General features: G+C 36.1%; 1 protein-coding gene across 3 annotated transcripts; it reads right to left on the reverse strand.

The window, feature by feature from the left end:
* Positions 1 to 26,883: 26,883 nt before the first annotated feature.
* On the reverse strand, positions 26,884 to 59,328 carry LOC149840273 (folate synthesis bifunctional protein, mitochondrial-like). Of its 3 annotated transcripts, none has more exons than XM_090003090.1 (3): positions 59,188 to 59,328; positions 28,599 to 28,675; positions 26,884 to 28,458 (listed from the first exon to the last, which is right to left on the reverse strand). In XM_090003090.1, exons 2-3 carry the CDS (start codon positions 28,672 to 28,674, stop codon positions 27,041 to 27,043), a joined length of 1,494 nt encoding a protein of 497 aa, XP_089859216.1. In that variant the 5' UTR covers position 28,675; positions 59,188 to 59,328; the 3' UTR covers positions 26,884 to 27,040. The 3 variants fall into 3 exon arrangements, with proteins under 3 accessions (XP_089859216.1, XP_089859217.1, XP_089859218.1); XM_090003091.1 differs by lacking the exon at positions 59,188 to 59,328 and adding an exon at positions 30,021 to 30,100 and having other exon boundaries at positions 28,599 to 28,674; XM_090003092.1 differs by lacking the exon at positions 59,188 to 59,328 and adding an exon at positions 29,096 to 29,144.
* Between the last annotated feature and the right edge of the window lie 12,761 nt (positions 59,329 to 72,089).

Genomic DNA, 72,089 nt, shown 5'->3' on the forward strand with positions numbered 1-72,089 from the left:
CCAAACCTTTCCCAAAACATTTAGTTTCAGTGATTTCAGAGAAGGCAGTCTTTCTCCAGAATAATATCCAGTCATGTTCCAGCCAGGACATTCAGGATCAGCATCAGGTCCTAGTCCTACGTCAAGCACAGTCTTCCACCAAGAGGGTGGATATCACTTCGTTTTCCAGCAGCAAGAAACCAACTAAGGAGCAAGCAAAGGTAACGACAGAAATCGCCAAGCCAGTCCCTAGGATTCTGAAGCGCTTCATCAAAGCAGCTTCAAAGAAGGGTGAGACTTTGGAATCAGTTCAGAAACCGATCACGGCATTATCAAACATCTCTATCCTAGACTTAACCCATGCTTCCCCAGAACATCAGCAGGTTCTGGAAAATCTATTGCGAAAAATCAAGGTCAAACCTAGCACAACCCCGCAGGATATGGCTCAGATCGTCAACCAGACTATGACGAATGCACCAATAACATTTTTGGATGAGGATTTGCCCAAGCCTCACTCATTCCACAATAATGCTTTATATATAGTGGTGCGGACCAGGGGCATGACAGTCCCTCATGTGCTTGTTGACAAAGGCAGCAGCCTCAATATCTGTCCAAAAATGATAGCCAGAGCCTTAGGCCTCAAAGAAGAAGAGTATACCCCAGATCCAATCACGATCTATGGTTTTGACAACCACGGGCAGACAGCCAGGGGGGAAATCTTCCTTGAAATTTTCATCAACTATTTAGTACATACCATTTTGTTTCACGTGGTGAATGTGCCACCCACGTACAACCTTATGCTGGGGCTCACCTGGATTCACAACGCCAACGCCGTTCCTTCAACCCTGCATCAATGCATCAAATGGTCAAAAGGGGGCATGATTACCACAGTCTTGGGAGAAGATCCAGAAGAGAGACTCCCACAACCAATGATTCCATGTTCTACTTTCACTGTCGACATCCCAAGCATTCGGGAGGTCGATGAGATTAATTTGATTGAAAGTTTGGATATGCTGAAGCTGAAAGAAGTCCAACCAACAGAGAGTGTCACCACAGTGGTACAGTGGCAGGGACCTCATTTCTTCAAACTAGGTGGGCGCCTCAGTTGCACTTCTTTCAAGGATCACCCTCTTTTCCCCCAGTTTTCAAAAACCAAGAGGGGATTTGATCTGCTGATGAATCATGGCTATCAGCTCTTCAGAGGCCTTGGTAAAAATGAGGACGGCATGATGGAGCCAATCATTCCCGCTCGGCACGTTGATGGTACAGGCTTGGGTTTCACAGGTCAGTCATCCGGCAAGCACACTACCTTTGTCAAGGAAGCCAAATGAAGAGGATAATGCCAGTGTTTTTTGCTATCTTTCTTTATGTCATCTTGTAGGAGCAAAATCTGCCCCAGTTCTTTCCTTTCTTCATCAACAATCATCTGTAAATATCACAGTTATTCAATCAAATGAAATTTTTGTTTCCTCTTCTCATCTTGGCGTACACGATTCTTTGCTTATATCTTTGTCTATGTCATCATTCTTTGTTTCTGTACAAAAGGCTATTTTTGAATATCTTACCTTTTTCTCAAAAACCTTCTTTGCGCTTTTCAGGATTGCCAGAATCATGGCTCCTAAATTGCTCAAAAGGCTCGTTATCAATTCTAATTTTTCTTAAAGTAATTCCAAGCCGGCCAGAATCTGCAAGGCAAAGGAAAGGGCAGAGGTCAACAAGGTAATAGGGCAGATCAAAGAATTAGCAGAGTTCGATTCAACGATTCAAGAATTGCCAGAATTTTCCAGTATTCAGAAGCAGGATGAACCATCGTCATTCGTTCAAGATCCGATAGAGGATGTCAATATTGGTTCAGAAGATGATCCAAAGATCCTCAAAATTGGTTTCAGCCTAAGTTCAGATGAGAAGGAAAGGCTCATCCATTTTCTCAAACAACATCAGGAAGTCTTTGCTTGGACTTATGAGGATATGTGAGGTTTAGATCCCAAACTGGTCGAGCATCGTCTCGTGCTGAAGCCAGATTGCAAGCCAATCAAGCAGAAATTAAGGAAAATGGATCCCCGCGTGGCACCACAAGTTAAAGGACTTGAGGAGTTACTAAAGGCAGGATTCATCCGAACTATTGATTACCCAGACTGGTTGGCAAACATCGTAGCAGTTCCCAAAAAGAATGGCAAAGTCCGGATCTGCATTGATTTCAGGGATCTCAACAAGGCCACCCCGAAAGATGATTATCCACTCCCCAACATCGATCTGTTGATCGATAGCACGGCGGGACACGCCATGTTTTCCTTTATGAATGGATACTTAGGCTATAATCAAATCAAATTGGTCGCTCGTGACCAATCAAAAACTTCTTTTACTACTCCTTGGGGTACATTTTGCTATACAGTCATGCCGTTTGGACTCAAGAATGTTGGGGCAACCTATCAGAGAGCGATGGCAGTTATTTTCCATAACCAAATGCACAAGAACATGGATGCCTATGTAGATGACATCCTGGTCAAATCAAAAGAAGGAGAGGATCATCTCGATGCTCTCGACCGAGTCTTTGAAAGACTCATCCTTTACAAGTTGAGACTCAACCCACAGAAATGTGTCTTCGGAGTAGAGTCGGGCAAACTGCTTGAATTTATGATCAGCAAGAAAGGCATAGAAGTGGATCCTGCCAAGGCAAAGGCAATCATTGATATGCCGCCTCCCACCAATCTAAAAGAACTGTGAAGCCTTCAGGGGTGTATTCAGTCAATTCGCCGCTTCATCTCTAATTTGGTCATGAGATGTGAGCCCTTCAATCACTTGTTGAGAAAAGAAGTAAAATTTGAGTGGGGACAAGAATGTCAGCTCTCATTTGAGCTCATCAAGCAGTATCTTATTAATCCACCGGTTTTGAAGCCACCAGAGCTTGGAAAACCACTTCTCTTATATATTTCTGTCAATCAGAATGCTTGTGGCGAATTTCTTGCACAGTATGAGCAGGCAGCCAGATAGAGCACGCCATCTACTACGTAAGCAAGACTTTCATCGACTACGAGAAGAGATACTCTCAGATGAAAAAGACATGTCTAGCCTTAGTATGTATGTGTCAGAAGCTAAGACATTATCTGATGGCCTCAGAAATCAAAATTTTATCAAGGCTCAATCCTCTCAAGTACATCCTTGAGCAGCCTTTTCTTACTGGACGGATTGCGAAATGGCAAGTTCTCCTAATGCAATATGACTTAGAGTATGTTTCTTAGAAGTCAGTCAAGGGTCAGTCCATCGCAGATCAGTTGGCAGATTTTCCGTTGACAGAAGAGATCAAGGCGGAAGACGATTTTTCTGATGATATCATCTGCAATATTTAGGAGTCCCCAGTTTGGACCATTTTCTTTGATGGAGCCAGAAACATGTCTGGTATAGGGATTGAGATCTTGTTGATCACTCCCGAAAAGGAGATGATCCCTTATTCTCTCAAGCTTAACTTTCAATGCACTCACAACATGGTCAAGTACGAAGCTCTAATACAAGGCCTCAAAATTTTGCAAGGCTTCAATGTCAAGAGAGTACATGCCTTCGGCGATTCTTTGATTGTTGTCAGTCAAGTTAATGTTGAATGGCAAGTCAAGGATTCAAAATTGATTGCTATCAAAAGATTGCCTTAGCTCTCATAGGCAACTTTGAAGAATTTCAGCTCAGTCATGTCAAGAGGGAATACAACCATATAGCCAATGGTTTGGCCTGTTTGGGCTCCATTTTGTCGTTCAAAGACAGTGAATCTTGTCGTTCCTTCGAGATCGGCAGACTTGATCAACCTGCCTACATTTTAGCTGAGCAAGCAAACCAAGCCACTCAGAAAGAGAAGCCTTGGTACCAAGACATCAAAAACTTTATTGAAACTGGTGAATTTCCACCGGAAATGCCAAAAAAGGAGCAACGTGTGATCCAACGCATGTCGACCCGTTATTTCATCCTCGCCAATACTCTTTACCATCGTGGGTTCAGTTCTGAGTACGCCAGATGCTTAGATAAGGATGAAGCCATGGAAGTTGTCCAAGAGGCACATGAGGGAATTTGTGGTGGTCACGTTGGCTACCAGACACTCGTCAAGCAGGTTATCCGAGTAGAGTATTACTGGAAAACCATGCAGCAGGATTGCCAACGATTTGTAAGGAAGTGCGTCAAATGTCAAATGCATGCACCTTCCATTCATGCGCCAGCCACATATTTGCAATTCATAGTTTCTCCTTGGCCTTTTTTCAATGTGGGCCTTCGACGTGGTAGGTCTGATCACTCCTTCTGTATCTAACGACCACAGATATTTGTTGAGAAACTCTGTTTTGATGTCACATAATATGATACACTGTCTTATTTGATTTCATATAATATGATAATATGTCTTCTTGAAAAATGTTATATTATGACTGGATATGTTTTGCCATATATCTAACGAGTATTTGATGCAAGGATATCTCACTAAAAAGGGATGGAGACCTCTTGTTCAAGTACAACTATGGTGCAATCATACTCCTTGAAGAAAAAGCTTGATGAGTCATGCATTCCTAAAGACCATCTAAAAAGATCGGCTACCTCAAGTTGAAGATTTTTTCTTCTTTAGAGTCATATGTAACAGAACCTTCAGAAGCATGCATATTGCATATTACATACTCATTCATAAAAGCTATTTCATAAAAGTATACGATAGCTTCAAAAAGCTCCTTTTTGAAAAAAAAATAATTGTACCTTCTTACAACCCTTTATGAAAAAGGTATTTTGACATGATTTCAAAATGTAATAATTGTACCTTATATCATATACAAGACAACTTGAAAAGTAATGATTTTAAAAGTAGGAAAAAGACAAAACATAAAATCGGCTACACAAAGAAAAACAAATGTAATACTTGTTGAAAAGACTCTAGTTACCTTCTTTAAAGAAATGATTTCAAATATAGGAAAAAGACAAAACATGAAATCGGCTACACAAAGAAAAACAAATATAATACTTGTTGAAAAGACTCTAGTTACCTTCTTTAAATAAAAAATTTCAAATATAGGAAAAAGACAAAACATGAAATCGGTTACACAAAGAAAAACAAATATAATACTTGTTGAAAAGACTCTAGTTACCTTCTTTAAAGAAAAACAAATATAATACTTGATGAAAAGACTCTAGTTACCTTTTTACAAACCCATAGAATGTCGACTTACTTGAAGTCATCATTCTCTTTGTATAGCATTAAATACCTCCTGTAAAAAATCCTTGTTGATATCCTTCTCAAGAATGTCGACTTGTTTAAAGTCTTCATTCTCTCTGTAGACATTGAAAAACACATCATAAAGAAAACTCTTGATATGACTATGTACAAATAAATATCTCAAAGCATTTATTATACTTACACTCATTTAAAGTAAAGAAGTACTTATGTACCATAAATCATTAATTAGGATAAAGACAAAACTACATGACAGCCTACAATCCAACGTTCAATGTACTATTGTAAGAAATAGACTTTTTACATAAAATATATATTACCTAAAATATTACAATGACTATTGTACCCTATATTTTATTTTTATGGAAAGAAGACTTTCTCGAATTTCTCTAAAGATGTTTTTTGAAATGACATAACATTTCACATCTCAAAAAGGCTACGATTTCAAAAAGTAACGACTACTTTTTTAAAGTTATATAAACACACTCAAATAAACTATTCAGACAAAGAATGGACATGTGAGCTTACAACGAGAAAAATTCTTATTCGATATTTGAAAGAGAGCCTAGAAAAAGAAAGAGAAAAAGTCAAGAATAACTCTTTGACAAAGAGTATCTTCTGAGTGAAAAGAACAGAACATTCTGAGAATCCTTCATTCGTGCATTCATATTATTCTGAAGGTTCTATAGGAAGTATTGTAACTTTCTGTTATTCACTATATTCCTTCTTTGTTGAAAGAAGTAGACCTCTGAGAAAGAGGGTGTTGCCCTTCTTTGTTGAGAGAAGAAGACCTTTGTGAAAGAGGGTGTTGTCCTTCTCTGTTGAGAGAAGAAGACCTCTGTGGAAGAGGGTGTGCCCCTTCTCTGTAGAGAGAAGAAGACCTCTGAGGAAGAGGGTGTTGTACTATTTACCCAGTGACTCGGATGTTATAGTGAAAAGCTCAAGTGGTTTGCTTGGGGACTGGATGTAGGTCAGGGTTTTTGACCGAACCAGTATAAATTCTGTGTTTATGTGTTGTGCCTTTACTGCATTATATTTTTAACTTATCGATCTATATACTATTTCACTATTCACCACCCCTCTAGTGGAATTTCATTTGGTATCAAAGCAAGTTTGCTGGTTTCGACATAACAAGTCTTCCAGCACATATGGCATCTACCTCTTATGCTCGTGATATTGAAGGTCAACACGCATCTCGTCCTCCTTTCTTCAACGGCTCCAACTATGGATACTGGAAGTGCAGAATGGCTATATTTCTCAAATCCATAGATTTTGCTGTATGGAAAATTGTTGAGCATCCATACACATCTCCTTCCGCAGACTATAACTTATGGTTTGATGAAGAAAAGAAAATGGCAAACCTAAATGCAAAGGCTCTGAATGCCTTATATTGTGCCATTGATCAGAATGAATTCAATAGAATATCTATATGTGAATCTGCATATGATATTTGGCATTCTTTGGAGGTTATTCATGAAGGAACCAACAAAGTGAAAGAAGCCAAAATCTCATCTCTTGTCAGGAAATATGAGTTGTTCAAAATGAGCAAAGATGAACCCATCACAGAGATGTTCACCAGATTCACCAACGATCTGAAATCTCTGGGTGTAACCCACTCTCAGACAGAAAAGGTGAAGAAAATCTTGAGATCTCTCACAACTGATTGGGAGAAAAAGACTACTGCTATTGAAGAAGCTCAAGATTTGTCCAAACTTACCCTGGACGATTTAATAGGCAATCTTATGGCCTATGAAGTCCACATGAAGGAAAGAAGTGAAGAGGAACAACCTTTAAAGAAAACTTTAGCCGTCCCAGCCCTATCTGAGGATGAGGACTCAGAAAAAGAAACTGAGATTGCGCAACTCACCAGAAAATTTCAGCGCTTTATGAGAAGGAACCAGCTTCCAAATAAGCACAAAGAAAGAAAAGACCCAAAGGAAGATTCTATGTGCTACCAGTGTAATAAGTCAGGTCACTTGAGACGTGACTGTCCTCTTCTCAAAAGAAAATCCAAGACTGAGGAACCAAAGAAAAGATTCTTCAAGAAAAAGGCTCTGCATGCTCAATGAGATGATTCAGAACCATCCACAAGTGAAGAGTCAAATGATGATGAAGCAGAAATCGCCAACATGTGCTTCATGGCAAAAAGCTCTGTAAGTGAATCCCTTGATTTCTCCTTTGAAGAACTTCAAAATGCTTTTCAGGAACTTTTTGAAGAATCAAGGAAAACGATTCTCAAAAATAGACATTTGAAATCTGAGAATCTAGAGCTCATTCTGAAAAATGAAAAACTCAGTATTGAAAATTCTGAGTTACAAAAGAAAAATCTTCTTATTACTTCTGAAATCTCTTCTACTAGCTCCAAGACTAAAAATCTGCAAGTACAAATTTCAGAATTAAAAAGTAAAACTGAGAACCTTATGAAAACGGTTTTCAAGTTTACTAAAGGAAAAAAGAACTTTGATAAACTCCTATCCTCTCAAAAAGTGTCTTTTTACAAGAATGGTATTGGCTACTCTCATTTCAACAAGCCTTCTTGCATGAATCAAAAGACCACTTTTGTGAAAAGTTCTTCTGAACCCAAAAAGGAGTATTATAATTTTAATCTCTTGAACTCCTCTAAGGCTGTAGACAAACCCAAATCTAAATGGATATGGGTTCCAAAGTCTAACAAAAAGGGACCCGACTGGGTACCAAAAAGAAGTTTTACTTAATGTTTTGCAGGCTCCAAACAAGAAGAACAGATGGATACTAGACAGTGGATGTTCAAAACACATGACTGGACATTCAGACCTCTTTGTTGTTCTTCATAAAAAAGAAGGAGGAACCGTCACCTTTGGAGATAACAACAAAGGTTTGATAATTGGTATTGGTAATATTGGCAATATAGATAAACCTCTTATCAAAGACGTTCTTCTGGTTAAAGGCTTAAAACATAACCTTCTAAGTATTAGTCAAATGTGTGACACAGGTTATAATGTTAGCTTTAATCATACTGCTTGTCTTATAGCAGACACCAACGAAAATATCATCTTAAAAGGTATAAGAAGAAATAATATATATGAACTATACCTAGAAAACATCACTGAACATTGCCTCATAGCTAATAATGACACTCAACATTTATGGCACATGAGAATGGGTCATGTCAACTCCAAGTACATGTCTAAATTAGCTAAAGATAAGTTAGTACGTGGGTTACCCAAAATATCTTTTAAAAAGGATTATTTTTGTGATGCATGTCAATTAGGAAAACTGTCTAAATCATCTTTCAAATCAAAAAATATCATTTCAAGCAAAAGATCTTTAGAGCTTCTCCACCTGGATCTCTTTGGTCCTTCTAGAGTAGCTAGTCTTAATCACAATAAATACGTTTTTGTCATTGTAGATGACTACTCAAGATTTACTTGGGTAATATTTTTGAAAAACAAAAGTGATACGTTTTGTCAATTTGAAATTTTATGTAAAAAAATTACAAAATAAAAAATCTTGTTCTATTGTTAAAATCCGTAGTGACCATGGAGGACAATTTGAAAATGAACTTTTTGTAAATTTTTGTAACTTGCATGGTATTTCTCATAACTTTGTCTTTTCTAGAGCTGCACCTCAAAATGGTGTAGTAGAAAGAAAGAATAGAACCCTTCAGGAATCTGCTAGAACTATGCTCCAACACAATAATCTTGCTAAATCTTTTTTGGCAGAAGCTGTTAATACTGCATGCTATATAACAAATAGAGTTCTCATTAGACCCTTATTAAATAAAACTCCTTATGAATTATTCTATGATAGGACTCCAAGAATAGACTATTTTAAAGTCTTTGGATGTAAATGCTTTATCCTAAACACAAAAGATAGCCTAGATAAATTTGATGCTAAATCTATTGAAGGCATATTTTTAGGATATTCAAGTCTTAGTAAAGCATACAGAGTTTTCAATAAGAGTTCTAATTCTATTGAAGAATCTATGCATGTTAGTTTCTGTGAATCTATTGATCAATCTGTTCATAAGCAAACTAACGATGATGATGTTGAAAGTACAGATTTATTTTTAGATAACACAGCTAAGTCTAATGAAGATGATCATCAAAGAACATTTGTCGATATCAAAGATCATCCTCAAAAGCAGATTTTGGGAGACCTGACAAAGGGGGTTCAGACTAGAGCTCAGCTAGAACGGATTGCAAATATGACATACATTTCTCAACTTGAACCAAAGAAGATTGATGAAGCCATCATCGATGAGTTCTGGATGCTAGTCATGACTGAAGAACTGAATCAATTCCAAAGGAATGAAGTTTGGGATCTTGTACCAAGACCGAAGGATATCATATCATTGGGACAAGATGGATCTTCAGAAACAAGCTAGATGAAACAGGTAATGTTATAAGAAACAAGGCAAGACTAGTAGCTCAATGATACAACCAGGAGAAAGGTATTGATTTTGATGAAACATTTGCTCTTGTTGCTAGACTTGAATCTATTAGGATGTTTTTAGCATATGCAAGCTATATGGATTTTAAACTTTATCAAATGGATGTTAAAAGTGCCTTTATAAATGGTTTTATAAATGAATAAGTTTATGTAAAACAACCTCCAGGATTTGAAAATGAACAATATCCAGATCATGTTTTCAAACTAAAACGTGCTTTATATGGATTAAAACAAGCACCTCGTGCTTGGTATGACAGACTCAAAATCTTTTTATTAAAAATTGGTTTTTCTGTGAAAATAGTGAATAATCATACCCTAATTGTTCAAATATATGTAAACGATATCATCTTTGGATCTACTAACAGCACTCTCTGTGAAGAATTTTCTAAGTCCATGCAGAAGGAATTCGAAATGAGTATGATGGGAGAACTTAACTACTTTCTTGGACTGCATATTAAGCAAACCAAGGATGGAGTTTTCATCAATCAATCCAAGTATGCTCATGAACTTCTAAAGAGGTTCAACATGAACTCAACTGCTTCAAAAATCACTCCTATGAGCACAACCACTGTTTTGGACAAAGATGAAGATGGTAAGTCTGTTGATACAAAGGTATACCGAGGTATGATAGGATCACTTCTGTATTTAACTGCTAGCCGTCCAGATATTATGTTCAGTGTTTGCTTGTGTGCTAGATTTCAGTCAAATCCAAAAGAATCACATCTTAAAGCTGTAAAAAGAATAATGAGATATTTAAAAGACATAGTTGATTTTGGATTATTCTATTCAAAATCCTCTACATTTGATCTAATCTCATACAACGATGCTGACTTTGCTGGAAGTAAATCTGACAGAAAAAGCACAAGTGGAACATGTCATATGATAGGGCACTCACTAGTATCATGGTTCAGTAAGAAACAAAACTGTGTATCCTTATTAACTACTGAAGCAGAATACATAGCTGCTAGCCTAGCCTGTACTCAAGTCATCTGGATGAAACAAACCTTAAAAGATTTTGGTCTAAATTTTGAAAATACAACTATTTTCTGTGATAATACTAGTGCTATAAACTTATCTAAGAATCCTATTTTACACTCACAAACTAAGCACATTCAAATAAGACACCACTTCTTAAGAGAACAAGTCTTAAACAACATAATTAAACTCGAATTCATACCCACTAATCAACAGTTAACACACATATTCACTAAACCATTGAAACATGAAGACTTTACACGAATTAGAAGAGAACTAGGAATATGCAAACTAAGTGACTTATAAATTAATCACACTTATTAAGATTAATACTTCTTATACGTTATGTTAAAATCTTATTTTAAAAGGTTTTCTTCTTATCGATTTTTTTTGTGTTAGTCAAACTATGTTTTTATATTCACGTATACTCTAAACTCTTATAAAAACACATTCATCATGACACATTCTTTATGTCTTTCAACTTGTCATCTTTCAAGTACACATCTATAATGACTCCTTGTCCTATTTCCTTTCACTCATATCCATAAGAACTAATTATATTAAAGTAAAAGCTATCATGACATTGTTCACATCACTCATCTCATAACATCTTTATTATTTTTGTCCTCTTGTGAAAATCTCTCTTACGATAAGCTAACCGAACTACAACATGATATTGTATTCCTCATATCTTTAATCATTGTTCTTCATTTCTTATATTCAAATGATTATCCTTTCTTATCACCTTTTAAGTTGTTATATTTCACGTAAATTTTTACTATATCATCTATTATATCATAGCTTAAGAACAATCTATTATCGTCTTTTCATGCTTTACACCTTTTACGAAAAAGTATTATAAAATCCTCTTTTCAAAAACTTGTACTCCACTCTTTTTTATTGTTATTCTCATAAGTACGATTTGTACCACCTTTTTATTTTCTCTCTCTTTCTCTCTTTCTCTCTTTCTCTCTTTCTCTCTCTCTCTCTCTCTACATTATATGAAGTGACTTTTCATCCGTGACCATGACTCTCTCATATATTTTATATCTCTCTCCAATCGAGATTCATTAAAACCTTGTCCTTAAGCAAAACTTAATTTCTTGTCTAACATAACTCCACTTTATGTCATACATCTCCTATCTAACATCAAGTGATTGTTGTTCTTTATGACCACTCTCATTTCTCTACATATCCGTATCACCCTTCTTTATATCTATTCACACTCCTTTCACGTATACCAAAATATACACTTCTTAAATAAAAAATTATTGCATCTCACTCATATATCTGTGTTTGTCTTATTCCAAACTCATCCTTCACGCATTTGGAATGCTTTCACATTAAGTAAATTTTTGTAGAAAAAGTTGTTTGTTTTATTAGGCCATTATTTCCCTCACTTTATATATATTCTTCATGATCTTCACGAAAATCTTTAAAACACTTGAATCATTCTCTCTCTTGAGTTTAATATGACACTCCATACTCAATTCATGACACTTCTGACTATTCTATAAACTCGCCCATCGTAAATTTGTTATATATATAGAAAAATTATTTTGAAACTATGTTCTTCTTAACATATATATTAATATAATACATTATCTTCCAAAATTTATTTGATTTGTCATTCACAAGCTTCTTATTTTACAACTCACGCATTTCCTCTTTCAGCTAAAATCTAAAAATCCTTCACTTCCAATGTCATTCATTTCTTATCACCATTATTTTTCTCCTTCTATTTATTAGATTGATTCATATCTCATTCCCCACGAATATCTCTATTCTCTTACAAACTCTTACTCCTTCCAAGTTTTTTTTCTCTCTTGCTCGTTCTTTCTAAGCTCTTGCCATGGCTTCCTCCTCAAACAATGTAATCACTGCCGCCGATCTAAGGTATCCAAATCTATTTCACCACTATAACTCACTTTGCTCATGTCCAATTCATGAAGGTAAATTGGTTCACTATGAAGACTTCGTATTGTTTGACCTAGAAAGATCTCTCCCCGAACTTAAACACTTACTAGGATTTTCATCCCAAGCTGCCTACTATCCCGAACTCGTCCGACTCTTCTACACAATTTTTTCCTCTGATCATGAGCAAACTACCATCACCATAAAGGTCCGAGGACGCATGATGTTCTTTGATGCTTCCTTATTAGGCAGAATTCTAAACCTTCCTTCCACCGGCATAGACCTAGACAACATAGTACCACTCGACCGCTCGGTACTTCGAAAAATTCTTCTCTGTACCAACTGCACACACCTTCCCTGGCACATGAGGAATCTCCAACCTCATGCTCAACTGCTTGCCCAGATTCTTCTCCACAATATCTATCCCAAGCCTCCACGCACGGGATTAGTGCCAAGAAAAATCTCTCTCCTCCTCTACGCAATTTTTTGTTCTACTCAGATAAACTGGTCCAACATTCTTTTCGCCCTTTTTTTTCGCTATCAAAAATTCCAGCCTCTTCTTTTCGGGTGTTTTATAACTCCCATTTTAAAATACTTCAAAGTACCCCTTCAAAATGAAGTTATCTTCTATCCCTCTCAGATCCTCAATGCTACTTCCTTCAATCTAAGGTCCCTGCACCCTCCCGGCTCTGATGAAGAAGATCCAACATCCAACTTCGATCACTTCTCTGCAATCATGGATGTCCAGCATTCTCAGGATCGCATACTTCGAAATCAAGCCTCGTTGCAGCAGACTCTCCAACAGGATCAAGTCGCCTGTTCACTTCAATCCTCTCCACCATCGAAGTAAACTCATTTGTTTTTGGACTGTAATAACTTATTTCTTTTGGACTGTAATAACTTTTTTTTGGTCTGTAATAACTCTACTTACTCTGATCCCTTCCTTTTTGTCCATGACAAAGGGGGAGAAAACCTGTCTCCATTATTGGAGAAAAATACTCGTATTTAACATTTTTTCAATATTTTTATGATAAGTATTACTTTTATGCATAATGTCTTTTTGACAGGGGGAGCATATTTTGTCATCATCAAAAAGGGGGAGAATGTTGAGAAACTCTGTTTTGATGTCACATAATATGATACACTGTCTTATTTGATTTTATATAATATGATAATATGTCTTCTTGAAAATATTATATTATGACTGGATATGTTTTGCCATATATCTAACGAGTATTTGATGCAAGGATATCTCACTCAAAAAGGATGGAGACCTCTTGTTCAAGTACAACTATGGTGCAATCATACTCCTTGAAGAAAAAGCGTGATGAGCCATGCATTCCTAAAGACCATCTAAAGAGATCGGCTACCTCAAGTTGAAGATTTTTTCTTCTTTAGAGTCATATGTAACAGAACCTTCAGAAGCATGCATATTGCATATTACATACTCATTCATAAAAGCTATTTTATAAAAGTATACGATAGTTTCAAAAAGCTCCTTTTTGAAAAAAAATAATTGTACCTTCTTACAACCCTTTATGAAAAAGGTATTTTGACATGATTTCAAAATGTAATAATTGTACCTTATATCATATACAAGACAACTTGAAAAGTAATGATTTTAAAAGTAGGAAAAAGACAAAACATGAAATCGGCTACACAAAGAAAAACAAATATAATACTTGTTGAAAAGACTCTAGTTACCTTCTTTAAAGAAATGATTTCAAATATAGGAAAAAGACAAAACATGAAATCGGCTACACAAAGAAAAACAAATATAATACTTGTTGAAAAGACTCTAGTTACCTTCTTTAAAGAAATGATTTCAAATATAGGAAAAAGACAAAACATGAAATCGGCTACACAAAGAAAAACAAATATAATACTTGTTGAAAAGACTCTAGTTACCTTCTTTAAAGAAAAACAAATATAATACTTGATGAAAAGACTCTAGTTACCTTTTTACAAACCCATAGAATGTCGACTTACTTGAAGTCATCATTCTCTTTGTATAGCATTAAATACCTCCTGTAAAAAATCCTTGTTGATATCCTTCTCAAGAATGTCGACTTGTTTAAAGTATTCATTCTCTCTGTAGACATTAAAAAACACATCATAAAGAAAACTCTTGATATGACTATGTACAAATAAATATCTCAAAGCATTTATTATACTTACACTCATTTAAAGTAAAGAAGTACTTATGTACCATAAATCATTAATTAGGATAAAGACAAAACTACATGACAGCCTACAATCCAACGTTCAATGTACTATTGTAAGAAATAGACTTTTTACATAAAATATATATTACCTAAAATATTACAACGACTATTGTACCCTATATTTTATTTTTATGGAAAGAAGACTTTCTCGAATTTCTCTAAAGATGTTTTTTGAAATGACATAACATTTCACATCTCAAAAAGGCTACGATTTCAAAAAGTAACGACTACTTTTTTAAAGCTATATAAACACACTCAAATAAACTATTCAGACAAGGAATGGACATGTGAGCTTACAACGAGAAAAATTCCTATTCGATATTTGAAAGAGAGCCTAGAAAAAGAAAGAGAAAAAGTCAAGAATAACTCTTTGACAAAGAGTATCTTTTGAGTGAAAAGAACAGAACATTCTGAGAATCCTTCATTCGTGCATTCATATTATTCTGAAGGTTCTATAGGAAGTATTGTAACTTTCTGTTATTCACTATATTCCTTCTTTGTTGAAAGAAGTAGACCTCTGAGAAAGAGGGTGTTGCCCTTCTTTGTTGAGAGAAGAAGACCTCTGTGAAAGAGGGTGTTGTCCTTCTCTGTTGAGAGAAGAAGACCTCTGTGGAAGAGGGTGTGCCACTTCTCTGTTGAGAGAAGAAGACCTCTGAGGAAGAGGGTGTTGTACTATTTATCCGGTGACTCGGATGTTATAGTGGAAAGCTCAAGTGGTTTGCTTGGGGACTGGATGTAGGTCAGGGTTTTTGACCGAACCAGTATAAATTCTGTGTTTATGTGTTGTGCCTTTACTGCATTATATTTTTAACTTATCGATCTATATACTATTTCACTATTCACCCCCCCTCTAGTGGAATTTCATTTGGTATCAAAGCAGGTTTGCTGGTTTCGACATAACAAGTCTTCCAGCACATATGGCATCTACCTCTTATGCTCGTGATATTGAAGGTCAACACGCATCTCGTCCTCCTTTCTTCAACGGCTCCAACTATGGATACTGGAAGTGCAGAATGGTTATATTTCTCAAATCCATAGATTTTGCTGTATGGAAAATTGTTGAGCATCCATACACATCTCCTTCCGCAGACTATAACTTATGGTCTGATGAAGAAAAGAAAATGGCAAACCTAAATGCAAAGGCTCTGAATGCCTTATATTGTGCCATTGATCAGAATGAATTCAATAGAATATCTATATGTAAATCTGCATATGATATTTGGCATTCTTTGGAGGTTATTCATGAAGGAACCAACAAAGTGAAAGAAGCCAAAATCTCATCTCTTGTCAGGAAATATGAGTTGTTCAAAATGAACAAAGATGAACCCATCACAGAGATGTTCACCAGATTCACCAACATCACCAACGATTTGAAATCTCTGGGTGTAACCCACTCTCAGACAGAAAAGGTGAAGAAAATCTTGAGATCTCTCACAACTGATTGGGAGAAAAAGACTATTGCTATTAAAGAAGCTCGAGATTTGTCCAAACTTACCCTGGACGATTTAATAGGCAATCTTATGGCCTATGAAGTCCACATGAAGGAAAGAAGGGAAGAGAAACAACCTTTAAAGAAAACTCTAGCCTTCCCAGCCCTATCTGAGGATGAGGACTCAGAAAAAGAAACTGAGATTGCGCTACTCTCCAGAAAATTCCAGCCCTTTATGAAAAGGAACTAGCTTCCAAATAAGCACAAAGAAAGAAAAGACTCAAAGGAAGATTCTATATGCTACCAGTGTAATAAGCCAGGTCACTTGAGACATGACTGTCCTCTTCTCAAAAGAAAATCCAAGACTGAGGAACCAAAGAAAAGGTTCTTCAAGAAAAAGGCTTTGCATGCTCAATGGGATGATTCAGAACCATCCACAAGTGAAGAGTCAAATGATGATGAAGCAGAAATCGTCAACATGTGCTTCATGGCAGAAAGCTTTGTAAGTGAATCCCTTGATTTCTCCTTTGAAGAACTTCAAAATGCTTTTCAGGAACTTTTTGAAGAATCAAGGAAAACGATTCTCAAAAATAGACATTTGAAATCTGAGAATCTAGAGCTCACTCTGAAAAATGAAAAACTCAGTATTGGAAATTCTGAGTTACAAAAGAAAAATCTTTTTATTACTTCTGAAATCTCTTCTACTAGCTCCAAGACTAAAAAACTACAAGTAGAAATTTCAGAATTAAAAAGTAAAACTGAGAACCTTATGAAAACGGTTTTCAAGTTTACTAAAGGAAAAGAGAACTTGGATAAACTCCTATCCTCTCAAAAAGTGTCTTTTTACAAGAATGGTATCGTCTGATCAACGCAGATGGGGTGGAACTATCAGATCCTATCAATGCTCTGCACCTAAAGAGATTTTATACTTAAATACTTGTTCTAGCCTTTTGTACTCTTCAAAGATCCCTTTTCAATAAAGCAATGATCTTCTATCAAATTCTCACATTCTTCTCCATGATACTGGGGCATTTTATTTTGATCTATACTTGTCTTTCTTCATCGTATGCAGGCAGGATCAGACAAACTTTTTTTCTAAAAATCTTATCAATTTTTCAGTTAATCTTATTATTTTTTGTTTTATTTTTCAAATTTAATCAAATTTTCATCAATTTATTATCAATTTTATCAAGTTTTATCAAGTTTTTATCAATCTTGCTAAATTTTATCAATCTTTATAACCCTTTCAGGTTAAGGGATAAACCTGATGCCTCTTTTCAAATGAGGTATTCCTTTATTCTTTTCCCCTTTCAGGTTAAGGGATAAACCTAAACCTCGTCCCACGAGGTCCTTTATTTTCTTTCAGGACAGGGGATAGTCTTGAAGTCTTTATCATCAATTTTCCCTCAAATTTCTACCAATCCTTTTTTATTGTTAATTTCACCAACTTTATTGATTCTTTCCTTTCATCAATTCCTTTTATTCTTTATCAATCTCTATCAATCTATTTCGATTTTGTCAAATTCTCTTCAGGATAAGGGATAATCCTGGAAACCATCATAAATAAAATTCAAATCTTAGGCCACCTTGGGCCGAGGATCTTGAATAAATTTCTCATCTTCATCGTCGGAATCTATTCATGCTTTTTGTCAATCCTTCCAGAATTCGACTCTTGGGTAGAAATTATTTCCTTCCCATCTGAGTTCCGACTCAGGTTTTTGTTTTCATTTTATTTTTATTTTTGAATATCCGAGTTCCGACTCAGGTTTTCCCTTTTTTATGTCGTTTGAAGCTTCGAGTTCCGACTCGAACTTCCTATCGGATTCAACGCTCGTGTTGGAACCGATCGTTCCTTTGAAGATTTGAGTTTCTCAAAACTCGGGTTTTCCGTTTTTATTATTCTTTTGAAGATCTGGGTTCCGACTCGGGTTTTCCCTTTTTATGTCGTTTGAAGTTTCGAGTTCCGACTCGAACTTTCTATCGGATTCAACGCTCGTGTTGGAACCGATCGTTCCTTGGAAGATTCGAGTTTTCAAACTCGGATTTTCCATTTTATCTTTATTTCTCAAAATCCGAGTTTCGACTCGGGTTTTCCCTTTTATCTTTTCGTTTGAAGTTTCGGGTTCCGACTCGGACTTTCTATCGGATTCAATGCTCGTGTTGGAACCGATCGTTCCTTGGAAAATTTGTGTTTCCAAAAACTCGATTTTCTCTTTTGTCTTTTATTTTGAAAAATTGTGTTCTAACTCGGGTTTTCGCTTTTGTATTTTTTTATTTCTGAAGCTCCAAGTTCCGACTTGGACTTCTTATCGGATTCAACGCTCGTGTTGGAACCGATCGTTCATTGGAAAATTCAAGTTTCTAAAAACTCGATTTTCTCTTTTGTCTTTTATTTTGAAAAACTGGGTTCTGACTCAGGTTTTCGCTTTTGTATATTCTTATTTCTGAAGCTCTGAGTTTCGACTCGGACTTCCTATCGGATTCAACGCTTGTGTTGGAACCGATCATTCCTTGGAAAATTTGAGTTTCCAAAAACTCGATTTTCTCTTGTCTTTTGTTTTGAAAAAACGGGTTCCGACTCGGGTTTTCTCCTTATATATATATATATTCTTGTTTTCGGAGTTGCGAGTTTCGACTCGGGCTTCCTTTTGGTTCCGATGTTCGCATTGGACCAATTGTTACGTCGAAAATTCGAGTTCTCAAACTCGATTTTTTCTTTTGTCTTTTATTTTGAAAAACCGGGTTCCGACTCGGGTTTTCTCTTTTTTTATATATATTCTTGTTTTCGGAGTTGCGCGTTCTGACTCGGGCTTCCTTTTGGTTTCGATGTTCGCATTTGACCAATTGTTACGTCGAGAATTTGAGTTCTCAAACTCGATTTTCTCATTCATTCTTTTATTTTGAAAAACCGGGTTCCGACTCTAGTTTTCTCATTTTTTATATATTCTTGTTTCCGGAGTTGCGAGTTCCGACTCGGGCTTCCTTTTGGATCTGATGTTTGCATTGGACCAATTGTTACGTCGAGAATTCAAGTTCTCAAAACTCGATTTTCTCATTCATTCTTTTATTTTGAAAAACCGAATTTCGACTCGGATTTTTCCCTTTTTCATTTTTCGTGATTTCGAGTTTCGACTCGGATTTTCCCTTTTGATCCAATGCTCGTATTGGACCAAAGTTTTCCTTATATCCTCTTTCAGGTTAAGGGATAAACCTGAACTTCCCCTTCAGGATAAGGGATAATCCTGAAACACTGACAATCATTCTCGCTTAATTCTCAAGTATCTTCGAATGTCGGTCTCTTTAGCAACTCTCCGTTAGGAAACCCAGTGCTCGTACTGGTACATTTTCAAAACTCAGAGCTCGTACTAGTGTGCACTTTTGAAAGCTCAGTGCTCGTACTGGTGTGCATTTTCGAAACCCAGCGCTCGTACTGGGGCATTTTTCAAAATCCAGTGCTCGTACTGGTACATTTTCAAAATCCAATGCTCATACTGGTACAACTAGCGCTCGTGCTAGTGCCTGGTCGACTGATCAATTAGCCCTCTAGGTTCAGTCTTTGTACTAACCATTCGTCAACATTTCAAGCTCTAAATTCTCAATTTCAACCTTCGGGTTATCATTCTGTCAAAAATCAATCTTTTTCTCTTACGAAGGACCCTATTCTAGGGCGAGTTCGAGGGAGCTCGTTCCTTTCGCATGCAACCATCTTTCGTTTACAAGAACCCTTTTTCAGGGAGAGTTTGAAGGGACTCGTTTTTTTCGCGAACAGTTTGCAAAACAACAACCAACTTTACACAAAAGAACCCTTTTCCAGGGAGAGCTTCAGTGGAAGCTCGTTTCTTTTGTGGCCCCCATTTTTTTTCATCTTTGGCCAACCTCTTCACAGAGGACCCTCTTGTAGGGAGAGTGTGATGAACTCGTTCCTCTGTGATACTTTCTCAACTTTATTTTTTGGCCGCTGTGATCATCGCAAAATTTTTCCTCTCTTGTGTATTTCTCTCTCTTCCCTTCTCTTTTCCTTTTCTAACCCTTATTTTCCTCCTTTTTGAAGGGAGAAGAATAAGCGATAGAAAAGAAAGAGGGAAGAGAAAAGAAGAGAAGAAGAGGAGAGAAGAGAAACTCTTTTGCGGGGTCTCACTTGACCTTGATTTGAAAATATTTAGAAAATTACTCACCTCCGTTTTGAAATATATTGCGGGAAAATGGAGATACGGGATTCGCTCGTCGGTACGAGGTTCGACTGTTCCTGGCACCTTTACCAGGGGTAATTGAACCAAGGATCGAATTTATGCCTTTTGCTTTGTCTAAATATTATCTAAGAATTTATCCTAAGTCTAAATGCACACAAAATCGTATTTGTGCAATGCAAGGATGTATGCTCTTTTGAAAAAGATGTTTTTGAAAATTTCCAAGTTTTCTGAGATAAATAAAGTAAAGAGATGGGTTTTTTAACTTAGGACTTTAAGATCTAAAGTTCTTAAGTTTTTGGAATAATCAGAGCTCAGGAGAAATGAATCTTTGAATTTGGAAAGAATGATTTGAAGATGAGAGAAAAGGGAAGAGGAAGGAAATTTCAAAATCAGAAGATGGACTTTGAACTTATATTTAGGAGAAGAGATAAAATTTAAAATGGAATTGAATTTAAGATTTGAAATCAGGATGGATTTGAGAAATCCAAATGGTATTTAAAAAATAGAAATGGATTTAGGAAGTGCATATGAGATCTGAAAATGGATTTGGATTTGAAATCCAGCATTTAAGATGGAATTTGAATTCTGGATCCTAAATAGAATTTGGATCTGAGATCTGAGATCCTAAAGTGGAATTGGATCTGAAGTTTGAGATTCAAAGTAGAATTGGGTTCTGGATCCTAAAATAGAATTGGATCTGAAGTCTGAGATCCAAAGTAGAATTGGGTTCTGGATCCTAAATGGATTATGGATCTGAAGCCTGAGATCAAAAGGTGGAATTGGGTTCTAGACCCTAAGATGGATTTTGGATCTGAATTCTGAGATTCAAAGTGGAAGTTGAATTCTAGATCCTAAATGGATTGTGGATCTGAAGCCTGAGATCCAAAAGGTGAAGATTGTACTTGGAAATCTGGATCCAAGTTGGGATTAAGATCTAACTTTGGTTTTGGATTCTGAAAATCCAAAATGGGACTTTTAAAGATGCATCTGGGTTTTGAAAACCCAGATTTGAATTTAAAATTTAGAAAAAGACTTGAATCTTGAGATTCAGAATCAATCTCAAAAACTTGGATTTTGAGGATAAGAAAATAAACTTGATTCTGAACTTGGAATAAGAAGATGAATCAGAGGTTTTTAAAGCTAATTTGAGCTTTTGAAAATAGAATTTTGAGATATCAAATTGAATTTGAATTTGAATCTTTGACAATGAATTTGGAATTTGATTTGAAAATTGAATTTTGAGTATACAAATGAATTTCAAAGTCAAATTGGACTTTGAGTTTAAGGCTAGAATCTGAAAATGGTATTTGAATTTACAAGAGTTGAAAATTGATTTGAGAAGTGAAGAAGATATCTGAAGAAAATCACTTGAATTTCTGAAAAAGGATTTTGAAAATATGATGCAATTCTATCCTAAATGATGAAATGAATTTAAAGAATTTGGATTTTGAATTTTGAAAAGTTGTTCTATTCTTTAAATGAATTAAAATAAGATTGAAGATATAATACATCTCTGACTATGGTCATTGAATGTATTATATAATAATCTATATTTAAATTCAAAAGAAGAATAAAAATATATTTTTTGGTGCTTTTATAGAGTTTAAAATGAAATTAACTCTCAATATACCCTGACTATGGCCATTGGTATATATATTGAATTAATTTTAAATTAAACCCTAATAAAAGAGGAAAATATTTAAAGAAAATATGATGAAATTTAAAAAGGATCCAGTGTGGATCCAGTGTTATTTTATAAAAGATAAAAATACTAGGTTTTGTTTACATCCTGACTATGGCCATTGATGTAAATCATCAACTTAGGATTAATTACCTCTTATGAAATGGTGCACGTGCCATTCGTGTTCCCATTTGTGAGATTTTGGAAAATAAAGGTAAAAAGCATGAAAACAAGCACTTTATTAACAATGCTCATTCATTCTAATCTAAGAGATGAAAATGTAATCTTCTCATTGATGATCTAACTATTACATTATGGGCATGAATTCTCAATGAATGAAAAATATCTAACTTGAGAAGGAAGATCTATAATCCTGCAAAGCAGAGTTAGCTTTTACAAAGGTATGGAAATATAGAAGAGAATCATGCTGAAATTGATATGCACATGATTACTTATTAATGAAGAGATGCATATACTATATACAATACATGGCGAACATATAATGTATTGGGAAAATGTAGGTGATGCTGATGCGGAGGTATAGAAGTCACAACAGTTGTTTTTTTTTTTTTAACTGTTGTGCAACTAAGAGAGCCAAAGCAACTCTTTGGATTGTCATGAAAGACCGGAGTCGCAGCATTTGGCATGATTATGGAGACATAATAAATCACAGCAGTGGTGCTCTGAAGGTAGAACAGGTAATGGTAATAGGTTTTGGGAATTGCTTTGTTGAGTGCCAGGGTGACATAGTATTTATAGGGAGGGGTGAACTGGCCGGTGCAACAAGAGGATTAAGGATGAATATGTGGCAAAGGGGACAAAGATACTATTGTAAGTGTTTGTTATGAACACAAGGAGGTGTTGTGCTTGGGAGTTGTGCGAATGCAAATGGGTGAAAGAATGTAATACACTAGGGAGGTAAATACTGGGGATGTAATGGCATGTAAAGTATTGTTGTAGTGACAACAAATGATATATTGATGCTAAGCATACACTGTGCACAGAAGATGGAGTTTGAGTGTGACTATTGCTGCCAGCAAGAGCACAACGATGTATGGGTTGAAAATAGTGAAGTGTGTGGATGAGGAGGATATAACAAATGAGTATAAGGTGGAGGTGTAGCTGGATGTTAAATGAAAATTTGAATGTCAGAGGATTTAACTGACCAACTGCTACTTGGAGACTCCAAAAGAACACGCTTTCTATCTCTCTTACTTGTTTGTTGTCATTGTTGTGATTGCATTGCTTGATTGCCAATGTGAAAAGCCAGAGACGTTGGCAATATGATTCCATGGTAGTTAACTTCAATTTGAGGTCATCTTCATTAACTCGGTGGCCTCCTGCTTAAAATTGGCAAGCGTCAAGAGGAGAGAGATGTTCCTTTGATGGCCACTTATGTGATTGATGGATCAGGGCAGAAAGATCAATTAACTTGCATGTCTGAGGAGTCATGATGCGCTTGGAGAACAAATTGGCCTTTCACTCTTGGTCGTTGTTCTGCAAGTAGTTTCCTACTTTGGTATAGAACCTTCTTCTCAAAGCACCTCTCTTTCCTTTTCAGCCTAAATTTGTTCAGAGTTGCCTCTCTCTGTGCTGCACGATTATATTCCACCATTACAACCCCATTTTTACCAGACTGTCCTTCATTACCACTTTTTGCTATGGCTTCTGTGACATTTGTTGTACTTACATTTCCATTGTTTCCGTTCAAAATCACTCCCAGAAGTGTTGAGGTTATAGTATTTCATGGTGCTATTGCACAGGCTGCTTCCTCTTTGGCATGAAGCAGAAGCAAGCCCATGATCTTCATGAACTCCCAAGTTAGTCTTCTGGCATGATTGATACTTGATGTTCAAGTGGCTTAGCATCACAGTTATCCAAGTGATAACAATGCTCAGAGTTGCTCTGTCTCAGTGACTTATCAGATTGTGGGGTTGAACTTTTATGAATGGTTTCCTGCTTGCTTGTAGAAATTGGGCTCCATAATGGAGGTCCTTGTTGTGCATAAAATACATATTGTAGAATGGTGCCAGCAGTAGCTAAAAAAAAAAAGGGGACATATACAAGATTGAAATTGAATCTGACAGGCACCACATTCCACATAGCTAACCGGGCTCCATTAGCATCAATTTGGTTAGACCATGAGGCAGTCCCTCACCTATATTCGGAAGGTCAACTTGATAGCAAAATCAAGCCTCAAAGACTATAGCATTTCACAAGGTTCAGACTCAAGGATCCAGAAATCCATTTATGGATCAGCAACATCAAAGTAGAAATGACAGTACTCTTTAAAAACAGACTAGATGCTTAGCAGATGACCCAAAAAAAAAAATTCAGTTCATGACCAGGTATGACAATATTATCACAACTTTATCATATATGATGGTTACTGGAATGGATCAATGCAACGATGGTTGGCATATTAGTACAGCAGGTGAGTGGGTGCTTGACAAATGAACCCAAACAATCTTATATATGAGCAAATATCAATATGACCATTTGTTATTTTTAGTTTGAGCTTTTAAAAGTAGGAAATGTAAGCATAGTGAGAGGATACATAGCAATGACATGACAATTTTGAAAACATCATTACAGGATTATATATTACTAAAAATTTGTGTATCTGATGGCGAACAGAGCAAAACCTCATACCAGCATGAAGTGGGGATTTGAGAGAGGGACCCAAAACATCAGATTAAAGGGCAAACAGGGACCAACTGACAAATGTAGTTAACTGCTACAAGATGCAGCAATCCATTCCAATCCACAACTGGATTCCATATTGGTTGCCTACAAAATAAACAAATGAAAATTTTAGTTCACAGTAAAAGCTGTCAGTGACTGGAGCTGGAAAAATATAAAGTCGGGCGCTGAAGCTAATGGTGAAGGAAAGTCCTGGTTTAGTGACTATATGAATGTATATAGAGTTTTGACAACTCCTGGGATAATGGCACCTAATATGACCCCTCTTATCATACATGCCATTGCCGGATCAATCATTTTGGGCCGGATGAGGTGTTGAGTCCTCACAACACCATGTCATCTCTCTTCAAAATAGTGACTCTATTGACCCTGTTATAATCACACGCAGGTGAAAGTATCTTCATTGAGCTATGAGGAAAACCTTAATATATGATGATTATACTGTAAGTCTATAGAATCCATGCCACTTATTGGATTTATAATTTCAATGACTTGACCATCTTGAAGTCATCCTGTCACTTTTCCAGCAGCTGAAAGATTGTAGACAGTCACTTTGGGCAAACCATCTTCACGCTCATAGATTACCGCTGAAAAGTCACATTTCCTATATTTTGATCTTTTCCCTGTGAGAAAACAGAACAGATATAGCAGATACATTGTCTAGTAGACAAACAAATAATTCAAAATCAAAGTACTCCACTTCTTTTCTTGGTACAAGATGATCTCTACAGTGACTCCCTTTAACACGGATAGATAAAATTTTAAGCTCTCCATCTGGCTGAGAAACATCTAGGTAGAGAATAAACTGTGTGGTTTTACAAAATCCAAGAAACAAATATCTTTTACTTTCAGAATCCTGAAGGTTAAGAGAAAAATGTGCCATCCTCTTCATGATAAAAACATACATTGTCTATTTATTCAGGTTATGACGCCAAACATTATTAATAGGAGAATGTCCTTTCACATAGAAATAGAACTGCGTCAGTCCTGATGTGAGTCAATGATGTTGAACAGGCTACTGAAATTGAGAATTAATATTGTAAGTAGAAAAAAATGATTGCTCGATCTGACAATCATAAATTTGATTATGTATGACGTTTGATCCATATCTATCACTTTTTCCTCGAACTTGAATAATTGTTAAAGGGACAGAAAATTCGTCTTAGTTTTAAAGATGAACTTGGTAAAGGATAAACTCAAATTATCACTCTTCTCGTGCCTCATAGCACAAATAACTATATATCTGCTACATGCTACAGTGATTAGCAGTAGTATTACAGAAATAAGAATTTTCATAACCCAGCAGCATTCTCACGCTGGAGTTTTCTTATGAAACATGACCTTCAGCTTGTCTTCACAGTTCTGTCCTGTTCTGGATTTGGATGTCATTCTTCTTTATTAACAGACCAAATTAATCCAACACGATAACGGTTTTCCTCAAGAGTCTAATAAAGTGGACGCATTAATATGAGAAAAAGGATAGAAAAAAATAGATGGATGCAATCAAGTAATTTGGTAAGGATTATAACTGCATAATAATGCATGATTGATAGCATAGTTATAAGTACAAAAGACCTTGGAACCAAACAAATAAGAAACACGACTAATAAAAGTGGAGGAAGAAATAAACGGCTGAAAAAAATAAAATATAAACCTAACACTCATAATATCAGATTTCTGTTATTAGAACACTTGGTTGAATTTAGCATCCAAAACTGAACCTCGAAAGTTTTTTTGGGGGGGGTTAAATTTAAGTTTTCAAAAGGAGGGATTTGAATAGAGTTTCTAAATTCATGGCATGGGTGCAACAGCAATATTGCAAAGGCTCAAGATTGAGAACATCATTATCAACCAACAAAGGTGCAGTATACACCTCTATATCAGTTTTTGCAAAAGTTCTTAAACTAAATACTCAAGGTGTTATCAAGCGAGCAGATAAGTTGGTCCAAGCAAAGGCAGATTTTACATTGATCAGACTCCCCATTTGCATAAGGTTTAACAATAAATTGATTTTAATTGATGCAGCTAAGCTGTTGGATTCATAAACAAGAAAAACGTTCTAGATAAATTAGAAGTAATTAGAGTTGAGTTGTTGAAAGTTATAATATGATCAGATTCAATAGCCCAATTCCAAAACTACAAAAACTGAGTGGGCTCGTCATGCATTTGTATGGTCCAGAGATATCAAATTGAAAAGAGAAAACCAGAAGTACAAAACACACACACACACACACACACATGTTTTCTCTGCTTGTGTTTTAAAAGAATTTAAAGTACAGACTGACTCAAGCTACCAAAATGCAAAAAATAAATAATACATTAGGTTCTAAGTGATATTAATGCATCACAGACCTTTGCAGCATCTACATTATCCTTAACATTGTGTACTCGTATAATATTAGCACCAGCCAAAATTCCTGCTGTAACTGAAGCAATAGTGGCAGGATCACGAGCATGTGAATGGTTACAAACTTTACCCAGAAAACTTTTTCGAGAAGGTCCAATCAAGACGGGTCCATGAGAAATAGCAAAACTTTTACAGGCAATTTCTTCCGTAATGGTCGGAATACCCATGAGAATTTCCAGATTCTGTTCAACAGTCTTAGAGAACCCAATACCAGGGTCTATTATGGTTCTCCATGCTGGAATCCCTGACAATTCTGCCTCTTCAACCCTTGAGTACAGCTCGTCTGCCACTTCTTTACATACATTTTTGTAGGACACGTTTTCACTATTCTGCATTGTGCTTGGATCTCCTCTCATATGCATTATGATGTAAGGTGAACCAAGACGGGCAACAGTGGAGAACATGCTGGCATCTAACCTACCTCCAGACACATCATTAATAAAATGAACCCCTTCAGCAATCACCTCCGATGCAACTTCTGAGTAAAATGTATCAACTGAAAAAAACTTCCCTTCTGCTTCAGGAATATTTAGAACTGCTTTTAAAACAGGCATCAGCCTATTCAGTTCTTCCTCAGCAGAGACCTTTGGTGCTAAAGGGCGTGTTGATTGTGCACCTATGTCAATAATGTCAGCTCCTTCTGAGATCATTAACTTGACATGGGAAACTGCAGCATCTACTGAAACAAACTTCCCACCATCACTGAAGCTATCAGGAGTCAAATTTAAAATACCCATCACATGTGTTTTCTTTGACCAGTCCCATAGGTAGTCACCAACAGGTAAAACCCTTCTAAGTCCTCTTCCAATTGACAACTCACCACCAAGATTCTCCCACACCTTTGAAATGCCACCAGATTGACCAGCAAAAGAATGCCAAGCAGCAACAGTATCAGTGTCAACAGAGGAACCCAACAGATCAATTAGAGGAGCAACCACAAATGGCCTCTCCCAAAGACGTTCATGGGGTACACTAAGAATCTCTGAGTTTACTCTGTATTTTCCATAAAATAAAATATCCAGGTCTATAGGCCTTGGACCATATCTGATTCCTTCTGTTCGACCCATTTCTTTTTCGATTTGCTTAAGAACTCTTAGCAACTCATGTGGTCCAAGTTTGGTGAAACCTCTAATTGCAGAATTAAGGAATAAGGGTTGCTCAGTCACATAAGCAGGCTCTGTTTCATACAAACAAGCATGCCTTGTGATATTAATACCTGACCTTTTCATCAAAGACACAGCTTTATCAACATTATATATCCGATTCCCCACATTGCTTCCTACAGCAATCACTACTTCCTCCAATGGGGACTGCACTTCCACAGTGAAATCTGCAAGAAAATGTAAAACAGAACCAGTGTTTCAGCTAAAATGAGGATGTCTGAAAGAAAACACAAGAAACAAATGCATAAGCTTAATAGCTATTCCAAAGAAAAACATATTTTTAGATGCTTCTGAAGAATATATCTACCACTGAATTGACGAAAGAGAACAACTCCTCTAAATGCATATGTAACTCTGGGAAGTACTTTCTTAAAGATCTTCATTCTGCCAAAATTGCAATTGTTAGAAATTTCATTTTTAAGTCAAGATAATAATTAATGTGACAAAAGTGTGGATGATAAGAGGTCCCACAGAGTAAAAGGGGTACATGGAAGTACACAATTATACAGGAAACCAAGAGTCACTAATTATGTGACAAACCCAATCCAGCTGAACACAATCCAATCTGGTGTCTACTTTTTAAAAAGATATTTTCAATAAAAATCGTGTAAACCGCACACCAAATCTAAATAATCGGCTCAGACAAAAGTGGTGAAGTCTGAGTCGAACCATAGGAAACGGGATAAGAACAAGTATTCCAAACAAATCACACTCTTTATAGCCTAAAAAAAATTTATGAAAGCAAACGGGCACAAAGCCTATTACAAAAGCACGTGCAAAAATAAAATTTAAATGAATTACAACCTGAAAATGATAAAAATGGCCTAATGACCTAACTATAAAAACTCTAAATATAACCGCGAGCTAGCTTCCTTCAGTCAGTGTGCAAGGAACTTTAGTGCGTCCACTTCAACCACCTTGTCCACCTTAGTGCTCATCGAGGCCACCACCTACCATCACACAAAACGAAAACACAAAAGACAAAACTATTTTTATCTATGTTAATGACCCGACAAAGACTCAACTCTAAAAATCAGACAAAAATATCTAAACACTTCTTAAATATGTCTAATCACATCCAGGTAAGAAAAAACTCGACACTTGATTACAAAAAAATAAAAAATAAAATTAATTTCAAAAAATCACTCCAACTAAAACAGAAGGATGGATTTCTGCAAGGCCAGAAAACCGGCTTCAGTAAAATGGTCTTAAAATCCCAACCCCTGATCGAATTGAGCTAAAATTTGGAGCTAACATATACTAAAATTTCAGCCTTAAACTCCTGGATCGACTGAAACAGTCGGTTTATCAGACCGAAAAATTCAGAATTGAAAGTCGGATTTCTGTAAAGCCAGAAACCGGCTTCGGTAAAATGGTCGTAGAATCTCAACCCCTAGTCGAATTTAGCTAAAATTTAGAGAAAATACTTTAGACACGTACAGCTAACACATACTAAAATTGTAGCCCTAAATTGTTTTTGGATCGACTGAAACAGTTTGTTTATCAGACCAGAAAATTCAGGCCTGACAGAAAATCTGGTTGGTGAAGAAAAGAGTTTTCCAGCCAAAATAAAAATTCTAAAACATAAAACAAGGAGTCTAAATGATCCTAAACAATCCTAATACCCAAAAATCACAGAGAGCATACATAAATATGCAAGACGAATAAAACAAAATCTGATCTACATGAAGACACCCTAAAAATCTAAAGAGGTAGAAGAAAGAACTTATCGACGGTGGTTCCCGATTTTGGATTGGGTTGAGAAAAGAGTGGATCTCCCTTATGATGGTGTTGTGTCCCAGAGGTTGCCTACAACATGAGGAGTGATGTCAGATCGCTGCTGCATATGAAATTCACGTGGAGAGGAAGAAAAGAAGAAGGAAGAAGAAAAAAGAAAAGAAGAAAAAAGAAAAGAAGAGAGAGAGTTCCCCACATTGAGAAAAAAGAGGAGGAAAGAGGGGGGTGGTTTTCCTAAGGAGAAGATCCCTTCTTCTTAGGTTTCATAACCTATTTATAATGATAACTTAAAAAAATAATTTCTAAATTCCTAAAAACACTTCTAACATTCCTACCGAAAACTCCTTGCACATAAAAACACCAAAATTCATCAACCATGAGTATTTTAATATTAAGATACTCATGGTTCATGAATTTTGGTGGTTTTGTTTGCAAGAAGTTTTTGGTGCGAATTTCGTCTAAATCGGGTGCAATTCAAGAATTCTAGAGTTATTTCAAAGCAGTTGGAGCAAAGATTTGGAGTCAAGATCCAAATCTTACATGCTTCAATCTCAAATCGAGTTGGGCAAAGGTTAAAAGTCTAAAATAACCCTTCATAGGGGGCGTCACCTTAGAATTGTTATAAAATAATGGTATTTGCAGTGTAGTTTCAGAAATAAATATTACTTTTGAGTGTTTTTTAAAATAGGAATGATAGAAGTGTTTTTAGGAATTTAGAAATTATTTTTTTAAGATATCATTATAAATAGGTTAGAAAAACTAAGGAGGATCTTCTCCTTACGAGTTGTCGCCCTAAGCATTTGTGGGGTTTCACATACATTGAGAATTATTGGGTGCACCCAATTACTGGGGTTTCATATACATAGGAACTCGATTTGCATCTTGACCTGAGAAAATCCCATGAGCGTTAGTGGGGTTTCACATACATTGAGAATTACTGGGTGCCCACAAGGGCTTAATTCACCCCTAATTTACCCTTGGTATTTTTTCATGCACCTCATTTTTATCTAAATTTTCTTCAGTAAGCTCTGAAGATTTAAGGTTGTCGTGGAGTCTATAAGGGCATATGGAAGTAAGAAAATGCTAAAAAAAATGCAGGTTGAAAGAAAGTGGCATCTTTTCATTCATTTCAAGCAACAGAAAAATGTTTGAAAGGAAAATTTTCATAGTTTGCCCTTATTTTGATGGAAAAATCTTCTCAAACTCAAAGATGGAGAAAATGAAATTCCACTAGAGGGGGCGTGAATAGTGAAATACGATGCAAATTGATAAAATAAAAAATAAAGCAATAAGGCACTACACAATAAACACAGGATTTATACTGGTTCGGTCAAAACCCTGATCTATATCCAGTCCCCAAGCAAACCACTTGAGATTTCCACTATAACATCCGAGTCACCGGATAAATAGTACAACACCCTCTTCCTCAGAGGTCTTCTTCTCTCAACAGAGAAGGGGCACACCCTCTTCCACAGAGGTCTTCTTCTCTCAACAGAGAAGGACAACACCCTCTTACACAGAGGTCTTCTTCTCTCAACAGAGAAGGGCAACACCCTCTTTCTCAGAGGTCTACTTCTTTCAACAAAGAAGGAATACAGTGAATAACAGAAAGTTACAATACTTCCTATAGAACCTTCAGAATGATATGAATGCACGAATGAAGGATTCTCAGAATGTTCTGTTCTTTTCACTCAGAACATACTCTTTGTCAAATAGTTATTCTTGATTTTTTCTCTTTCTTTTCTCTTTCTTTTTCTAGGCTCTCTTTCAAATATCGAATAGGAATTTTTCTCGTTGTAAGCTCACATATCCATTCCTTGTCTTGAATAGTTCATTTGAGTGTGTTTATATAGCTTTAAAAAAGTAGTCGTTACTTTTTGAAATCGTAGCCTTTTTGAGATGTGAAATGTCATGTCATTTCAAAAAACATCTTTAGAGAAATTCGAGAAAGTCTTTTTTCCATAAAAGTAAAATATAGGGTACACTAGTCGTTGTAATATTTTAGGTAATATATATTTTATGTAAAAAGTCTATTTCTTACAATAGTACATTGAACGTTGGATTGTAGGCTGTCATGTAGTTTTGTCTTTATCCTAATTAATGATTTGTGGTACATAAGTACTTCTTTACTTAAAATGAGTGTAAGTACAATAAATGCTTTGAGATATTTATTTGTACATAGTCATATCAAGAGTTTTCTTTATGATGTGTTTTTCAAAGTCTACAGAAAGAATAAAGACTTCAAGTAAGTCGACATTCTTGAGAAGGATATTAACAACGATTTCTTATAGGAGGTATTTAATGCTATACAAAGAGAATGATGACTTCAAGTAAGTCGACATTCTATGGGTTTGTAAAAAGGTAACTAGAGTCTTTTCAAAACATATTATATTTGTTTTCTTTGTGTAGCCGATTTCATGTTTTGTCTTTTTCCTATATTTGAAATCATTTCTTTTAAAGAAGGTAACTAGAGTCTTTTCAAAACATATTATATTTGTTTTCTTTGTGTAGCAGATTTCATGTTTTGTCTTTTTCCTATATTTGAAATCATTTCTTTAAAGAAGGTAACTAGAGTCTTTTCAACAAGTATTATATTTGTTTTTCTTTGTGTAGCCGATTTCATGTTTTGTCTTTTTCCTACTTTTAAAATCATTACTTTTCAAGTTGTCTTGTATATGATATAAGGTACAATTATTACATTTTGAAATCATGTCAAAATACCTTTTTCATAAAGGGTTGTAAGAAGGTACAATTATTTGTTTTCAAAAAGGAGCTTTTTGAAACTATCGTACTTTTATAAAATAGCTTTTATGAATGAGTATGTAATATGCAATATGCATGCTTCTGAAGGTTCTGTTACATATGACTCTAAAGAAGAAAAAATCTTCAACTTGAGGTAGTCGATCTCTTTAGATGGTCTTTAGGAGTGCATGGCTCAACAAGCTTTTTCTTCAAGGAGTATGATTGCACCATAGTTGTACTTGAATAGGTCTCCATCCTTTTTTAGTGAGATATCCTTGCATCAAATACTCGTTAGATATATGACAAAGCATATCCAGTCATAATATAACATTTTTCAAGAAGACATATTATCATATTATATGAAATCAAATAAGACAGTGTATCATATTATGTGACATCAAAACAGAGTTTTTCAACATTCTCCCCCTTTTTTATGATGACAAAATATGCTCCCCCTGTCAAAAAGTCATTATGCATAGAAAGAATACTTATCATAAAAATATTGAAAAATGTTAAATACGAGTATTTTTCTCCAATAATGGAGACAGGTTTTCTCCCCCTTTGTCATAGACAAAAAGGAAGGAATCAGAGTAAGAGAGTTATTACAGACCAAAATTTAAAGTTATTACAGTAAAAAAGATAAATTATTACAGTCCAAAAACAAATGAGTTTATTCCGAAGGTGGAGAGGATTGAAGTGAACGGTGGGCTTGATCCAGCTGGAGGGTCTGTAGAGTCTGCTGCAACGAGGTTTGATTGCGAAGTATGCGATCCTAAGAACGCTGGACATCCATCAGTGCAGAGAAGTAATCAAAGTTGGATGTTGGATCTTCTTCATCAGAGCCGGGAGGATGCAGGGACCTTAGATTGAAGGAAGTAGCATTGAGGACCTGAGAGGGATAGAGGATAGCTTCATTTTGAAGGGGTACTTTGAAGTATTTTAAAATGGGAGTTATAAAACACTCGAAAAGAAGAGGCTTGAATTTTTTATAGCGAATAAAAACGGCGAAAAGAATATCGGACCAATTTATCTGAGTAGAACAAAAAATTGCATAGACGAGGAGAGAGATTTTTCTTGGCACTAATCCCTTGCGTGGAGGCTTGGGATAGATATTGTGGAGAAGAATCTGGGCAAGTAGTTGAGCATGAGGTTGGAGATTCCTCATGTGCCAGGGAAGGTGTGTGCAGTTGGTACAGAGAAGAATTTTTCGAAGTACCGACCGGTCGAGTGGTACTATGTTGTCTAGGTTTATGCCGGTGGAAGGAAGGTTTAGAATTCTGCCTAATGAGAAAGCATTAAAGAACATCAGGCGTCCGCGTACTTTGGTGGTGATGGTAGTTTGCTCATGATCAGAGGAAAAAATTGTGTAGAAGAGTCGGACGAGTTCGGGATAGTAGGCAGCTTGGGATGAAGATCCTAGTAAGTGTTTAAGTTCGGGGAGAGATCTTTCTAGGTCAAATAATACGAAGTCGTCGTAGTGAACCAATTTACCTTCATGAATTGGTCGTGAGCAGAGTGAGTTGTAGTGGTGAAATAGATCGGGATACCTTAGATCGGCGGCAGTGATTACATTGTTTGAGGAGGAAGTCATGGCAAGAGCTTAGGAAGAACGAGCAAGAGAGAAATAAAACTTGGAAAGAGTTTGTAAGATAATAGAGATATTCGTAGGGAATGAGATATGAATCAATCTAATAAATAGAAGAAGAAAAATAATGGTGATAAGAAATGAATGACATTGGAAGTGAAGGATTTTTAGATTTTAGCTGAAAGAGGAAATGTGTGAGTTGTAAAATAAGAAGCTTGTGAATGATAAATCAAAACAATTTTGGAAGATAGTGTATTATATTAGTATATATGTTAAGAAGGACATAGTTTCGAAATGATTTTTCTATATATCTATCAAATTTACTATGGGCGAGTTTATTGAATAGTGAGAAGTGTCATGAATTGAGTATGGAGTGACATATTAAACTTAATGATTCAAGAGTTTTTAAAGATTTTCGTGAAGATTATGTAAGAAAAGTTATAAAGTGAATAATGGCCTAATAAGAACAAACAACTTTTCAAAGAATTTACTTAATGTGAAAGCTTTCCAAATGCGTGAAGGATGAGTTTGGAATAGGACAAACAGGAATGTATGAGGGGATGCAATAATTTCTTATTTAAGAAGTGTATATTTTGGTATACATGAAAGGAGTGTGAATAGATATAAAGAAGGGTGATACGGATATGTAGAGAAATGAGAGTGGTCATAAAGGACAACAATCACTTGATGTTAAATAGGAGATGACATAAAGTGAAGTTATGATAGATAAGAAATTAAGTTTTGCTTAAGGACAAGGTTTTGATGATTCTCGATTGAAGAGAGATATAAAATATATGAGAGAGTCATGATCACGGATGGAAAGGTACTTCGTATAATGTAGAGAGAGAGAGAGATAAAAAGGTGATACAAATCGTACTTATGAGTGGAGTACAAGTTTTTGAAAAGAGAATTTTACAACACTTTTTCGTAAAAGATGTAAAGCATGAAGAGATGATAATAGATTGTTCTTAAGCTATGATATAATAGATGATATAGTAAAAATTTATGTGAAATATAACAACTTAAAAGGTGGTAAGAGAGGATAATCATTTGAATTTTTCATGAAAGGCATTAAGATTTTAGTGAATTGTCTCGATAGGAGGAAAGGAAGACATGATAAAAATAGAGTGTACGTAATATATGATATAACAAATGATATAGTAAAAATTATACGTAAAACATAACAACTAGATCTTTAGAAGAAGGTAAAAAGAACTAAAAAGATAATCATTCGATTTTGACTAAAATTTGAAAAGCAAGATTTCTCATAAAATAATATGTTATCATGTTGAAGGTGAACCAACTTATCGTAAGAGAAGTTTTCACAAAAGGATAAAAATAATAAAGGAGTTATGAGATGAGTGATGTGAACAATGTCATGATAGCTTTTACTTTAATATAATTAGTTCTTATGGATATGAGTGAAAGAAAATAGGACAAGGAGTCATTATGGATGTGTACTTGAAAGATGACAAGTTGAAAGACATAAAGAATGTGTCTTATAAGAGTTTAGTGTATACGTGAATATGGAAACCTAGTTTGACTAACAAAAAAATCGATAAGAAGAAAAACCTTTTAAAATAAGATTTTAACATAACTTATAAGAAGTATTAATTTTAATAAATGTGATTAATTTATAAGTCACTTAGTTTGCATATTCCTAGTTCTCTTCTAATTCGTGTAAAGTCTTCATGTTTCAATGGTTTAGTGAATATGTCTACTAACTGTTGATTAGTGGGTATGAATTCGAGTTTAATTATGTTGTTTAAGACTTGTTCTCTTAAGAAGTGGTGTCTTATTTGAATGTGCTTAGTTCGTGAGTGTAAAATAGGATTCTTAGATAAGTTTATAGCACTAGTATTATCACAGAAAATAGTTGTATTTTCAAATTTTAAACCATAATCTTTTAAGGTTTGTTTCATCCAGATAACTTGTGTACAAGCTAAGCTAGCAACAATGTATTCAGCTTCAGTAGTTGATAAGGATACATAGTTTTGTTTCTTACTGAACCATGATACTAGTGAGTGCCCTAGCATATGACATGTTCCACTTGTGCTTTTTCTGTTAGATTTACTTCTAGCAAAGTCAGCATCGCTGTATGAGATTAGATCAAATGTAGAGGATTTTGAATAGAATAATCCAAAATCAACTGTGTCTTTTAAATATCTCATTATTCTTTTTACAGCTTTAAGATGTGATTCTTTTGGATTTGACTTAAATCTAGCACACAAGCAAACACTGAACATAATATCTGGACGGCTAGCAGTTAAATACAGAAGTGATCCTATCATACCTCGGTATACCTTTGTATCAACAGACTTATCATCTTCATCTTTGTCCAAAACAGTGGTTGTGCTCATAGGAGTGATTTTTGAAGCAGTTGAGTTCATGTTGAACCTCTTTAGAAGTTCATGAGCATACTTGGATTGATTGATGAAAACTCCATCCTTGGTTTGCTTAATATGCAGTCCAAGAAAGTAGTTGAGTTCTCCCATCATACTCATTTCGAATTCCTTCTGCATGGACTTAGAAAATTCTTCATAGAGAGTGTTGTTAGTAGATCCAAAGATGATAATTAGGGTATGATTATTCACTATTTTCACAAATAATGTCGAGTCTGCTTTGCCTACAGAAAAACCAGTTTTTAATAGAAAGGTTTTGAGTCTGTCATACCAAGCACGAGGTGCTTGTTTTAAGCCATATAAAGCACGATTTAGTTTGAAAACATGATCTGGATATTGTTCATTTTCAAATCCTGGAGGTTGTTTTACATAAACTTCTTCATTTATAAAACCATTTAAAAAGGCACTTTTAAGATCCATTTGATATAATTTGAAATCCATATAGCTTGCATATGCTAAAAACATTCTAATAGATTCAAGTCTAGCAACAGGAGCAAATGTTTCATCAAAATCAATATCTTCCTCCTGGTTGTATCCTTAAGCTACTAGTCTGGCCTTGTTTCTTATAACATTACCTGTTTCATCTAGCTTGTTTCTGAAGATCCATCTTGTCCCAATGATCGGATGATCCTTTGGTCTTGGTACAAGATCCCAAACTTCATTCCTTTGGAATTGATTCAGTTCTTCAGTCATGGCTAGCATCCAGAACTCATCGATGATGGCTTCATCAATCTTCTTTGGTTCAAGTTGAGAAATGTATGTCATATTTGCAATCCGTTCTAGCTGAGCTCTAGTCTGAACCCCCTTTGTCAGGTCTCCCAAAATCTGCTTTTGAGGATGATCTTTGATATCGACAAATGTTCTTTGATGATCATCTTCATTAGACTTAGCTGTGTTATCTAAAAATAAACCTGTACTTTCAACATCATCGTTAGTTTGCTTATGAACAGATTGATCAATAGATTCACAGAAACTAACATGCATAGATTCTTCAATAGAATTAGAACTCTTATTGAAAACCCTGTATGCTTTACTATGACTTGAATATCCTAAAAATATGCCTTCAATAGATTTAGCATCAAATTTATCTAGGCTATCTTTTGTGTTTAGGATAAAGCATTTACATCCAAAGACTTTGAAATAGTCTATTCTTGGAGTCCTGTCATAGAATAATTCATAGGGAGTTTTATTTAATAAGGGTCTAATGAGAACTCTATTTGTTATATAGCATGCAGTATTAACAGCTTCTGCCCAAAAAGATTTAGCAAGATTATTGTGTTGGAGCATAGTTCTAGCAGATTCCTGAAGGGTTCTATTCTTTCTTTCTACTACACTATTTTGAGGTGCAGCTCTAGGAAAGGCAAAGTTATGAGAAATACCATGCAAGTTACAAAATTTTACAAAAAGTTCATTTTCAAATTCTCCTCCATGGTCACTACGGATTTTAACAATAGAACAAGATTTTTCATTTTGTAATTTTTTACATAAAATTTCAAATTGACAAAACGTATCACTTTTGTTTTTCAAAAATATTACCCAAGTAAATCTTGAGTAGTCATCTACAATGACAAAAACGTATTTATTGTGATTATGACTAGCTACTCTAGAAGGACCAAAGAGATCCAGGTGGAGAAGCTCTACAGGTCTTTTGCTTGAAATGATATTTTTTTATTTAAAAGATGATTTAGACAGTTTTCCTAATTGACATGCATCACAAAAATAATCCTTTTTAAAAGATATTTTGGGTAACCCACGTACTAACTTATCTTTAGCTAATTTAGACATGTACTTAGAATTGCCATGACTCATTCTCATGTGCCATAAATGTTGAGAGTCATTATTAGCTATGAGGCAATGTTCTGTGATGTTTTCTAGGTATAGTTCATATATATTATTTTTTCTTATACCTTTTAAGATAATATTTTCGTTGGTGTCTGCTATAAGACAAGCATTATGATTAAAGCTAACATTATAACCTGTATCACACATTTGACTAATACTTAGAAGGTTATGTTTTAAGCCTTTAACCAGGAGAACGTCTTTGATAAGAGGTTTATCTATATTTCCAATATTACCAATACCTATTATCAAACCTTTGTTGTTATCTCCAAAGGTGACGGTTCCTCCTTTTTTATGAAGAACAGCAAAGAGGTCTGAATGTCCAGTCATGTGTTTTGAACATCCACTGTCTAGTATCCATCTGTTCTTCTTGTTTGGAGCCTGCAAAACATTAAGTAAAATTTCTTTTTGGTACCCAGTCGGGTCTCTTTTTGTTAGACTTTGGAACCCATATCCATTTAGATTTAGGTTTGTCTACAGCCTTAGAGGAGTTCAAGAAATTAAAATTATAATACTCCTTTTTAGGTTCAGAAGAACTTTTCACAAACGTGGTCTTTTGATTCATACAAGAAGGCTTGTTGAAATTAGAGTAGCCAATACCATTCTTGTAAAAAGACACTTTTTGAGAGGATAGGAGTTTATCCAAGTTCTCTTTTCCTTTAGTAAACTTGAAAACCGTTTTCATAAGGTTCTCAGTTTTACTTTTTAATTCTGAAATTTCTACTTGCAGATTTTTAGTCTTGGAGCTGGTAGAAGAGATTTCAGAGGTAATAAGAAGATTTTTCTTTTGTAACTCAGAATTTTCAATACTGAGTTTTTCATTTTTCAAAATGAGCTCTAGATTCTCATATTTCAAATGTTTATTTTTGAGAATCGTTTTCCTTGATTCTTCAAAAAGTTCCTGAAAAGCATTTTGATGTTCTTCAAAGGAGAAATCAAGAGATTCACTTACAGAGCTTTCTGCCATGAAGCACATGTTGGCGGTTTCTGCTTCATCATCATTTGACTCTTCACTGGTGGATGGTTCTGAATCATCCCATTGAGCATGCAGAGCCTTTTTCTTGAAGAATCTTTTCTTTGGCTCCTCAGTCTTGGATTTTCTTTTGAAAAGAGGACAGTCACGTCTCAGGTGACCTGGCTTATTACACTGGTAGCACATAGAATCTTCTTTTGGGTCTTTTCTTTCTTTGTGCTTATTTGGAAGCCGGTTCCTTCTCATAAAGCGCTGGAATTTTCTGGTGAGTAGCGCAATCTCAGTTTCTTTTTCTGAGTCATCATCCTCAGAAAGGGCTGGGAAGGCTAGAGTTTTCTTCAAAGGTTGTTCCTCTTCCCTTCTTTCCTTCATATGGACTTCATAGGCCATAAGATTGCCTATTAAATCGTCCAGGGTAAGTTTGGACAAATCTTGAGCTTCTTCAATAGCAGTAGTCTTTTTCTCTCAATCAGTTGTGAGAGATCTCAAGATTTTCTTCACCTTTTCTGTCTGAGAGTGGGTTACACCCAGAGATTTCAGATCGTTGGTGATGTTGGTGAATATGGTGAACATCTCTGTGATGGGTTCATCTTTGTTCATTTTGAACAACTCATATTTTCTGACAAGAGATGAGATTTTGGCTTCTTTCACTTTGTTGGTTCCTTCATGAATAACCTCCAAAGAATGTCAAATATCATATGCAGATTCACATATAGATATTCTATTGAATTCATTCTGATCAATGGTACAATATAAGGCATTCATAGCCTTTGCATTTAGGTTTGCCATTTTCTTTTCTTCATCAGACCATAGTTGTACTTGAACAGGTCTCCATCCTTTTTTAGTGAGATATCCTTGCATCAAATACTCGTTAGATATATGGCAAAGCATATCCAGTCATAATATAACATTTTTCAAGAAGACATATTATCATATTATATGAAATCAAATAAGACAGTGTATCATATTATGTGACATCAAAACAGAGTTTCTCAACATAAAATGTTCCTATAAAAAAAATCACTTTTGAGAGAAGCCTCACCAATGTTGTGAAAAGTGTTGAGGCGTAGTGAGGCGCTCCACCAAAATCTGAGGTGAGGCGTAAAGCGTAAGCCTCAAATTTTTTTTTTAAAAAAACTTAAAAAAACTATAAAAAATATCTAAAATTATAAATAAATAAAAAAATCTTTATTGATGAAGCAACAACCAACAAAAAATAAAAAATCTCAAATAAATACTGAAAAAACATACTTGAACTTTGCCACTAAGTAATGAATGATCAAAACATACTTGAACTTTGCCATTGGGTTCTCCACCAAAGCATGGTAGTCCCTAACTGATGTTGGCATGTGTGTGTGTGAGGTATACTTACTTTGAGTATTGAATGGATTCAAAGGCAGTGGACGCTGGCAGAAAGCCACTCACATAAACCTTTTTGTTCTCGTTCTTCTTTTCTAAAATTCAGTCAAGGAAGCCAACTTGTTTTCAAGATCATCATGACTGTAAAGAGAGTACTTGCTAATTTACCATGAACTTTGTCAGTGTAGTGTAGTTTATGTCAACTCGATAATATGATTGTTGTCATTGGATTCAACAGAAAGGCCTTAAAATTATGAGGAAAATGTTTCCTCTAATTTGTGAACCATGGGGGTGTATGGTGCACTTGAACTCATTCCACAGGCATTCAGATGTTAATAAAGTAACATTGCCTCCAATGACGCTTTGTTCATTTTGTTCAAACTACACTGCCAATTTAGCATGAACTCAAGTATGTTGCACTCAAATATCTCATCAAACCTGTCAAGAAAACAATAGTTTTTGCACCCCTCAAAAGGCAAAATATCATGTCATATGTAAAGGGTTCAGTCATGGATAATCTCTAACAAGCTGAATCGACTAATCTCTAGCAAGCAAAACAGACAGACTTCAGAGTTCAGACATAAACTACACAGGAATATGTGAAAGAATAAATTTCCTTTGAATGTAAACTTCGGAATTTATGTATGAAAAAATAACACACTGCATCTCAGTTAGTAAAATAAAAATTGGGTCATCCTTTACCCTTCTGAGTCGCATTCAGCCTGATACTGAGTTAGGAAGCAGCCACCTAGGGCTTAAAATCTTTTTTTTTTGAAAGGCATGCTGGGGTTAGTCCGACCCCTAACAATTATACAATCTAGAGGAATAAAGAGAAGGAGAAGAGATAAGAAGAAGAGAACCAGAGAAAAAGAGAAAAAACCAGAGATGAGAGAGAGTGTACATGTTTTGAGGCTCCACCACGAGAGAGAGAGAAAGAGAGTATGTTGTGAGAGCCAAGAGGGAGAGACTGCTGCGAGAAAAAAAACAGAGAGAGAGAGGGGTGAGAAAAAAAAACCAAAATCACAACATAAACGGTTGGGGGTGCTTTGTTTAAGCCCTATTTTTTGGTCAAATAAGGGTTTTGACCCTCATTTGACCAAATGCTTCGAGGCGTGTATGCCTCATCTTGAGGCGTGCCTCGCCTTGAGGCGCACGCCTCAAGGCCTATGAGGCGCACGCCTCAAGGCCTATGAGGCGCACGCCTCAAGGCCTATGAGGCGCTTTACACATACGCCTCAAGGCATAAAGCCCCTCGCCTTAAGGCGAGGCGCGCTTTTTGCGCCTTGAGGCGCGCTTTTGCGCCTTGAGGCGCGCTTTTAATAGCACTGAGCCTCACTGATCAGAACATGTTGACATTATTCCAATCTGATTTTCTCATGTCACACAAATCAGAGAAAATATTTCATGCAGAAAAGTTCTCACATCAAAACTTCTTATAGAAAAAAATTTCTATTTCTATGAGATTTTTTCCTGCTTCCAAATGAACCCTAAAGGAAATTACCATTGTTTGATAATGTTTTCCTGAGGAAAGTACTCATGATTCCTCTTTAATGTTGGACTTAATTTCCAATATTTTGATCATCTTCTCTCAAGCAATAGCATTTTTTATTCAGACTAGCATGGCATGTTTAAGCTATCTTGCTCATTATTAGATCAATGTTTACTTTGAACCATGTATCAAAAAAGATTAGGGGAGAACTTTTCTTACAAAGCATGTACAATTCAAATTGAGTACAATTCTAGAAACTCAACAATGAGCCATTGAGGCTTAATGTATTCAAAAAGAATACATTGGTATCTATAAAATATACTGGTGATAACCACATCCGACAACACATTTTGGAAATGAGGAACATTACATCTCAACTGAATAACATGAAGTTCGCTATTTCTGATTCTTTCTTGTCGATCTGATTTTGACCTCATTACTTAATGAATATGAACCTTTCAAAATCTCCTACAACACACATAACGATGAGTGGTCCTTTAATAACCTCTTGGCCAAGTTGTTAAAGAGTTGAAAACACTGAAGGGTGAGAGGATGTCGAGTGCACATATGGCCTCTCATAAGGAAAAACAGAGGTCGAGGCCAAAGAAAAGTTCCTTCAAAAAGAAGAATCAAATAAAAGCATCTGGAAAGGGTTTCAACTTTCAGGCGAAAGTCAAATCCCAGGCAGAAGACTCTTCTATAAAGTGTTTCTTCTGTAAGAAGAAGGGGCATAAGAAGGTGGACTGCTTGAAGCATAAGAAATGACTTGAAAATAAAGGTTATAAGTTGTTTGTTTTTCATGAGTGCAATTTGATTCATGTTCCATTACATAGCTGGTTGATTGATTTTGGTGCGACGGTACACATTGCCAACTCTTTGCAGGCATTTCTGAACAAAAGGGAACCAACATAACATGAAAGAAACATCTTCTTAGGAAATAAGATGCGTTCACATGTCAAGAACGTTGGGACCTGCAGAATTGTGTTGCAATTGGGATTCATTTTGGATTTGGTTGATACATTTTATGTTTGATCCTATAGTCGGAACCTTATTTCAATTTTGAAACCTGATAAGCTTGGTTTTATTTTTAAATTTGAAAATTCCAAGCTTATTATTATGAAAAATTCTATGAATGTAGGTTCTGCATACGTGTATGATGGTTTGTATCGGTTAAAAACCAAATTTTAAATTCGAAAATCCCATTCTGTTAAGAACACAATGATTGGCAATAAACGTGGTCTAAAGGAAGATCAATCCTACAATGCATGAGTTTCTAGAGATCTGTTCTACTGTTAGGATCAACAATTTTGAAGATGATGCATGTTTGGTTACTGCAGAATCAGAGTTTCCTGTTTCTACATGTTGGTCATTAAATTGTTGTATGCTTTCTAGTGACAAAGGGATTAGAGTTTAGCTATAAATAGGCTTTTTAAAACTCACTAGAAATGTGTTGGTTGTGCTTTCTAGATAATGATCCCTTTGCTTGACATTGTGAAATGGTTATCTACATTTTTTTAGCATTGTTTGTCCTTGTTTACCTTGTTTTGGTAGGATTTGAAAGGCTCTTCCTCTAGTGCCAAGAATACAGAGAGTTAATCCTTGATATGAGAAATTGAAAAAAAAAAATTGGTATGTCATTTGAAGATGGTGGCTCTTCGTTTCTTGGTGTGAGGTTTAGCAAGATCAAAACCTTAAAAATTTTGAAGTGAATGCCTAATGATCTCAATAACTTCATATCTCACATGAGATTCTTATATAGGCTAGAGATTAGGGCATGTTTGGTTGAACCCCATGAGAATCATATGGCCTAATTTCTCATGACCAACAAAACATGAGAAAAAGGGCCCATGTGGTTTCAAATCAAATGTTGATTCTAAATCACTTCAACTCGTGAGATTTTGAATATCTTGGTTGTGATTTCTAATCTGAATCGCATGATTAGAAAAAAACTATAGTGAAAGTCGGGGTTTGAGATAGGGTTGTCAATGGGTTGATTTACCTTGACCTGACCTGAACCAAACCCTATAGGGTTTGGGTATGGTGACAAATAAGATGACCCGATTAAGACCTGAGTTCAGACCCAAAAGTTTGATTAATATATGAACCAGGTCTTGACCCGAGTTTTGATTAAGACCCGCAAATTTTTAATGTAAAACTGATAAAAAATATTATTTTACCGGGTATGGCATGGGTCTGGTTCATGCAGTTTTTATCAGGTACGAGTATGGTTTTTCTTACATCTGACCCAATTAAACCCAGGTTCGGACTGATACCGTACCCAAAAATCCGGTCCAAGTCTGGTTTCACTTGGCTGCAAACCAAACTCAAACCGTTAACACCCCATCCCTAATGCTCAACTCCTTCTCGCCTATATGATGAAGCTTGTGAAGGAGGTAGGCTCTATGCCAGAAGAGGGGGGGAGCTCACCAGAAAAAGACACCGGAGGGTGGAGCTCATTGAAAGATCAGGTGGATTTTTTTTTTGCTTTTCCTGGTTGATGCTGCAACCAAGGGTGGTTGCAGCATGGTGAGAGATCGTCGAAGGTCGAGCTCTACCACGCCAGAAAAATCCATTGAAATCAAGGCTCACGCCAGTGAGCTCTTGTTTCGGCATAGACCACCTCTTCTTCTTGTTGCAGCATGGTGGAGCTCATCGGAATCTCTATTTTGGCGAGCTCCACTGCCCCATATAGGATCGAATAGGGGTTGTTGCTGGCGAGGTCCTCTTTCGGTCATCACCTTCTTGTTCGTAGTTTTTTTTTGTGCTTTCAATCAAGAGGAAGGGAAGTCAAGGGGGAGCTCTCCGGAGTACCCCCTCCGGTGAGCTCTACCACACCGAAAAAATTAATCGAAATAAGGGTTCATGCCGGTAAGCCCTTGTTTCGGCATGGACCGCCTCTTCCTTTTTTTCCCTCACGCCAACCAAACATGGGAATTGGAATCACATGAGATTCCAATTCACATGATTTTGATTCTCATGAGATTTCAAATCTTAAGTCTTATTTTCATATTTACAAAAGCAACCTAACATGCCCAAAATGGACCATCTTTGATAAGAATTGGATTGTATTAATGCATAAATTACATTTATTTGTATACAATGTATGCATGAATTTCATTGATTTTAATGTTAAAATACCCACAAGTTAATGAATTTTGGTGTTTTTGTGTGCAAGGAGTTTTCGGTGGGAATTTCGTCCAAATTGAGTGCAATTCGAGCATTTTAGAGTTGTTTCAAAGCAGTTGGAGCGAAGATATGGAGTCAAGATCCAAATCGTACACGCTCCAATATCAAATCCAATTGGACAAAGGTTAAAAAGTCAAAAATAACCCTCCATAGGAGGAGCCGCCTTGGAATTGTTATAAAATAATGGTATTTAAATGTAGTTTTAGAAATAAGTATTACTTTTGAGTGTTTTTTAAAATAGAAATGTTAGAAGTGTTTTTAAGAATTTAGAAATTAACTTTTTTAAGTTATCATTATAAATAGGTTAGGAAACCTAAGGAGAGGGGATCTTCTCCTTAGGAACTGCCACCAACCCCCCTCTTTCCTCCTCTTATTTCCCAATGTGGGGAACTCTCTCTTCATCGTCTTCTTTCTTCTTTCTTCTTTCTTCTTTCTTCTTTCTTCTTTCTTCTTTCTTCTTTCTTCTTCTTTTCCAAGTTAATTTCACATGCAAGAGTCATTTGGCATCACTCCTCACGTTGTGGGCAACCTCTGGAATGCATCACCATAATAGGGAAGATTCACTCTTTTCTCAACCTAATCCAAATACATATAATTTATGCATGATCAAATTTCCCGATGCTTAATGTTTGCTATTACTTGAGCAAACAAATCTAAACTACCAAAAAGGCACAAATAAAGTAATCAAAACAACTAACAAGCCTAACTTACTTTCATAGGAATCACAGTTGCATTTAGCATATGCAACAAGCTCTTTAAACTCCTAGGTTACCCTAGTGGACGAGTAAGGTCTCGTGAGGGTTTGTTGTGATACTATCCACAAACATCCATGCCCTGTATATATTTGGTTCATATATTAATCAAACTTTTGGGTCCGAACCTAGGTCTTAATCAGGTCATCTTACTTGTCACCATACCCGAACCCTATAGGGTTTGGTCCAAGTCGGGTCAAGGTAAATCAACCCATTGACAGCCCTATCTCAAACCCCGACTTTCACTACAATTTTTTTCTAATCATGTGATTCGGATTAGAAATCACAACCAAGATATTCGAAATCTCACAAGCCGAAGTGATTCAGAATCAACATTTGATTTGAAACCACATAGGCCCTTTTTCTCATGTTTGGTTGGTCATGAGAAATTGAGCCATATGATTTTGACGGGGCTCAACCAAACATGCCCTAATCTCCGGCACATATAATAATCTCATGTGAGATATGAAGTTATTGAGATCATTAGGCATTCACTTCAAAATTCCTAAAGTTTTGATCCTGTTAAACCTCAAACCAAGAAGTGAAAAGCCACCATCTTCAAATGACATACAAATTTTTACTTTTTCCAATTTTTCATATGAGAGATTAGGTCTCTGCATTCATGGCACTAGAGGAAGAGCCTTTCAAATCCTACCAAAACAAGGTAAACAAGGGCAGACAATGCTAAAAAAAATATGGATAACCATTTCACAATGTCAAGCAAAGAGATCATTATCACATGAGATTCCAATTCACATGATTTTGATTCTCATGAGATTTCAAATCTTAAGTCTTATTTTCATATTTGCAAAAGCAACCTGACATGCCCTAAATGGACCATCTTTGATAAGAATTGGATTGTATTAATGCATAAATTACATTTATTTTTATACAATGTATGCATGAATTTCATTGATTTTAATGTTAAAATACCCACAAGTTAATGAATTTTGGTGCTTTTGTGTGCAAGGAGTTTTCGGTGGGAATTTCGTCCAAATCGAGTGCAATTCGAGCATTTTAGAGTTGTTTCAAAGCAGTAGGAGCGAAGATATGGAGTCAAGATCCAAATCATACACGCTCCAATATCAAATCCAATTGTACAAAGTTTAAAAAGTCAAAAATAGCCCTCCATAGGAGGAGCCGCCTTGGAATTGTTATAAAATAATGGTATTTAAATGTAGTTTTAGAAATAAGTATTACTTTTGAGTGTTTTTTAAAATAGAAATGTTAGAAGTGTTTTTAAGAATTTAGAAATTAACTTTTTTAAGTTATCATTATAAATAGGTTAGGAAACCTAAGGAGAGGGGATCTTCTCCTTAGGAACTGCCACCAACCCCCCTCTTTCCTCCTCTTATTTCCCAATGTGGGGAACTCTGTCTCTCCATCTTTCTTCTTTCTTCTTTCTTCTTTCTTCTTTCTTCTTTCTTCTTCAAGTTAATTTCACATGCAAGAGTCATTTGGCATCACTCCTCACGTTGTGGGCAACCTATGGAATGCATCACCATAATAGGGAAGATTCACCCTTTTCTCAACCTAATCCAAATACATATAATTTATGCATAATCAAATTTCCCCACACTTAATGTTTGCTATTACTTGAGCAAACAAATCTAAACTACCAAAAGGCACAAATAAAGTAATCAAAACAACTAACTAGCCTAACTTACTTTCATAGGAATCACGGTTGCATTTAGCATATGCAACAAGCTCTTTAAACTCCTAGGTTACCCTAGTGGACGAGTTATCAGATTTGTATACAGGAAATAAGGAGGGAGAGAGAGTGAGAAAGAGAGAGAGAGAGAGAAAGAGAGAAATTCACAATGGTTGGGGCGGCACTACAATACTCAACCTCCAAAACCCTAAACATTATAAAGTAAAAACATATACATATTACAAGAATGCCATTAATGAGATCCTATTTAACATGTGTTTCATATAATATGCGTATGGATCTGGATCCAGATCCATACGCATATGCAAACTGTATTCTAACACCCTCCCTCAAGTTGTACATGATTTTGGAGCATGTACAACTTGCTCTTCAATAGCCAAAATTGACGTCCTGTTAATCCCTTGGTAAACAGGTCTGCCACTTGATCTTTTGTTCGAACATGACGTAGTTCTATCTCCTTCATCTCGACTTTCTACCGTATGAAATGTTGATCAATCTCAATGTGCTTCGTTCTGCTATGTTGGATAGGATTATATGCAATGTTTATTGCGCTTTTATTGTCACATAAAAGAAATGATCGAATAATTGTCTCCCCAAGATCACTCAATAAGTGTCTAATCCATGTGGCTTCTGTCGTGCCTACATCCATCGATCTGTATTCAGCCTCTGTACTCGATCGTGCCACTGCCTTTTGTTTTTTGTTGCTCCAGGACACTAAATTGTGCCCAATATAAACACAATATCCAGAGACAGGTCGTCTCTCATCTGGATCCCCTGCCCAATCTGCGTCCGTATAAGTGATGAGTGCATGTCCTCTATGCAGATTATCGTTCTTGCGATAAACAAGTCCGTCTCCTATAGTTCCTTTTAAATAGCGTAGAATGCGCTTCACAGCTTCCATATGACCCTCCATTGGAGCATGCATGAGCTGGGATACCTGATTGTCAGCATAAACTATATCAGGTCTGGTAAAAGTCAAGCACTGTAACATCCCCACGAGACTTTTATACGTTGTAGGGTTGACACAAAGATGACCATCTTCAGAGCTCAGCCTTTGATGTAATACACTAGGAGTGCTGACTGGTTTGCAATTCGTCATCCCGGCTCTTTCCAGAAGGTCAAGAGTGTATTTTTGTTGCATGAGTGTCAATGTGTCTTGTTGTCTGTCAACTTCCACACCAAGAAAGTACCGCAACTCTCCTAAATCTTTCATCTTGAAAGTTTTCATTAAAAACTGTTTCACGTCTTGCACATGACTATCTGAGCTCCCAGTGATCACAATGTCATCAACATATATAAGAACAATGTCCGCCTTTTGGTAAATAAAGAGTGAATGATCCAGAGAGCATCTTCTAAAACCATAACTCTGAATCTGCATAGAGAAACTTTCAAACCAGGAACGTGACGCCTGTTTCAACCCATACAGAGATTTCCTTAGTTTGCACACCCAGGCAATAGGATCCTTCTCGGCATAACCAGGTGGTTGCTCCATATACACTTCTTCCTTTAAAGTTTCATGCAAAAATGCATTTTTAACATCCATCTGGCTAAGGCTCCAACCTTGATCGACTGCTAGGGATATGATGATACGAATAGTACCCATTTTGACTACGGGACTAAAAGTTTTGTCGTAGTCTTCACCATATTGTTGTGTGAATCCTCGAGCAACAAGTCGCGCCTTATATCTGTCAATACTTCCTTCAGGCTTATATTTTATTTTATAAACCCATTTTGAGCCAACTACATTCTTTCCTTCTGGCCGAGGGACTATTTCCCAAGTCTAGCATTCATGAAGAGCTTCCATTTCTTTATTCATAGCTTCAATCCAATGACGGGATTTAAGAGTTTGATTAAAACAAGTGAGTTCTTCTTGTTTTGTGAGTTGAGACATAAACAACTGGAAATCAAGGGAGAAGGTCTCATAACTCACCCATCGTTGAATAGGATGCTTAATGTGTGATGGCCTTTGAGCCGAATCATTGGCGATGCTTTCCTCCACATTCCTCGGCTCTGTATTTTTGTCTCGTCTAGTGTATATCTATCCAGAGAAACGTTCTACGGGGGGTGGCTCAACTGGAGATAATTCACCATGTATTTGTGAGTCATTCAACTCCCTACTCGAGCCGAAGGAAGGACAATTTGTTTGACATGTTTCTCCTGTATTAGCAAAAAGATCTGCGCTCATCCATGGATCATATACTTCTAATTCTCGAGGTGGCAACACGGCAGAGTCATTGACCTGAAAATTTTGTTCATCAAAAACAACATTTCTGGAGGTCCTAATATGTTTTGTAGTAGGGTCATAGCATCGATAACCTTTGTATTCATCTGCATACCCAACAAATCTGCACTTAACAGCCTTGTCCTGAAACTTACTTCGCAGAGATAAATCAATATGTACATAACATTCACAACCAAAAACACGCAGTTCATCGTAAGAGGGATGTTGCCCAAATAAAGTATAATAGGGAGATTTCTGATCCAAGAGTGCCATAGGAAGACGATTTATGATATGAACAGATGTGTGAAAAACTTCTGTCCAGAGACTAGCGGGCACATTGCTATCATGTAACATGCTCATCGCGCTCTCGACAATGTGCCTGTGTTTCCTCTCCGCAACTCTATTTTGTTGAGGAGTATGAGGGCAAGAAACCTGTCGGCTTATTCCTTTATCCCGAAGAAAGGCAATAAACTCGTTCGACGAATACTCTCCTCCACCATCACATTGTAAATGCACAATATCACAAGCAAACTTTGTTTTGACCATCGAATGGAATTCCCGAAATATTTGAAAAACTTCATGCTTGTGTTTTAAGAAATATATCCAAGTATAACAGGAATAGGAATCAATAAAGACAACATAGTAACGACTGCCAGAAAGAGAAGGAATAGGTGTGGGTCCCCAAACATCGGAACAAATAATCTCAAATGGCTTTGAAGCTCTTTTATTTATAATATGAAAAGGAAGAACATGGCTTTTGCAGAGTTCGCATGAAGAACATTTATTATTATTATCAAAAAATGAACTTAAACTAGACTCTGGAAGGAGACCATCAGATACAAGATTTTCAACGAAACCTCGACTACAATGTCCCAAACGACTATGCCAAATATCTGGCTTATTACAATGAGATGAATTAAAAACTTCCAATGAAGGAAAAAACAAAGACTCTGGAGGCGAAGACACTGAAGAATGCTTGGACGACTTCAACTGGTGGACTGGGACTGAGGGCGAAGACACTGGAGGAATCTCCTTGAAGACGTACATGTTTCCTTGTCGCTCCCCCTTAGCGAACGTCTCCTTCGTTTGTAGATCCTTAACATAAACAGAAGAGGGAGTAAATTCGACGGAAGAATTCATATCGTCAACAAGTTTAGCTACAGAAACAATGTTCTTTTTAATATTATGAGCAAGAAGGACATTTGACAAATGAAGTGAGGACTTTGACATAGGGATATGTGCATTGCCAGTATGACTAATGGAGCGATAAGTTCAATCTCCCGTAACTATACTACCTTTTTCAAAATAAGGCAATAAGTGAGATAACTTACCCGTAACATGTGTGGCGGCACCTGAATCAACATATCATTTGCCTTGTTCATTTTGCTTGATCGTCATCTGTGACAATGCTGATAACAAAAGTTGTTGCACATCTGTGGATGGCACTTTTGTGTTCATAGCAGTAGTTGATTTATTCTCAATTTTGTTTAGTTTTCCTCTATTCTGTAGATTGAACCAACAATCAGCTTTCACATGTCCTCTTTTGTTACATAAGAAACAAGTGGGCACTCTCCTCTGATTTCCTGTATTAAAAACCCCTGAAATATTAGGTGTAGGCAAAATACCACGTCCTCCCTGCCCGAAATGTCCGCGGCCTCTGCCTCCTTGATGCCCTCCATTCCCTCGTCCAAAACCTACAGAAGTGTCCATGGCCAAAACTGAATGAGGACAAGCTGATTCATTTTCTGTTGCCCTTTGCTTCATAATCATCTCATGCTGGAGAAGTTTCGCTTGGAGGTCGTCAAAAGTGGGCAAGTGAGGAAGGCATGATAAAGCTGTGGTAAACATGTCAAAATCAGGGCCCAATCCATTGAGAAGTTGTTGAACTTTATCTTTATCTGCAATAGTACTTCCAACAACAGCCAATTGATCAGTAATACTCTTCAAGCGGCCTATGTATTCCATGACAGCCATGGAGCCTTTCTTCAAACTTTGAAATTCATTTTTTAAGTACATAACTCGGGCTTCTGATATCTGAGAGTATGTGTGAGACAGCTTACTCCACAGATCTGCCGTAGTGCAATCATCTGAAAGAGTAACCAACACTTCTTGAGAGAGTGTTGACGTAATATAAGCAACCAAAGACTGATCCCGCTTCCTCCAAGCTGTATACTCTAGATTCTTAGTAGAAATGGTAATTGTGTCACCCTTCTCATCCTTGGTTTCCTGCAAAATAAACCGTGGTGGTATAGGAACTAAACCACCCAAATGTTCATCGAGATCCTGACTCCGTATAAAAGGAAGGATTTGCATCTTCCAGGTCAAAAAATTAGAATGAGTAAGTTTTTCAGTAACGAGCTAACTCAAGAAATTGACAAAGAGTAATCCATAGCAGTGAAACGATGAATAAGCAAACAAGATGAATGGGAAGAAATAAACAGATTTGAGATCACTTAATCAATCAGTAAACCTTGAATAAGGCATATACCTGCACTACCAAAAGTGTTGCACAAAGAACACTAAAACAACAATAAAGGAAAGGAAAAACAGGTCTGAAAATCAGTCGTTGGTGTTTAAGAGAAAAAAAAATATGGAACCAACACAGGTCTGAAAACCAGTTGTTGATGTTGAGGAAAAGAGGAAATCAACACAGACGATGGAATGAAGATAAACAAATACCAATGAACGAGAGTAACAAAAATGAGTAACAGAAAAGAAGAAAAAAAAAAGGTACCAACTTTCAGAAGATGAGATTTCAGATAAAGAGAAGATGATCACGTTGGGACCTGTCCACGCTGGGGTTGCCGTTCACGATGAAGAACCACGATCTGCACGGCTGGAACTGTCCACGCTTGGGTTGTTGTTCACGCTGACGAACCACGAGATGATCACGCTGGGACTTGTCCACGCTGGGTTGCTGTTCACGATGAAGAACCATGATCTACACGCTGCTCAGGGACTTTTTCAGATTTGTTGTTCACCCTGGAACTTCTTCACGCACAGGATTAACCTAATGCTCTGATACCATATCAGATTTGTATACAGGAAATAAGGAGAGAGAGAGAGTGAGAAAGAGAGAGAGAGAGAAATTCACAATGGTTGGGGCGGCACTACAATACACGACCTCCAAAACCCTAAACATTATAAAGTAAAAACATATACATATTACAAGAATGTCATTAATGAGATCCTATTTAACATGTGTTTCATATAATATGCGTATGGATCTGGATCCAGATCCATACGCATATGCAAACTGTATTCTAACACAAGTAAGGTCTCGTGAGGGTTTGTTGTGATACTATCCATAAACATCCATGCCCTGTATATATTTGGTTCATATATTAATCAAACTTTTGAGTCCGAACTTAGGTCTTAATCGGGTCATCTTATTTGTCACCATACCCGAACCCTATAGGGTTTGGTCCAAGTCGGGTCAAGGTAAATCAACTCATTGACAGCCCTATCTCAAACCCCGACTTTCACTACAATTTTTTTCTAATCATATAATTCGGATTAGAAATCACAACCAAGATATTTGAAATCTCACAAGCCGAAGTGATTCAGAATCAACATTTGATTTGAAACCACATAGGCCCTTTTTCACATGTTTGGTTGGTCATGAGAAATTGAGTCATATGATTCTGACGGGGCTCAACCAAACATGCCCTAATCTCCGGCCCATATAATAATCTCATGTGAGATATGAAGTTATTGAGATCATTAGGCATTCACTTCAAAATTCCTAAAGACTTGATCCTGCTAAACCTCACACCAATAAGTGAAAAGCCACCATCCTCAAATGACACACAAATTTTTAATTTTTCTAATTTCTCATATGAGAGATTAGGTCTCCGCATTCATGGCACTAGAGGAAGAGCCTTTCAAATCCTACCAAAACAAGGTAAACAAGGGCAGACAAAGCTGAAAAAAATATGGATAACCATTTCACAATGTCAAGCAAAGAGATCATTATCACATGAGATTCTAATTCACATGATTTTGATTCTCATGAGATTTCAAATCTTAAGTCTTATTTTCATATTTGCAAAAGCAACCTAACATGCCCTAAATGGACCATCTTTGATAAGAATTGGATTGTATTAATGCATAAATTACATTTGTTTTTATATAATGTATGCATGAATTTCATTGATTTTAATGTTAAAATACCCACAAGTTAATGAATTTTGGTGTTTTTGTGTGCAAGGAGTTTTCGGTGGGAATTTCGTCCAAATCGAGTGCAATTCGAGCATTTTAGAGTTGTTTCAAAGCAGTTGGAGCGAAGATATGGAGTCAAGATCCAAATCGTACACGCTCCAATATCAAATCCAATTGGACAAAGGTTAAAAAGTCAAAAATAACCCTCCATAGGAGGAGCCGCCTTGGAATTGTTATAAAATAATGGTATTTAAATGTAGTTTTAGAAATAAGTATTACTTTTGAGTGTTTTTTAAAATAGAAATGTTAGAAGTGTTTTTAAGAATTTAGAAATTAACTTTTTTAAGTTATCATTATAAATAGGTTAGGAAACCTAAGGAGAGGGGATCTTCTCCTTAGGAACTGCCACCAACCCCCCTCTTTCCTCCTCTTATTTCCCAATGTGGGGAACTCTCTCTTCTTTCTTCTTTCTTCTTTCTTCTTTCTTCTTTCTTCTTTCTTCTTTCTTCTTTCTTCTTTCTTCTTTCTTCTTTCTTCTTCTTTTCCAAGTTAATTTCACATGCAAGAGTCATTTGGCATCACTCCTCACGTTGTGGGCAACCTCTGGAATGCATCACCATAATAGGGAAGATTCACCCTTTTCTCAACCTAATCCAAATAGATATAATTTATGCATGATCAAATTTCCCCACGCTTAATGTTTGCTATTACTTGAGCAAACAAATCTAAACTACCAAAAGGCACAAATAAAGTAATCAAAACAACTACCTAGCCTAACTTACTTTCATAGGAATCACGGTTGCATTTAGCATATGCAACAAGCTCTTTAAACTCCCAGGTTACCCTAATGGACGAGTAAAGTCTCGTGAGGGTTTATTGTGATACTATCCACAAACATCCATGCCCTGTATATATTTGGTTCATATATTAATCAAACTTTTGGGTCCGAACTTAGGTCTTAATCGGGTCATCTTATTTGTCACCATACCCGAACCCTATAGGGTTTGGTCCAAGTCGGGTCAAGGTAAATCAACTCATTGACAGCCCTATCTCAAACCCCGACTTTCACTACAATTTTTTTCTAATCATATAATTCAGATTAGAAATCACAACCAAGATATTCGAAATTGCACAAGCCGAAGTGATTCAGAATCAACATTTGATTTGAAACCACATAGGCCCTTTTTCACATGTTTGGTTGGTCATGAGAAATTGAGCCATATGATTCTGACGGGGCTCAACCAAACATGCCCTAATCTCCGACCCATATAATAATCTCATGTGAGATATGAAGTTATTGAGATCATTAGGCATTCACTTCAAAATTCCTAAAGTTTTGATCCTGCTAAACCTCACACCAATAAGTGAAAAGCCACCATCTTCAAATGACATACAAATTTTTACTTTTTCCAATTTCTCATATGAGATATTAGGTCTCTGCATTCATGGCACTAGATGAAGAGCCTTTCAAATCCTACCAAAACAAAGTAAACAAGGGCATACAATGCTGAAAAAATATGGATAACCATTTCACAATGTCAAGCAAATAGATCATTGTCACATGAGATTTCAAATCTTAAGTCTTATTTTCATATTTGCAAAAGCAACCTAACATGCCCTAAATGGACCATCTTTGATAAGAATTGGATTGTATTAATGCATAAATTACATTTATTTTTATACAATGTATGCATGAATTTCATTGATTTTAATGTTAAAATACCCACAAGTTAATGAATTTTGGTGTTTTTGCGTGCAAGGAGTTTTCGGTGGGAATTTCGTCCAAATCGAGTGCAATTCGAGCATTTTAGAGTTTTTTCAAAGCAGTTGGAGCGAAGATATGGAGTCAAGATCCAAATAATACACGCTCCAATATCAAATCCAATTGTACAAAGTTTAAAAAGTCAAAAATAGCCCTCCATAGGAGGAGCCGCCTTGGAATTGTTATAAAATAATGGTATTTAAATGTAGTTTTAGAAATAAGAATTACTTTTGAGAGTTTTTTTAAAATAGAAATGTTAGAAGTGTTTTTAGGAATTTAGAAATTAATTTTTTAAGTTATCATTATAAATAGGTTAGGAAACCTAAGAAGAGGGGATCTTCTCCTTAGGAACTGCCACCAACCCCCCTCTTTCCTCATCTTATTTCCCAATGTGGGGAACTCTCTCTCCATCTTTCTTCTTTCTTCTTTCTTCTTTCTTCTTTCTTCTTTCTTCTTTCTTCTTTCTTCTTCTTTTCCAAGTTAATTTCACATGCAACAGTCATTTGGCATCACTCCTCACGTTGTGGGCAACCTCTGGATTGCATCACCATAATAGGGAAGATTCACTCTTTTCTCAACCCAATCCAAATACATATAATTTATGCATGATCAAATTTCTCCATGCTGAATGTTTGCTATTACTTGAGCAAACAAATCTAAACTACCAAAAGGCACACATAAAGTAATCAAAACAACTAACTAGCCTAACTTACTTTCATAGGAATCACGATTGCATTTAGCATATGCAACAAGATCTTTAAACTCCTAGGTTACCCTAGTGGACGAGTAAGGTCTCGTGAGGGATTGTTGTGATACTATCCACAAACATCCATGCCCTGTATATATTTGGTTTATATATTAATCAAACTTTTGGGTCCGAACTTAGGTCTTAATCGGGTCATCTTATTTGTCACCATACCCGAACCCTATAGGGTTTGGTCCAAGTCGGGTCAAGGTAAATCAACTCATTGATAGCCCTATCTCAAACCCCGACTTTCACTACAATTTTTTTCTAATCATGTGATTCGGATTGGAAATCACAACCAAGATATTCGAAATCTCACAAGCCGAAGTGATTCAGAATCAACATTTGATTTGAAATCACATAGGCCCTTTTTCTCATGTTTGGTTGGTCATGAGAAATTGAGCCATATGATTCTGACGGGGCTCAACCAAACATGCCCTAATCTCCGGCCTATATAATAATCTCATGTGAGATATGAAGTTATTGAGATCATTAGGCATTCACTTTAAAATTCCTAAAGTTTTGATCCTGCTAAACCTCACACTAATAAGTGAAAAGCCACCATCTTCAAATGACATGCAAATTTGTACTTTTTTCAATTTCTCATATGAGAGATTAGGTCTCTACATTCATGGCACTAGAAGAAGAGCCTTTCAAATCCTACCAAAACAAGGAAAACAAGGGCAGACAATGCTAAAAAAAATATGGATAACCATTTCACAATGTCAAGCAAAGAGATCATTATCTAGAAAGTACAACCAACACATTTCTAGTGAGTTCTACAAAGCCTATTTATAGCTAAACTATAATCTCTTTGCCACTAGAAAGCATACAACAATTTAATGACCAACATGTAGAAATCTACAATAACCAAACATGCATCATGTTCAAATTTGTTGATCCTAACAATAAAACAGATCTCTAGAAACTCATGCTTTGTAGGATTGATCTTCTTTTAGACCACGTTTATTGTCAATCATGGTGTTCTCAACAAAATGAGATTCTCGAATTTGAATTTTGGTTTTTAACCGATACAAACCAACACACACGTATGCAGAACCTACATTCATAGAATTTTTCATAATAATAAGCTTGAAATTTTAAAATTTAAAAATAAAACAAAGCTTATTAGGGTTCGAAATTGAAATCAAGTTCTAACTATAGGATGAAACATAAAATGTATCAACCAAATCCAAAAATGAATCATGATTCCAACATAATTTTACAGGTTCCAACGTTCTTGACATGCGAACGCATCTTATTTCCTGAGAAGATGTTTCTTTCATGCTCTATTTATTCTTTTTTGTTTAGAAATGCTTGCAAAGAGTTGGCAATATGCACCGTGACACCAGAATCAATCCACCAACTATGCAATGAAACATGAATCAAATTGTACTTATATGAAATGAATAACTTATTACATTTATTTTTTATGCTTCAAACAGTCCACCTTCTTATGCTCATTCTTCTTACAGAAGAAACACTTTATAGAAAAACCTTCTTCCTGGGATTTAGCTTTCGTCTAAGAATTGAAACTCTCCCAGAAGGCTTTCTTTTAATTTTTCTTTTTGAAAAAACTTTTCTTTGGCATCGGCCTCTGTTTTTTCTTATGAGAGAGCCATATGTGCACTCGACACCCTCTCACTCATAAAAAAAATCAGAGTTTACCTGCCGGTGGAGGTGAGGAGGGCGTGGATAGCTGACCGCCTCACCGGCACCGTTGGCTGATCTGATCCATCGCAGGAGTGCCGCCATGGCCGGACCTCCATGCCGTGGCCGAAACCCCAAAACCCATGCATAGGCTGGGTTCTTCAGGCGATTGAGTGTCGATTCTGCTCTGGCCGGCAATCCAGCTGCCATCGCCGGGGAGCTGGAGTTGCTTTTCGCCGGGGGGTCGCCGCTTCACCGGCGACCTCCCCTGTCACCAGATGCACCGAAGGGGCATTTGCCCTCTTCTGTTTCTGCAATGGCCGGTCAACCGGCTGCCGTCGCCAAGCCGCAGGCGTCGCCGGGACGGGGGTGATTTTCGCTGGAGCTCGCATCGCCGGACCACGATTGAAACCCCAGAGAGAGAGAGTATCTGGAACGGTGGCGCCTGTTTCAGGACATGGTGATCGGTGGCCATTGCCACCGCCGGCGGACGGGGGTGGAAGTCGGCGACTGGTCACCATCCTCCGACCGTCGCCGATGCACCTTTAGCCGGCCACCGGTGGCAACTGCAGCCCCGACGACCCTCTGTATAAAAAAATAAAAAAAAATACAGAGCCTTACCTGTCGAGGGGAGCGTTGCCGGGGTTTTCTGCCGTGGCTCGTCGCCGGGAAACGGGGTGTTATTCGCCGGCCGGCCACCGGTGTCGGTCGCCGTGGGGCGACGTTCGGTTTCTGAGAAAACCGAAAGCTTTCGGTTTCTCAGAAACCGAAAGGCGTCGGGCCTCATTTTATGCTGGGTACCAGATCGGATCGGTGTACCGACCCGGTGACGGGCCCGATTCGGGTATGCTCGGACATCGGGTCGGTCCTAACCCTGGATTGAACCCGAACTCATTAGTGTTCTGGGTCTGATCCGGAGAGCCCAAACCTGTTTGGATCGGTCAGACCCAGATCCTGTATCGATCGGGTCAGATTCGGATCCTGTATCGATCGGGTCAGATCGGGTCCTATTTAGACTGTGTCAAACCCGGATCCTGTTTGGACCGGGTCAGGCCCGAGTCCTGTTTGGATCAGGTCAGACCCGGGTTTTTGTTATGGATCGAATCTATATTCGAATTGAATCGGATAGGATTTGTAACACAATCCAAACATTATTTACTCCTGAACTGGATTAGTGATTGATACGGCCTTTTGGGGGACTAGTTCGGAGCCTTTTTTGTCGAGGGTTTTCGGTTTTTCACTGGTTTCAAGATATAAAGACCGTGTTTTCATGAATCCATGAAAAGATAAAGATTTTTTTATTCGGTTATAGGGTTTTATGAGCTTTTGTTCATGATTTGTACTAGTTCATTAGGTTTAGAACCGGTTTAGACCTTTAGATGATCGGTCTGGGGTCGTTTCACATCGGTTCAGAGTGTTTTTAGGCCGGTTTCAACTTATAAACCTTGGGTTTTACCCATATGAGTATATCTTTGTTATTTTTCATGTTTTATAACTATTCATTGTTAAGAAAACATAACTGATGCATGTTAATTCATGTGTTTTATATTGGTTAAGTTATGCATAATGTTTTTAAGCATGAATTATGACTAAATTCATAACATTTTATCATCAAAATTAGTTTATAGATATAAGTTAAAGTATGAACTTGTATTTTGATGATATAATATATATTTTGTGATGAATATACATGCATTAACATGTGTGCGTAGGCATGTTCTATAATATGAATATGATCTCGATAAAAGATCTTGATTGACCAATTCAAGCAATCATCAAAGTAATCTGAGTTACGTTGATTATGAATTTTTTAGACCGTATTAAGATTCGTTATTATGATTGTGTGTGACTTTATAAAACAACGTTTTAACCCAAAGGTAGGTCGTTGTATTCCAAATTCATACAGGGTGTAATAGTAGATGTGTATTATAGCTCATGAAGCACATTTGTACCCAAAGGTACACTATTGAATTGCCTCTGATTACATGATATGTTAGTTTCACCAACTGAAGTCGATTCCTTGTGAATTAAAGAGACAGAGCAACTATGAGTATTGTTGTTTCCACCAAAGTGGAACGATAATGACTCACCTATGTTTGTCTCAAAAAAGGTGAACAATAAAGGGTCTTCACTTTTACCTTTTTATCACGAGTCTCATATAAGTAATAATAATGTCTTTCTCTTTCATTCCTTGTTGTATCAGGATATTTCCTTATCGATGGTTCTAGTAACATTCTCCTATTAGACGAATCTAATTTTTCATATTAAAAAAAAATAGTGTTGTTCACTCTAAGTTACATAGACATAGATTTGGCCATTAGGACTCACGAACGTGAGCTCTTACAGAGCAGAGCTGAATAGAAGATTTTCTTTGAGTAGTGGGAGCACTCGAACAAACTTAGCATATTGCTTTTGCAATCTCGAGTGACTAAGAATATTAAAGGTGTCATTCTTCACTACAGGATAGTGAAGGAATTTTTGTAAGCTATTGAGGCTCAATTTGTCAGTTCTAATAAGGCAAGGGCTAGTAAACTTATGTCCAAATTGATATCTATGAAATATATTGGTGACAGTCACATCTGACAATACATTTTTGAAATAAGGAACATTGCATCTCAATTGAATGACATGAAGTTCGTTATTTCTGATTCTTTCTTGGTCCATCTGATTTTGACCTCATTACCTACTGAATATGAACCCTTCAAAATCTCTTAAAATACACATAACGATGAGTGGTCCTTTAATGACCTCTTGACCAAGTGTGTTGGAGAGACTGAAGGGTGAAAGGGTGTCGAGTGCATATATGGCATCTTATAAGAAAAAATAGAAGTCAATGCCAAAGAAAAGTTTCTTCAAAAAGAAGAATAAAAAGAAAGCCTTTGGGGAGAGTTTCAACTCTCAGGCGAAAACCAAATCTCAGGCAGGATGCTCCTTTATAAAGTGTTTATTTTGTAAGAAGAAGGGGTATAAGAAGGTAGACTGCTTGAAACATAAGAAATGACTAAAAAATAAAGGTGATAAGCAAACAATCATTTTAAGCATGCAAACAATAAGTGTTTGCTCGAGGAGTAGCAAACAATAAGCATTAGGAAATTTAATAATATATGAATATGCATTCATTTTATTACATAAATCATGCATTTAAGTGTATTTTATTGGTTTACATTTCAGGCTTATGATATTACAGGGTTAAAGAAGTCACGGTTCGAATCTTACAGAATTAAGAGATAAAACATGGAAATTATGGTCGTTTTACGATTCTGAACTGAATCTCAAGTCAATTCTGACCTTGATCCAGTCCAAAATGCATTAATTGGATCTTGCATCCAATACTAATGTGTTTAGCAACCACTTAAACCCAAACCCACTTCAGAATTTTCAAAAACTCCTTTTCAATGAGTCAAACCCTTTTTTTTTTGCAAAAATCCAAATAGTTATGTATTAATTTGTAAATAAGAAAAACTTTAAGAAGTTATTTTAACCTAAAAATTACTATAAATACATAGCATTGGGGTGTGTGAAGGGCCTCTTCAGCCCAATTCATGCCACCTCTATTCTCCTGTTTCCCTCTTCTTTTGCTCCAAGCTTTTCTCCTTTCTATCTCCTTTCTCTTCTTCTTCTTCTTCTTCTTTCTCTTTTTTTCTCATAAAGCAATGGAGTAGTGCTGGAGTTCATTCTGAATGGGAGCTGCATATCTACATGGTTGAAGATCACTCAAACTCATTGAATTTACAAGTTTGATGAGTTTTTCAATCCCCCTTCTTCTCTTTTATCTCTTGTAATTCTTTTTCTCTTTTCTCTTTATTTCTCTTTGTTAAATTTTGTTTAGTTTACAATTTTTCATTGTCTAATTACAATTTGTTTGCTATAATTTCTCTTTTCTGTAATTTTCATTTTGCTTTTAAGAAAATCCAAAAACAAGATGGGATTCTATGCTTAATTGATCTCAATTCAATTAAAGCATTAGATATATTCATCTCATATTGTAGTTTAGATCTTAATTGTTGCATTTTAATTTTTGTATTTTTGTTTCTATTTATAATTAGATTAGTTAAATGATTGGATCTTATTTCTATGAATTTCTAAGTGTTCATCCTTTGATCTAATGCAATAAATCAAAGTGTGAAATTCTAGAATTTTGGAAGTTTGTTTTTCCTGATTTTCTGTAGCTTTTTGTTTTTAGTATATCTAGAGCTTTTGGAATTCGAATTATGATCTGTAAATTGGATCTGATTCATGCTTGAGTCTATTTGCTCTCCGCAAAAATTCAGCACAATAAAAGTTCCATTGATGGGCTGTTATGAGCATTTTCCAGCTGCATATTCTGGCATCTCTATGTTCTGCAACTTTTATTTTGTTTAGTTTTTGTTTTTGTTATATCTAGAGTTTTCGGAATCCAAATCCGTAAAATAGATTAGATTCATAAATGAATCTGATTTCTGCTGTGAAAATTTCATTCATTTTCAATCTATTTTGCTAGACTAAATCTATTAAATTCTGAAAACTATCAGAACTTTTGACAACAATTTTCAGAGTTTGAAAGTTCTTGTTCATTTGTTAATAAATGAAGTTCTACTTTAAATTTTTCAATTCTGTGAATTGGATTCTTTTCATTAATATTTTGAGAATATATTTACAATTTTTTAGAAGGATTGAAATCCAATTGCTATATGATTTTATCAAATTACAGAAACCTATTATGACCAGAAATTTTTTAATAGCTAGTGGCAGAATTATAATTTCAAGTAAAAGTTCAAATTAGTGTATATTTTGCATTTCATGTGTTTTTGTATTATTTTTGCAGGAGGTGGCACCATTTATTGACTCCACATGATTGAAATGAAGTAGATTTAAAGTTGAAGTGAAGAAGCAAAGGCGAAGAAGCTCCAATTTTAGTTTTTTTTAGCATTTTCAATTCCTAGTTAAATATGGTTTTTTTGGCCACATTTGAATTTTGTAATTAATTTTAATTTCAGCATCATTTGGGGTTTGTAATAATCCTTTAACTCTCATTTTGTAAGTACTTTTAATTAGTTTAATTTTTCTTTTTAAGACAATAAATAATTAGCATTTATGAAATACGAAGTTGTATCAACCCCTTCATCGTGTTTGATCCCAGTTCTCACTACTTGTGAGAGTTGAATTTTTAAATTTGGTAACCAACTTTTATAAACTCTTTTTAAAAAAATAACCTTTGAAAATACACTTCAAAAAGGTATACCAAATTTTGGCGCCATCTTCAGAGAATGGCGAATGAAAAAATTAGTATTCATTTATTGCCTACTTGTTTGTTTACGCTTGATTAGGATTGTTAGATTTGATTTTTGAAAAATAATTAGAATTGTTATTTTAAATTCTTTCACTTGAATTAGTATTGATAGTTTGTTTTTGAAAATTAGGATTAGATTCACGTTGCTTGCAAAGCCATAGTGATGCAGAGCATCCAGATGAGCAAAGCATCTCCAATCCAACTCTTTAGACCTGATCCGGGCATCGCTACTCGAGGCGATCCACTCACTTGCAAGACGTCTCTAGTCCAAGTGGATCTGCAGCTTAGCCTATGCCCACCAATTCCTTCGTTTGGATTATTGATTCCATGGTGTTCAGCGTGGAATCATTTTTTGAGACATTTGTCTTTATTATTTATTTTATGTTATTTTTTATTTTTAGGTGTCGAATTCTTTGAATCTGGATAGTTCTAGTACCCTATAGGATTGTTTTTGTGGTACTAGAGGGTGTATGAGGATCCAAGGTAGTTTTTATTTTTTATTTGCATTTTATTTTAATGCAATTTTGTGTAGGGTTAGTATTTCAACATTGTTTGGATTTGGGTCAAGATTCCAACCCTAAATGGACCCATGGGTGGTGCCACCTTGTGTGTACATCCATAGCCCTCAGTTTGAAATCCAGCTTTGACTCCAAAGTCAAGATAGCTGTTGGAAATTCATAAAGGTTGTAGTGTTAATTTTAGCCTAGTCAACCTTGGGAGAGCCCTAAGCATGGGGAAGGGTTCTCTTTCTTTATGAGACCCCTTCCCTATGTATGTTAAAGTGGGGGAGGTTGACCATGGGAGGGGGGCTTTTGGTTCTTGAAAAAAAATTGAATTTTGGTGAGAGAAGGAGAACATTTGAATGGTGGCTTGATTTTTGCTGGTGAAGGTGTGATTTTGGTTCTGGGTTGCTGAAGATTCTAGAAAAGCCTGACGCTTATTATGCATTTGAAATCACGGTGGCGGTTGCAGCTCTTCAGTTGCTCCCTTTTTCATTGGCTGCAATCAGATAACTCCATTCCAATCTTGAATTTCTTGTTGTTTGCAAGTTTCAGTGTTGTTTATGGTTATTCTACCTATATGAACTTTTAATGACAGTTGATGAGTGAAATTATTCATGCTTTATGTTAGTGAATGATCCCAAATTGATTTTGTTTTCTGCAAGTTGTAGTTTGTTCGAACTTCGGTTCTGTTGAGAAACCTGTTGTTCTGTACTCGGGTTATCAGATATGACCCCAGTGTTTTGACCATATCTGCCTGCATACAAGTCCAAATTGGGAGTTCTTTAACTTGTTGGAAATCTAAGACCTAGCCCGACAACTTTGCTGTTGAAGGTTTTACGTTAATCACTCTGCTTAGTCCTAAAAAAATTATTGTTAAATTTTGAATAGATAGAATCATTCTGAGGCTTGTCTAATGCAGAACAGTTTCTGATAGTATTTTGTATTTCATGCATATTTCCCTACCTGCTGCAAGAAAAATCGCATGGTTTGATTTATTGGAAAGTTAACGCATAGCTTTACACATTTTATGTTTATGGTTTTTGTTGAATCAATGCTGATGTTGGTCTAAAGTCACTATCATTCTTTGACTATAGAAAATTGTTATTTCCATCCTAGTTGTTCTATTTCCTGAATAGTACTTGATGTTTGATGGATATTTTGACCATCTTTGCTTAGTTCTTAAAACTAAAACTTGTGTTGATTAGCTAATACCCTGTTAAATCTTTTTCATGTTTTGAGTCTTACATGAATCAATTTGTTGGATGTTCAAAAATCATCTTTGAGTTGTTGCATGAATCAACTCCTGTTTCATATTTCAAAACAGCTAGGATAAAAAATGTACCAACTTTAAAAATACATAGCATCCTGTAGGATCATTAAAAATTTTTAAACTTTCACATTCTGGAAAGATCACAAAGTGATCTATGATTTGTCAGTTCGGAGTTTTCTGAAACTCCTCTGTCAGAGGGCTCGAAATCCCTCTAAGCTGACTAACTGCTTGTTATGTTAGCCTGTCAAAGATGAGTCTCACTGGTCCAGACAATTGTCCATGGATCAGATATTCCAGATCTGATTCTAGTGTTTTTAGATCCGTTAGAAAGGTGTGCGCGTCATGCAACTTTCTCATGTTGGTCACCTCTATTAAAAAAGAGTGCTCAGGCCCCAAATCTCTGTTTGTTAGAGTCCTATTCAGACTCACCAAGATATTGTTAGCTTTCGCGTATGTTGAGATCCAGTTTGATCTTGAATCGTGGATCCGCTCCTGTGTTGACTCCACCATCATTTTGGTATCAGAGCGAAGGTTTTCAAATTTCTGAATCCAACATGATCCCATTGTTTGTGGTCCCTCAATTTTTTTTAGGTACCATTCACCATGGTAGATCGAATGAGAGGTCGTGGTCAAAATGAATTTAATAGGAAAAATGACGATCGTGATCAACATTATGAAGTTCGCCATTTGCAACAACTTGTTGAGTCTAATTGCCAAGTTGAGGAATTAACTCGCCAAATGGCTGAACTCACGAGAAATCAAGAAAGGTGAGTTGAGCACAGTCTATGCGGTTCCCGAGAAACACGTGAGACACAGTCTTATGATTCTGATGACGACTTTGAACCAAATCATCGAAGTCCAGAAAGGAAAGATAACCTCCAGCCGATGAGATCTTATTGGAATTTTGGCTTACATTTTGATATTTCCAAGTTCAAGGGAATTGGAACTCCCAAAGAAATCTTAGACTGGATTAGCGAAGTTTGCGAAATCCTAGAATTCAAGGAAGTCCCTGGGGATTATCGAGTGAGTTTAATATCCCTCAAGCTAAAGGGACGAGCTGCGGCTTGGTGGCGTTTGAAAGTGCACTAGGATCTAGGCAACGAGCACTAGAGGGAGGGTGAATAGTGCTTTTAAAAAATTGTCTGCGGAATATTTAATGATTTTGCAAATCTCAAAGCAAACACACAAAGAACACAAGATTTTATCCTGGTTCGGTCTAACCCGACCTACATCCAGTCCCCAAGCAAAACTTGCTTGAGATATCCACTATCAACCTTGTAAACTACAAGATCACACAGACCATAACTGGTCCCACTTTCAGTAACAACCCTACTGAAAGCAAACAACTCCTTTACACCAAGGAGTCCTTTTTACAGAAAATAAGTAACAACTTACAAAACAACCTATGAGCCTTCCTTTTGAATGCAAATGAGATGCAATTGGCTTTTGAGGTTGTTGAAATACTCTTACTCACGAATTCACTATCTCTCAAAGTGATTTGAGTGAAAAGCTGAAGTGAAAATATCACGTGAGTGAGAAAACAAATACTTGAATGAATAGGAGTCAAAAGCAATAAGTAAATGATTCAAATCGATTGAATTCTTGTTGTTTTTGAGTGTACAATGCACTCATATTTATAGTTAAAGTTTTCCATACGTTGAGGGTATGAAAGGGTATCAAAAGTGTCCATTTCGAACGATCAAAATGTTTGAAAAATGAAAAGACACGCCTTTTTGAAGTTTCAGGAAAACGACAAAATTAGTTGATTGAAACATCAGTTAGTCAACTAATAGTTAGTTATTAGTAGACTGACAATTATCGTCGGTCGACTGATCTATTAATTGAGCTGTTTGAAAATCTGAACTTTTGAAACTTAGTCGACTTGAGAAAAGTTAGTCGACTGATAATATCATCAGTAGACTGAAAAACCTTTTAGTCGACTGCTGCTAAAATCTTCTGAAAAACAAACATTCTGTTCGGTCGACTGATAAAAAGCATTAGTCGGCTGCTGCTAAATTTTCAGAAAACACATGTTCTGTTCAGTCGACCGATAAAACCATTAGTCGACTGCTGCTAATTTTCCATAAAACAGACATTCTGTCCAGTCGACTGATAAAACCTTCGGTCGACTAATTTGACAAAAATGACTTTTTAGAAAATATGGCGCGAAAGGATTAGTCGACTGGTAAGTCTATTGGTCGACTAATAAACATGAAAATTTAAGAAAAGAGTTTTCTAAAAAGATTTTCATGAGGGTTCTTTTTAGAAAACTTTTCTAAAGACTTTTAAGGTGAAATCCAACCTAAATATGCACTCTAAGTAAGGCTCTTACAAGAATCTAAGACTTTTAATGAATTAAACATTTGCACACTAGTCTTCAAAGATTCTTCATCGAATTCTTCAATTTCTTCATAGCCTTAGCTGAAATGCAGTTGATTCCACTTGCTCATCATCAAAACCTTGTACTTGAAGTATCATGTATGGCTTCATTGTCGTAACAATCTCCCCCTTTTTGATGATGACAAACTTAATCAAAGATGAAGCATTTAGATGCATAGATGGAGATTTTACTCCCCCTATCAATATGCTGCAAAACATTAAAAGTTAGCACATTTAAAGCACATATATCACATATTGATTGGTTTGCATTTCCATTCATCATTTCTTCATGCATTTAGAAATACATTCATTCAAAGCTTTCTTTTTCTCTTAATTTTGCATTTCTCATGCAAGATCTCCTGCAATTTCAATGTAATTGCTATCATCTTTTTCTCCCCCTTTGTCAGAATAAAAAAGAGTAAGGGCAGAAAGAGCACAAGCAAAATAGAGATACAAGTTTAAAATATTACAACCCATAAAGTATGAAAGTTCAGACAATAAAGATTAGAAAAGTGAGTTGAGCAAATCCTTGATTGAAGTAATCTCTTTCTGAATCGAAGATAGTTGTTGAGTCACATCTTCACGAAAAGTATGTTGATGCAGCTCTAAAGCTTCTAGTCTCTGCATAACTTCATCATGGTCTTGACTTGTCGAAAATTTCTTTCTTTTTGCATGAGATGAAGGTGTCGCAGAAGGTGAAGGTTCAGAAATTGATGGTTCATTAGTATCAGATGGTTCAGTTTGATCAACATTTAAAGGAGGCAGATATTTAATTTTCATTCTTTTAAAAATTGTTTGATCAAAGAACTCTTTTTGCTCAATGTATTTTTCATTTGTTGAAGGAACTTTGAAATGTCTAAAAATACGGGTTAAAAGACAACCATAAGGAAGAAATGGTTTTTGTTTCCACAAGTTTGTAAAATACACATTGGCCCAGTTGACAGAAATATTTCCAAATAAAACATAAAGAGCCGTAGATAGATCTGTGGAATAATAATCAAAAGAACCAGTTTTGGGTAGAACATTGTGGGCAAGGATTCATCCAGCAACGCGTGCACGAGTTTGAAGATTAGTATTTTTGAAAGGAGGGCAGTGAGGTGCTCCTGGAAGAAGAATTTGTTCAAAAACTCTTTCATCATTCAATTCAATAGTATTGAAAAGAGTGTCTGAAGGTGGAATTTCAAAAATTTCTCCAAGCAATTTCGAATCAAACTCGATTTCAACATCACGAACAAGAGAGGACAAAACTCCAGTTTCATGATCCATTTGTAAATTCGTGTAAAACAAATGAATAAGAAACGGATAGTGAAGGGTATCTGCACAAGCATCAAAAAGATGTGAAATTCCAGGAAATAATTCTCTTATATTGTAACGAGAAAATAAGTGAAATAGAACATTTCGGCCGGGTAAAATAGGTAGTGCAGAAATTGATCCAAAAGTATCATAGAGAAGAGGATTGCGAAGTAATCTTAGTGAAAAACCATGTCTTGAAGAAGGTGTAGGAGGAGGAGAACCTAAACCTTTTGCAGATGCAGACTTCGTACGAGGCATGGTTAAAAAAAATAGAGTTACCAAAAACAATGACGGCTTCCAAATGTTTTTCGGCAGAAGTAGAACATTGTCCGGCGATGTGAAACAGAACCAGAGGAGGATACAATGGCTGACGGCGAGTGAAAAGTCGGCCACAAGGGGATTCCGGCAATGCACTGTCACACAAGAGGGTTCCGGCGTGTTTTGAAGATGCGCCAGTTACTGCAGGAGGATTCCGGAGTTTCAAGATCACAACCCGAAGACTCCGGCGTCTCCTTGTTATGGTAAGAAAATCCCAGCGAAAATGGGATCGAACGACACTCCGAGGGTTTTTCGGAAGAAAGAGAGGCAAAAGAGAAAGAGGGTTTTCGTTTTTTTAAGGCTTTCATTTTTAAGAAAAATGAAAAGATACGAAAACGAAGTGAAACGATGCTTATTTTAAAAAGAACGGGTGTTTTAAAAATCCAAGGAGTATCGGGTCCCTTCATTTAAAAATTTTTAAAAAAAATTAGTTGACTAAATCTTTATCGGTCGACTAAGAATGTGCGACTCATTCTAAAAAATATCATCAGTCGACTAAAAATATATCGGTCGACTAATATGGTGCGATACATTCCAAAATTTAAAACACCAGTCGACTAGAATTTTATCGGTCGACTAATATAGTGCGATTTTGAGATTTTGTTCAAAAATCAGCATTTTTATAAATCCAAAAACAAGCAAATACCTAGTTCTCTCCTAATTCTCATAAAATCTTCATTTTTAAAAGGTTTAGTGAAGATATCGGCATGTTGTTCTTTAGTGGAAATAAAATTTAACGAAATATCTCCTTTTAACGCATGATCTCTTAAAAAATGATGTCTAACTTCAATATGCTTAGTTCTTGATGTTACGACAATGAAGCCATACATGATACTTCAAGTACAAGGTTTTGATGATGAGCAGGTGAAATCAACTGCATTTCAGCTAAGGCTATGAAGAAATTGAAGAATTCAGTTAAGAATCCTTGAAGACTAGTGTGCAAATGTTTAATTCATTAAAAGTCTTAGATTCTTGTAAGAGCCTTACTTAGAGTGCATATTTAGGTTGCATTTCACCTTAAAAGTCTTTAGAAAAACTTTTCTAAAAGAAACTCTTTTGAAACTCTTTTTAGAAAACTCTTTTCTTAATTTTTCATGTTTATTAGTCGACCAATAGACTTATCAGTCGACTAATCCTTTCGCGCCATATTTTCCAAAAAAATCATTTTTGTCAAATTAGTTGACCGAAGGTTTTATCCGTCCATTGGACAGAATGTCTGTTTTCTGGAAAATTAGCAGCAGTCGACTAATGGTTTTATCAGTCGACTGAACAGAACATGTGTTTTCTGAAAATTTAGCAGCAGTCGACTAATGCTTTTTATCAGTCGACCGAACAAAATGTTTGTTTTTCAGAAGTTTTTAGCAGCAGTCGACTAAAAGGTTTTTCAGTCTACTGATGATATTATCAGTCGACTAACTTTTCTTAAGTCGACTAAGTTTCAAAAGTTCAGATTTTCAAACGGCTCGATTAACAGATCAGTCGACCGACGATAACTGTCAGTCTACTAATAACTAACTATTAGTCGACTAACTGATGTTTCAGTCGACTAATTTTGCCATTTTCCTGAAACTTTAAAAAGGCATGTCTTTTCATTTTTCAAACGTTTTGATCGTTCAAAATGGACAGTTTTGACACCCTTTCATGCTCTCAACGTATGAAATATTTTAACTATAAATATGAGTGCATTCTACACTCAAAAACATCAAATTCAATAGAATTATATTGAAATACTTCTTGCTTTTCACTCCTATTCATTCAAGTATTTGTTTTCTCACTCACGTGATATTTTCACTTCAGTTTTTCACTCAAATCACTTTGAGAGATAGTGAATTCGTGAGTAGAGTGTTTCAACAACCTCAAAAGCCAATTGCATCTCATTTGCATTCAAAAGGAAGGCTCATAGGTTGTATTGTAAGTTGTTATTTATTTTCTGTAAAAAGAAGGACTCCTTGGTGTAAAGGAGTTGTTTGCTTTCAGTGGGATTGTTACTGAAAGTGGGACCGGTTATGGTCTGTGTGATCTTGTAGTTTACAAGGTTGATAGTGGAAAATCTCAAGCGGGTTTTGCTTGGGGACTGGATGTAGGTCGGGTTTGACCGAACCAGGATAAAATCTTTTGTTCTTTGTGTGTTTGCTTTGAGATTTGCAAAATCATTCAATATTCCGCAGAAAGTTTTAAAAGCACTATTCACCCCCCCTCTAGTGCTCGTTGCCTCGATCCTAGTGCACTTTCCATTTGGTATCAGAGCGCAGGTTTGCTATTACTTTGATTTGACCATCATCTAGCATGGCAACTACAATATCTCAGCACAAAGAAGGAAGCTCCTCTGTTCGTCCTCCTCTCTTCGACGGAACAAACTATGGATACTGGAAAGTAAGAATGACAATATTCCTGCAATCCATGGATCTCGATATCTGGAGAGTTGTTTCAGAAAAGTACCAAACTCCATCAACTGATTTCAGCCGATGGATCGATGATGAAAAGAAGACTG

This window comes from Nuphar pumila, chromosome 4 (assembly GCF_984573655.1).
Source record: "Nuphar pumila chromosome 4, dmNupPumi1.hap1.1, whole genome shotgun sequence".
NCBI lineage: Eukaryota > Viridiplantae > Streptophyta > Magnoliopsida > Nymphaeales > Nymphaeaceae > Nuphar > Nuphar pumila.

What these genes read in the sequence shown, in the direction of transcription:
- LOC149840273 (XM_090003090.1), bottom strand. Translation starts at nt 28,674, where the DNA reads ATGAAGATCTTTAAGAAAGTACTTCCCAGAGTTACATATGCATTTAGA. An exon ending in TCTCTTTCGTCAATTCAGTG is followed by an intron (nt 28,459 to 28,598) that starts GTAGATATATTC and finishes ATTTTCTTGCAG; the next exon opens with ATTTCACTGTGGAAGTGCAG.